Genomic DNA, 67,764 nt, shown 5'->3' with positions numbered 1-67,764 from the left:
CAGAAAGACAAAAAAGTGGATACCAGACATAAAATAAAAGATACCCAGTCTACAATCTACAATCTCAGAGAAACAAGAACCCTCTTCTAGAAACTGATGAAAGCAGATGCAGAAATCCACAAGTAACCATTGGTCTGAGCTCCTGGAGAACAATCAAAGTGAGGGAAGAGAGATAATACGAACAAAGGAGGTAAGACAATGATGGAAAAACCCTCATAATCAGCTGATCCAAGCTAGTGAGACATCTCTGACTCCAGTCTAGCAAATGGGGAACCTGCATAAGACCAAGCTAGACTCCCTGATTACAGATGACAATGGTGCAATTGGGACAATATATGAGGTCACTAGCAGTGGGTTCAAGATCTAACTCTAATGCACAAACTGACTTAGCGGAGCCCATTCTGTAGGAGAGATACCTTGCTGAGCCTAGACACAGGGTTGTGGGGGTAGAGGTGGCTTGGTCCTGACTCAACGAGATGATGGGACAGACTTAGCAGACTTCCTAGGGTAGGCCTTACCCTCTCTGAGGATCAGATGGGAGGGGATATTGGGAGGAACAGGAGAAGAAGAGGGAGGAGCAACCAGGATTGGAAAGCAAAAAATAAAACAATAAAAAAGAAAAAATCCTGGGCGGTGGTGGCGCATGCCTTTAATCCCAGCACTCGGGAGGCAGAGGCAGGCGGATCTCTATGAGTTCGAGGCCGGGCTGGACCGATAGCCTCCAAAACAATACAGAGAAACCCTGTCTCCTAAAAACAAAAACAAAAAGAAAAAATGAACAAAACCAAAGAAAGAAAGAAATACCAGCATCTCTACCTCCGCTCATTGCTCCTAGTCCTCAGTTCACTCTTTGGGGCTCTGCCTGTTGTTCTAGAAGCAGATGACAGGGGTGTAATCACTCTCCTTTTTCTTGCGATTCTCCACATTGCAAGCATTTGTGCTTTCCTAGAGGTATATGCAATAAAGAGAAATACACAGCTGAGAATTTAAATGGCTTATGGGATCAAATTTTGTTCTGAACTTTTCTGCTATAGAGTCTAAAGCTGAACTTTGGTCTGTTGTTTACATACCATAAATACTGACTTTATATTCTTAGTTGTTTACCTGAAAATATGACCAAATAAATATATGTTCAAAAGAGAAGGGAAATGTTTTCTTTAGACAAATAGCATACTGGGAAATACAAGTTATTCGTATTTGCTACATACAGGGGGGTTCAAGAAGATGACTTAATGTGCATAGTATTATTTCACAGTCTGAAGATTTCAAAGCACAGAAAATAAGAAGAAAACTGTAGCCCAGAATCCAGCAAAGTGCCACCATTCAGTTAAAGTTTCTGCATTCTGGTTCACTAAGGCTTTTTGCACTTAGATAGCAAATAACAAACAATTTAAACTCTTATCTCAGGAAGAAAATGTTATCAAGAACATATATTCAGTGTATCTGATGATGAAATGGAAAATTATTTGATATAAGTAAGCTTTATAGTCACATAAAACTGTAGGAAAGGTATATTGTAAAAAGAAAGAAGAAAAATTCTATGCTAAGAGCCATCTATTGTGGAAAGAACTGTATTAAATATGAACATGTTTAAAAACAGAAAGAAAGAAAAGCAAGGGCATGGTGGCTAGCACCTTTCTTTAATCCCAGAACTAGAGAAGTAGAGGCAGACACATCTCTGACTTCAAGGCCAGCCTGGTCTATCTACAGAGTGAGTTCTAGAACAGCTAGGACTACACAGAAAAATGCAGTCTCAAAAGAAATCTAAATAAATAAATACATACATGTTATGTTATAAGGGTTTTTTAATCATAAAACTTTTATATACTAAAAATTTTAAGTAACTAAATGTAGGCCCAAAAGATATTACGATATTTTAAAGATTATGTTGATTACCAAAAATGAACAGAAATGAAACAAATTTTAATTTTTTAAGTTAATTGTAAAAAAAGTCTGTATTGTATCAAAAGAAAACTAAGTTAGATGAGTAATAGAAGTTACTGAAAGTAAGTTGGTTTTTCATTTCACTTTTTATCATGGGAAGAAAGTAAAATGTGATTTTACCCCCAAACTACAAACGTGAGTAAAGAGGCAATTGTTTCCTTCCTTCAATGTAGCACAAAGCAGATGTGGTTTCTAAATAGCCATGTCCATTCAGCCCCCAAGCTCTGGTGTAGTAGGAAACAAACACTATCTAGTGGAATGTTAGGACATTCTACTCCAAAGCCATGGGCTTGCCTACAAATCTGACCATAATTGAGCTCAATCCTTGAATTTTACAAATGAAAGGATAAAAAATAAGAATTTCCTTTTGGCTAGGTACTTCTATACATTGGTACAGGAATGAGGCTAACAAACAATTTTTCAGCCTATTTGCTCATTTATTTCGGTTTAAAGAAACAAGCATAAAATAATCTAAAAAGATGATTCACAAAACAAGATAACAATCAGACATTGTATGAATCTTGGCCCTTGCCCAGGTAATGCCATCTGGGTCATTAGTGCTGCAACTACTGCTAAATTAAATATCTGGTATTTAAAAATTGCAAAAAAATGCTATAAAACTGCAAAAAAGAGTTTGGGACATGTGGGAGCCTAGTCTGCACATATTTGATCTACACATGCAGCAGAGATGACAGACTCCATACTGATGATTTCACAGCAACATCTTCACGTGCTTGCCCATCCTGCCATAACTATCCCATAACTAGTTTTAAAGCGATCAGTAACTCTGCTGGCTTCTTCACACAAACACAATTTAACTTACTAGAAACTTCTTGAATTTCATTGGTTGGAATAGATGTTAAGGCAAATAACACATTTTGAAATTTAGCTAGGTTTTTCTCCTTTTTAAAAGCATATGAAATGTATGTATATGTGTTTTGCATGCATGTCTCTATACCACAGACATGCAGTGCCCATGCAATCCAAAAGAAGGCATTCAGATCATCCCCAACTGAGCTTACGAATGGTATAGGGGTACCAGAAACTACACCCAGGTTCTCTAGAAGAACAGTAAATATTCTTAATCACTGAGACAACTCTCCAGCCCCCTGCAAGAGAGGTTTTAAGCACTGTGATGGTGCTAATCTATTCTTTAAAACTCAGCTTCATATGCCTTTCAGATAACTTTTGATCAACCTGCAAATTCTAGTTGGAGAGATGTGGGCACTTGGAATTTCAACATTTAAAATTTAAACCTTCCAACAACGTGAGTTGTATGATTTTTGCATTCCAGGAACATTTTTAAATCTTTTTTATTTAAATTAGAAACAAGTTTGCTTCACATGTCAATCCCAGCTCCTTTTCTCTCTCTCTCCCCTCCTCCCCCGCCTCCCCACCAGTCCCCCACCCAATCCCCACTCTGCTCCCCAGGTAGGGTGGGGCCCTCCATGGGGGATCTCCAGAGTCTGTCATTTCATGCAGGGCAGGGCCTAGTCCCTCCCCTATGTGTCCAGGCTGAGAGAGCATCTCTCTATGTGGAATGGGCTACCACACTCCATTGTATGCCAGGGATAAATACTAATCTACTACCCAAGGCCCCATAAATTGCCGAGGCCTCCTCACTAACACCTAAATTTAGGGAGTCTGGATCCGTCCCATGTTGGCTTCTCAGCCATCAGTCTGGGGTTCATGAGCTCCTTCTTGTCCAGGTCAGCAGTTTCTGTGGGTTTCACCAGCCAGGTCTTGACTCCTTTGCTCATCACTCCTCCTAATAGACACTTAAGAAAGTGCTCAACATCCTTAGCCATTAGGGAAATGCAAATCAAAACAACTCTGAGATACCATCTCACTCCTATCAGAATGGCTAAAATCAAAAACACCAATGACGGTTCATGCTGGAGAGGATGTGGAGAAAGGGGAACACTCCTCCACTGCTGGGAGGAGTGCCAACTCATACACCCACTTTGGAAATCAGTATGGAGATTCCTCAGGAAAATGGGAATCAGTCTACCACAGGACCCAGCAATTCCACTCTTACGCATATACCCAAAGATGCACATTCATACAACAAGGATATCTGTTCCACTATGTTCATAGCAGCATTATTTGTAATATCCAGAACCTGGAAGCAACCTTGATGCCCCTCAACTGAAGAGCGGGTAGAAAAAAATGTGGTTCATTTACACAATGAAGTACTACTCATTGGAAAAAAAAAATGGAATCTTGAAATTTTGTGAGGTAACCCAGTCACAAAAAGACAAACATGGTGTGTACTCATTCACATATGGATTTTAGACATGGATCAGGAGAGTGCCAGTCTACAATCCTACTGCCAGAGAGTCTGGGAAACAGGGAGAACCCTCAGAGAGATATGCATGGTACCCCAGATAAGGGGAATGGGATAGTATCTCCTGAAGGTATTGGGCACATAGGGGGAGCAGAAAGGTTGAGTCGGGAGAAGAATAGAGGAGAGCAGGATGAGTGATACCACAATAGAGGGAGGCTTGAGGAGAGATCTGGCACTAGTGAGATTTCCAGAGATCTACAAGCATAACACCAACTGGCACAAATAATGAGATTGATGACTACCTTATATGCCATCCTAGAGCCTTCATCCAGTGGCTGATGGAAGCAGAGGCAGCCACCCACAGGTAAACACTGGACTGAACTCCTGCAACCCAGTTGCACTCCAGGAACTTTTACCTACCAGGATTTCAACACTGCAGATTATTTGTCATTGTAGATCAATTTGGTGTCAGGTTCATTTATTCAACCTTATCACTCAACATCATTGTCCATTGATCCCTCATAAAGGAGTGTTACAAATGTCTACTCCACACTTCTTTTCCTACATTGAACTTTTTAGCTATTTAATAGACAATGTATTGACCAGTGTCTACAAGTCCAGACACACTTAGACCTAAGCTGTTCCTCTTCCCGCATAAGGTAGAGCATTCAGATTAGTGTACCACTGGAAGCTCTGGCCAGTGGTAAAATTTTCCCTTACAGGGCCAACTCAACTGAACTGCAAATAGTCACCATTGCACCATGCTCCCAAATACCAAACTAACTCATCTATGAGTCAAATTTGGGCTGTTTCCTCCACCTCCACATGATCACATGGAAAGAGCCAAGGAAGAGGTGCAGGTCCAGTAGGAGTAGGTGGACAAAATAGCTCAGGCTAAGGCAGCTTAAGTATGCCCTCAGCCCTTCCACCTGGTGAAGGGTTGATCCTGCAGATGCCTGACTTCACTGATGAGATAACAAAATTCAGGTTACAGTCGGTCGTTCTGACATTTGTTGTATCTCAGTCGAGGTCTATGTTCCCAGATGCTGTGTAGAGGCATGACAGGAGCTGTCTTGTGAAAAATATAATATTCTTTGAATCACATTGGACAGGAACCCATTGGTGTCCTGTCCTCAAGACTCTGAGGTCAGATGGTATGTGAGGTGTTAAGTTATGTTGCACAAGCAACTGGACAGTTGCGACACAGCCTGAAATTGCTTAAGCCTACTTTGCCCCACTGGTCCTCATCCAAGCTGGAGCCTTACTGTCACCCCAGTGCACCAGGATTTTTTTCTTTTAGGACCACAAACCAACTCCCAAATCATGACACAGAGACTTATTAGTTATGAATGCTAGGCCTAGCTTAGGTTGCAAGCTTTTTTAACTTCACCTGTTTCTCTTTACGCTTTACCTCAATTCTTTTTACTTTTCTTTCTCTCTGTCTCTACCTGGCTTCTAACCCCAGGTGTGCCTCACATCATCTCCTTTCTTCCTTCTCTTCTCAAGCCTAGATCTCTCCTCCTATTTATTATCTCTCCCTGGCAGCCCTGCCTATCCCTCTCCTGCCCAGCTATTGGTTGTTCAATTCTTTATCAGACAAATTGGGTGCATTAGGCACTCAAGGTGAAACATAATGCATCACATCTTTACATTGCTAAACAAATGCATCATAAGCAAAAGTATCACACCTTTACAGTTAAAGTAATATTCTGCAGCACACACAAATGTAACACATCTGTGCCTAGAATGTTCTATAATGCTCCAGTGTATGAATACTGACAGTGTTCCGAATGGGGAATATTCCATGCCCATGGTCCAATGAGACCCTCCCTGTGATAATATGCAATAATCAAGAGATGCAGTCATTTTCCCCTTTACTGATCCTCTTCATTTCTCAAACCAAGTACTCACAAACTATGTACTGGACATTACCATGGTCAGCTGTCTGCAGGTACAGAAGCCACAATTGCTGGAACTTCTTGATAGAGTTCTCAGGAGTTCACTGTCATTTTCCAGGACCTGTCTTGTTTTCACATGGGTCAAACTAATGAACTAAATGAAGATGTTGGCTAGGAGTAGAGATTAGTGATAGAGCACTTGCCTAACAAGCACAATGCCCTGGGTTAGACCAAAACACTGCAAAATGAATAAACACATTACTGAAGACTATTACCTCTAGAACCTTGAATTTTCTAAGGGTGCCAAAATTATGCTATTTCAGTCCTACTCAGTTACCTGAGATGCAAGTCTTTATTTATTTATGCATTTGTTTGGGCACTGTGATCATTAAGGATTTTGGAGAACATCCCTTTATTTGAGGGGACTGAGTATTTGAGGCGTTTCAAACTTCCTTACTAGCAATCTTAATACTTTTCACATTGGTCAAGCACCTAAGTAGATTCCATATCAGTCACAAAGTATGCTAATGCAAACTATATTCGGAGGTCAGAAAAATAACCACCGGCCCCTCTATTCCCTCACTTAATGCAGAGGCCATCTTGATGTTTTAAGTCTTTGAGTATCGCCAGCTCTCAACTTGTATCCAACAAACAGTCTTCAGAAATATCTTTCTGCCTCCCCCCACCGTAACTATACTGTTATCTGAGAAAATGGCTAAGGATCCTGTGCTGGCTAGTTCCATTCAATTCAACTTGACGCAAGCTAGAATTATATGAGAAGAGGTAACCACAATTGAGACCATGCCTCCATAAAAGTGACCTGATAGCAAGTCTTTATTGCATTTTCCTAATTAATTGTTGACTAATGTAGGAGGATTCAGCTCACCAACCCTGACTACCTGTCCTAGTAACAATAAGAAAGCAGGTTGAGCAAGCCACAGCAAGCTAGTGGATAAGCAGTGCCCCTCCATGACTTCTCCATCAGCTCCTGCCTCCAGGAGCTTGTCTTATTGAAATTCTGCCCTGACTGCCTTCCATGATGAACTGTGTTGTGAAGTGGAATAAACTCTTTCTTCCCCAAGCTGCTTTTTGGCCATGGTGTTTTATCACAGCAAGGGAAACCCTAATTAAGACTGATTTCTTTGGAGAAGGCAGGGGAATTAATATAAACAATTCCCTCGGGCCTAAAGAGATGGTTCAGCAGTTAAAAGCGCTTTCTGTTCTTACAGAGGGCCTGGGCTCAGTATCCAGAATCCACACGAAAGCTTGCAAGGATCTGCAACTCCAATTTCGGGAGATCAGATGCCCTCTCGTAACCTCTGCAGTCACTGCATGCACTTTGGTGCACATACATGCAGGTGAAACACTCTTACACATGTGATAAAGGAAGCAAAACAAAACCACTTACCCTGATAGTGGTAATAAATAAATAAATAAATAAATAAGTAACCTGGGCTGACCTTTAGTGCTGATTTTCAGTTCAAACAATTGAGAGAGATGGAAACTGGACAGTGCACAGAAAACAACTTTTTGGGGGGAGGAAGAGTCCTTGCTTCCCTAATAATTCTCTCTTGTTGTCATTGGCTGTTCATCTTGTACAGTACTTTCAGTCATTTGCTGTTAGTTTTGTCTTGTCTTATTAATAATCTGCATCATCTTACCCACACAGGTGCCTCCAACCGTCAATCTAACCTTGCCATTCCTTCTGACTACTGCACCAAACTCCTTCTGGTGCTTAAAGCATGCCCAGCTCACTACTGTTCCAGACATCAACACCCCTGATGACGTTAGAGAGCCCACTTCTGTATTTGCAGCTTAAACCATTAGTTCAAGCTGCAGAGGAAGGTCAGTTCTGAACTGTTTACTCATCCATCTTACCAAGAAGCAGTACACCACATTCTGAATTGGCAAAGAAACAAAGTAGATGCCTTGTCAGTCATTAAAAGTGCTTGTGCCCAAACACCCACAGTTAAACTGAACTGAACCCAAGGAACCCAGTGACAGAGAGAGAGGAGTGATGAGCAAATTGGCAAAGAATGGGCTGGCAAAACCAGCAGAGACAGCTGATCTGAACAGGGGAGAGCTCTTGGACCCCAGACTGACAGCTGGGAGGGCAGCATGGGACAGATCCAGACCCCCCGAATGTGAATGTCAGTGAGGAGGCCTGGGCAACCTATGGGGCCCTGAGCAGTGGATCAGTGTTTATCCCTGGAATACAAACAGACATCATGTGTCCATAGCACAAAAAGGGATGCTCTCTCAGCCTGGACTCTTAGGGAAGTGCCTGGACCCTACCCTGAGTGAAATGACAGACTCTAGATATCCCCTATGTGGAAGGAATTGGCAATAGGGTGGGAAGCTGGGGGTGCAGGAGGAGGGGAGGGAGAGGGAACTGGGATTGACATGTAAAACAAGCTATTTAAAATTAAAATTTTTAAAAATTTAAAAAGTGCTTGTGCCAGTTATATTCAGTGGTGAGGAAATTAAGGGAAAAACCCCCGCTTACACTGACACTGCACCAGAGTGTGCCACTTTGGGAGTTAGCACATCCTTAAGTTCCCCCCAGGGAACAATCACTGGGGAGTTTCTCTTAACTAACACTTCCATTTCAGCACAGCTAATCTACTAAATATGTAATTCCCTAATTCTCCTTCTGCCACATCAAATATGTCTTACTGTCTGTCTTATATAGTCTGGGCAGTTTCCCTTTGATCATCCTAAGAGCCATGCTAACTCCATGTCTGTACTATGTCCTGGGAGCCCAACATTTTTGTTCTGTTCTCTTTAATTCAACAACTTCAGATTCAGATACTACTTTCCTTGGTTACCAGAGTATGATGTTTGATCCTATAATGAGTTATGTGTATAGGCTGTTTCTCTGGCAAAGTCTAATGTGTCTCCGACTGTGTTATTATATGGATTTGTCCTTATATATTGTCCTAATAGTCAGGAGGGAGAGCAAACACAAGGGGACATGTGCTACCTTCAAGTGAGAGTTCTCAAGGTTGTCAAGAGGCAACAATAGCACTAAAAGGAGTAGGGCCCTTAGACAAATTCTAATTATACAGGGAAACAGGAATTCAAAATTTTATTGTACTCAACTAACATGATGCCACACTGAGCTTTGACTTAGGCATGGTAGAACTGTCCAAGGTTGAAAGTTTAATGACCCCTCCTTCTAATTATTAACTCAGGTGATATGTTTGTAAATGAGCCAAATTCAGTGTTTCTTATGTTGACTCCCTAGAACTACAACATTTAAAGCTTCTTGCCTTTTACAAATTTTAAAGCAAATCAAATTTAAAGGGTGGAACATCTGTGGTAAAAATCTAAGTACTATTAGAGTAAGCATTGAATTACCCAGTTTGGGGTGTTATCCTTATAAATCCTTGGCCTAAAACCAGGTTCTCTGCCTTTTTTTTTTATTTAGGTTAGAAACAATCTTGTTTCACATGTCAATCCCAGCTCCCTCTCCCTCTCCTACTCCCCAGCCCTCCCCACCAGGTCCCCTAGTCCCCCACCCAATCTCCACTCCGATCCCCAAGGAGGGTAAGGCCCTCCATGGTGGATCTCCAGTAACTGTCATTTCGTCCAGAGCAGGGCCTAGGCCCTCCCCCAAGAGTCCTGGCAGAGAGAGAGCCTCCCATATTGTGGCATGGGCACTCAAAGTCTATTTGTAAGATAGGGATAAATACTACCCAAGGCCCCATAGATTACCTAGGCCTCCTCACTGGCACCCACATTCAGGGGATCTAGGTCAGTCCCATGCTTTCCACACAGCCATCAATCTGGAATCCAAGAGCTCCCCCTTGGTCAAGTCAGCTGTTTCTGTGGTTTAAACCAGCCCAGTCTTAACTCCTTTGCCCATCAGTTCTCTCTTTCTGACACTGGATTCCAGGAGTTCAGTTCAGTGTTTGTCTGTGGGTATCTGCCTCTGCTTTCATCAGTTGCTGGATGAAGGTTCTCTTTCCTAGACTCTCTGGTAGTGGATTGTATGCTGGCACTCCCTTGATTCATGTCTAAAATCCATATATGAGTGAGTACATACCATGTTTCTCTTTTTGTGACTGGGTTGTCTTACTCAGTATGGTTTCTTCCAGTGCCTTCCTTTGCCTGAAAATTTTAAGATTCCATTGTTTTTTTCCTCTGAATAGTACTCAATTGTGTAAATGTACCACATTTTCTCTATCCACTCTTCAGCTGAGGGGCATCTAGGTTGCTTCCAGGTTCTGGCTATTACAAATAATGCTGCTATGAACATAGTGGAACAGATGCCCTTGTTGTGAGAATGTGCATCTTTTTGGTATATGCCTAAGAGTGGAATTGCTGGGTCTTGTGGTAGACTGATTCCCATTTTCCTGAGGAATCTCCATACTGATTTCCAAAGTGGTTGTACAAGTCAGCACTCCCACCAGCAGTGGAGGAGTGTTCCCCTTTCTCCACATTCTCTCCACCATAAACTCTCACTGGAGTTTTTTATTTTAGCCATTTTGACAGGAGTAAGATGGTATCTCAGAGTTGTTTTGATTTGCATTTCCTGGATGTCTAAGGATGTTGAGCACTTTCTCAAGTGCCTCTCAGCCATTTTAGTATCCTCTATTGAGAATTCTCTATTTAGTTCTGTAGCCCACTTTTTAATTGGATCCTTTGGTGTTTTGGAGACTTGCTTCTTGAGTTCCTTGTAAATCAGCCCTCTATCAGATGTAAATTTTGGAGATCAGTCCTCTGTCAGATGTGGGGTGAGTGAATATCTTATCCCATTCTGTGGGCTGCCTTTTTGTCTTGCTTACTGTGTCCTTTGCTGTAGGAGGAAGTCTGATGCCACCATTACACATGTGACTTATTAGAGGCGCATACAGATGAGGTAATAAAAGGGCGGTTTACCACACCGCTAACCACACCCACTTTAGGCAGGACTAAAGACGTATACGGCTGGACGTAAAGACGTATACGTACGTAGGCGGAACTACGTCACTAGCCAGGCCCACTTTTGGGCATGGCTAGGGGCGTTACGGGGGAAGGCATAAAAGACAGCACACAGGAAGTCTCGCTCTCTTTTCCGGGAGTTCGGCTTCCGGTCCGGCCGCTAGCTGAGAACTGTTTGGCTCCTCTGGGTTTGGTATCTTGTGAGTAATTTTCTACATTAAATACTTAGCTTTACTGTCAGTAATTGTGTGTCGCGTATCGTTACAGCGTCCGTTTAGCCTACACTTTGCCTTACAGAAGCTTCTCAGTTTCAGGATGTCCAATGTATTAATTGTTGACCTCACTGTCTGAGCTACTGGTGTTATGTTCAGGAAGCTGTCTCCTGTATAAATTCGTTCAAGGGTGCCTCCCACTTTCTCTTCTAAGAGGTTCAGTGTGGCTGGATTTATGTTGAGATCTTTGATCCATTTGGACTCAAGTTTTGTGCATGGTGATAGATATGGATCTATCCACATTCTTCTACATGCCAGCATACAGTTATGCCAGCACCATTTGTTGATGCTTTCTTTTTTCCATTGTATAATTTTAGCTTCTTTGTCGAAAATCAGCTGTTCATACATGTATGGGTTAATATCAGGGTGTTCAATTCAATTCCATTGGTCTACCTGTGTATTTCTATGCCAATACCAAGCTGTTTTCAGGACTACAGCTCTACAATAGAGCTTGAAGTCAGGGATGGTGATGCCTACAGATGTTGCTTTGTTGAATAAGGTTGTTTTGACTATCCTGGGTCTTTTGTTTATCCATACAAAGTTGATTGTTGTTCTTTCAAGGTCTGTGAAGAATTGTGTTGGGATTTTAATGGAGATTGTGCTAAATCTGTATATTGCTTTCAGAAAGATTGCCATTTTTACTATGTTGATCCAACCTATCCAAGAGCGTGGGAGATCTTTCCACCTTCTGGTGTCTTCTTTGATTTCTTTCTTTAAAGACTCAAAGTTCTTGCTATACAGGTCTTTCACTTGTTTGGTTAACGTTACCCCAAGGTATTCTATGTTGTTTGTGGTTATTGTAAAGGGCGATGTTTCTCTGATTTCTGTCTCAGCCCTTTTATTGTCTGTATATAGTAGGGCTACTGATTTTCTTGAATTGATCTTGTAGCCTGCAACTTTGTTGAAAGTATTTATCAGCTGCAGGAGTTCCCTGGTGGAGTTTTTTTGGGTCACTTATGTAAACTATCATATCATCTGCAAATAGTGAAAGTTTGAACTCTTCCTTTCCAATTTGTATTCCCTTGATCTCCTTTTGTTGTCATATTGTTCTAGCTAGAACTTCAAGAAGAGGTATGGAGAGAGTGGACAGCCTTGTCTTGTTCCTGACCTTAGAGGAATTGCATTGAGTTTCTATCCATTTAGTTTGATGTTGGCTGTTGGTTTGCTGTATATAGCTTTTATTATGTTTAGGTATGTTCCTGTTATCCCAGATCTCTCCAAGACCTTTACCATAAAGGGGTGCTGGATTTTGTTAAAGGCTTTTTACGCATCCAGTGAGATGATCATTTGATTTTTGTTTCTCAGCATGGTTATATGGCAGATTATGTTGATGAATTTTTGTATATTGAACCAACCCTGCATGCCTGGGATGAAGCCTATTTGATAATGGTGCATGAGTTTTCTGACGTGTTCTTGGATATGGTTTGCCAGTATTTTATTGAGTATTTTTGCATCAATGTTCATGAGGGATATTGGCCTGAAGTTCTCTTTCTTAGTTGTGTCTTTGTGTGGCTTGGGGATCAAGGTTATTGAAGCCTCGTAGAAAGAGTTTGGCAAAGACTCTTCTGCTTCTAGTGTGTGGAATACCTTGAGAAGAATTGGTATAAGTTGTTCTTTGAATTTCTGGTAGAATTCTGCACTGAGGCCATTCGGACCTAGGCTTTTTTTAGTTGGGAGACTTTTGATGACGTCTTCTATTTCCTTAGATGTTATAGGTCTATTTAAATTGCCTATCTGTTCTTGATTTAATTTTGGCAAGTGATATCTATCCAGAAAATTGTTCATTTTCTTTATATTTTCAAATTGTGTGGAGAACAAGTTTTCAAAGTATGACCTGATGATTCTCTGGATTTCCTCAGTGTCCGTTGTTATGTCCCCCTTTTCATTTCTGATTTTGTTAATTTGCATGTTCACACTCTGCCCTTTGGTAAGTTTGGATAAAGGTTTGTCTATCGTGTTGATTTTCTCAAAGAACCAACTCTTCGTTACATTGATTCTTTGTACTGTTTTCCTAGTCTCTGCTTTATTGATTTCAGCCCTCAATTTGATAATTTCCTGGTGTCTACTCCTCCTGGGTGAGTTTGCTTCTTTGTGTTCCAGATCTTTCAGTCGTGTTGTTAATTCTCTAGTATAACTATTCTCCAGTTTCATCACGTGGGCACTTAGTGCTATGAACTTCCCTCATAGCACTGTTTTCAAATTGTCCCATAAGTTTGGGTATGTTGTGATGTCATTCTCATTGAATTCTAGGAAGTCTTTAATTTCTTTATTTCTTCATTGACCCAGGAATGGTGCAATTGTGCATTATTCAACTTCCATGATCTTGTAGGGTTTCTGCAATTTGTGTTGTTGTTGAATTCTAAGTTTAATGCATGGTGGTCTGATAAGGTGCATGGAGTTATTCCAATTTTTTTGTACCTGTTGAGATTTGATATGTTGCCAAGTATGTGGTAGATTTTTGAGAAGGTTCCATGTGTTACTTAGAGGAAGGTATATTCTTTTTTATTTGGATGGAATGTTCTATAGATGTCTGTTAATCCAAATTGGGTCATAACTTATATTAGCCCCTTTGCTTCTTTGTTAAGTTTCTGTCTGGTAGTCCTGTCTAGAGGTGAGAATGAGGTGTTGAAGTCTCCCACTATAAGTGTGTGGGACTTTATATGTGATTTGAGTTTTAGTAATGTTTCTTTTATGAATGTGGGTACCTTTGTATTTGGGACATAGATATTCAAAATTGAAACTTCATCTTGGTGGATCTCTCCTGTGATGAGTATGAAGTACCCTCCTTCATCTCTTTTGGTTGATATTATTTTGAAATCTAGTTTGTTAGATATTAGGATTGCTACCCCCACTTGTTTCTTGGGTCCATTTGATTGGAAAATATTTTCCCAACCCTTAACTCTGAGGTAATGTCTGTCTTTGAGGCTGAGGTGTGTTTCTTGTATGCAGCAGAAGGATGGGTTTTTTTCTTTGAATCCATTCTGTTAGCCTGTGTCTCTTTATGGACAAGTTAAGACCATTAATATTGATGGATATTAGAGGCCATTGATTGCTCACTCTTGTTTGTTTTGGAATAGTTGATGGTGGTGGAATTATATGTGGATTTCCACCTCTTTTCTTTTGGCTGTTGGCAAAGTGGGATTATCTATTGCCTATGTTTTTCTGGTTGTAGTTAACTCCCTTGGGTTGGGGTTTTCCTTCCAGAACTTTTTGTAGGGCTGGGTTAGTGGATACATATTGTTTAAATCTGGTTTTGTCATAGAATGTCTTGTTTTCTCCATCTATAGTGATTGAAAGCTTTGCTGGGTATAACAGTCTGGGCTGGCATCCGTGGTCTCTTAGTGTTGGCAGAATATCTATCCAGGACCTTCTGGCTTTCAGGGTTTCCATGGAGAAGTCAGGTGTAATTCTGATAGGTTTGCTTTTGTATGTTACTTGCCCTTTTTTCTTTGCTGCTCTTAATATTCTTTATTTATTCTGTATGTTCGGGGTCTTTACTATTATGTGGCAAGGGGATTTCCTTTTGTGGTCCACTCCATTTGGTGTTCTGTAAGCTTCTTGCACCTTCATTGGCATGTCTTTCTTTAAGTTGGGAAAGTTTTCTTCTATGATTTTGTTGAATATGTTTTCTGCCCCTTTGAGGTAGATTTCTTCACCTTCTTCTATATACCTATTATTCTTAGGTTTGGTCTTTTCATGGTGTCCCATAATTCCTGGATATTTTGTGTTAGAGATTTGTTGGCCTTAAGATTTTCTTTGGTCGATGAATCTGTTTCCCCTAGTGTATCTTCAACACCTGAGATTCTCTCTTCCATCTCTTGTATTCTGTTGGTTATGCTTGTATCTATAGTACCTGACCATTTGCCCAGCTTTTCTATTTCCAGCATTCCTTCAGACTGTGTTTTTATTGTCTCTATTTCAGCTTTGAATCCTTGTACTTTTTTAATTGTTTCTTGTAATTTTTGCTTTGTCTTTTCCTCTCTTTCTTGCATTTGTTGAAGTTTTTGGTTTGTCTTTTCTTCCATTTCTTGCATTTTCTGCATTTTTTGGATCATTTTTCCTCCATTTCTTGCAATTCTTGTATTTTTTGGTTTGTTTTTTCTTCCATGCCTTTAAGGGATCTTCTCATATCTTCTTTGAGGGCCTCTATCATTTTCATGAAGTTGCTTTTAAGGTCTTTCTCATCTGCTTCTTCCGCAATAGACTGTTCAGGTCTTGTTGGTGTAAATTCTCTAGTTTCTGGTGATGTCATATTAGTTTTTTTTTGTTGGTGGGTGTTTTTGTATTGTCTCCTTCCTATCATTTCTTCCTGTGGGCGCAGAAGGATTTTCTTCCTCCCCTGGAGGGTATGTGACCCCTTTCCAGTGGGTGGGAGCAGGTCCAATACCCTGGTGGCTTTCCTCTTGTGTGGATGGAGGCCTTCCTAGTATCAGGACCTTAGCAAACTCTAGGTAGGCTGGACCCTTGCCTCACCTGTCCCGTGGGTGGAGACTGAGACTTGGAAGCTGGCAGTCTCTGTGTGGACTGATTCCCGTCCAGCTAGGATCCAGATCTGCTGTGTACAGTCCTCAGGTCTCTGGTGGTTCTCCTCAGGCCACTGGAAAGCAGGCTGGAGACAGACCACCTACCTCACCTGTCCTGTGGGTGGAGAATGGACTTGGAAGCTGGCAGTCCCTGTGCGGGCTGAATCCCGTCGGTGTGGGATCCAGATCCACTGTGCTCAGTCCTCAGGTCTCCGGTGTTTCTCCTCTCTGTCTTTTTTATCTTCTACCATTATGGCTCTCTGACTTTCTTCTTGATTTTTATTAATTGATGGTTGACCTTGACTAGGCTTTTTTCTAAAGCTACTGGAAGTTAAAGTGCTGCTTGTGTGATTAGCTTCTGAGGAAGAGCACCTGTCAGGCATGCCCATGGGCAATGTAGGGAACCTCTGAGTTGAATCAGGACTCCCCAAGACCAAGTCCCCCCCCCCCCCCGCACAAAAGAGATTTATTTGCCCCAGAGGGAGAGAGAGCAGGGAATAAGAAACAAAGACAGGAGATAGAGGACGAGGGATAAGGGGGAGGGAACAGGGGAGAGAGGAGGAGAAATGACAGGGAGAAGGGAAGGGGTATTTGTCCTGGGATGGGAACAAAGGACTGCCTCTGGGTAGAGAGGAGACAGAGGTGGCTCATAGACAAAAGGTGGCTTATAAAGTAAAAAGGGAAACCCTGTGCTATGATGAGGTGTTTAATTTTAATAAGGCACGTTAATTAGGTGAACCCAAGGGTGCTTTTGATTGATGGACTTCAATACTTGGATAGCTGCACCTTGGTAGTCAACCTCAGGAGGAGGAATTGGCCAAATTAGGAAACAGACCTCAGGGGCTAGCTTCAGGAATGTAATCCAACAGTTTTTAGAAAGGCAAAGAGAATGGGGAAGGAGGACAAGGCCTGTGAGAACCACATTTGTGAGCTAGAGTCCCTTCAGGCAACAGATATCTATGAATATGGCCTAAGAAAAATTGTAAACTGACTTAAAACAAGGTGAGGTGCTTGTTTGTATGCGATTGTTGTAATGTGCCTGCAGTATTCTCAAGCCCGAGCCCAGCAGCAGCAGCACAGGACCACAGCAATATCGAAGGGCTGGATATGCAAGCGTGTAGACTAACTGGGTAAATGGCAAACATCTGATTAGCACACTGTGTAGACAAGCTAAAGGACACACTAATCATTACCCATCTCTGAGCTCTCTGCTAAGTTACAATCCTGATGCATCCTACCTTTATAGTCCTGGAAATGGGTTAGTGAGGCTTACATTAACACCAGCTGGTGAAGCTAGCCACCTGTTATTTGGGCAGTGTGGGGTTTTGAATGAAAATGGCCCCCATAAACTTATATTGACTGCTTGATCTCAGTCAATGGTACTATTGTTTGGGGAAGGATTTGGAGATGTGGTCTTGGTGGAGGAAGTGTGTCACTGGAGTCAGGCTTTGAGGTTTCAAAAGACTCACACCATCCCTGATGTGTCTGTCTCTCTTCCTCTTGCATGTGGACTAAGATGTAAGCTCTGGCTTGTTCCTTTGCTCTGCCATCATGGACTTGAAACCCCTGAAACTGGAGACTAAATTAAATGATTTCTTCTATAAAGTGCCTTAGACATGGAGTTTTATCACAGCAATATAAAAGTTACTAAGACAGGAAGTTTTATTCCCTCAAACTCCAGGACAACTTCACTGAAACAGACTCAGACATCATATGTTAGCGGGGTTGTTTGAATGAGAGTGGCCCATAGGCACAGAACACTTGGTCTCCACTTGTGGTGCTGACTGGGAGGATTCAAGGGGAAAGTTAGAGGAAGTGTGTCACTTGAGGTAGACTTTGAGAGTTTAATGTCTCCACACAACTTCTAGTTCACTCTCTCCACTTGTAGTTAAGGACATGAGCTCTCCCCTTCCTGTTCCAGCTGCCATACAATGTGCTGCCATGACTCCCTCAAATACCGTAAGCCCAAATAAAATCGTTCTTCTAAAGTTGCCTCCATCGTGTTTTACTGCAGCAAGAGAAAAGTAACTAAGATAATTAGCATTAATCAATGACACTTATAGCAGGCCTCAAAGACATAAAGGAACAGAGCATGTTCATAGCAATCTTCTCACATCCAGGAAAAAGGCCTGTGACTCTCACAACTAAGAAACCAAAATTGCCGGGCGTTGGTGGCACACGCCTTTAATCCCAGCACTCAGGAGGCAGAGGTAGGCGGATGTCTGTGAGTTTGAGGCCAGCCTGGTCTACAAGAGCTAGTTCCAGGACAGCCTCCAAAGCCACAGAGAAACCCTGTCTCCAAGAAAAAAAAAAAAGGAACCAAAACCAAGAGGGAGACTCTGGGTTTCATGAGGTAGTATACAGAACACAGGCAGGGTCAACTAAGAGGCCACACACTGCTTTTGAGTCTAAATTTATTAAGTAAAACAAAATTAACGTGAGAGATACTACATTTGGCTTCGTTCCATTGTGACCAATGTCCATTTGCAGCAGAGAAGACCCAAGTGAAGAAGGTGCTTGGTGGTGCTAGAGAAGGGACAAGGGGCAAAACCATTTCCAGTAATGGAAAAGCAGGTGTCACACTGCTAGTGGGAGTCAGCACAGGTGAAACTCAATGGTCACCAAGCAGGACTGACACTAGGTAAGGCGTGACTGTCAGGGAGGAGAGGCGAGAACATTCAGAGGACCACGCACAGCAGGCTAGGTGGTGGGTGCAGGCAGGGCAGTCCTCTCAATCACTTGGGGAACACGGTGACCACATCATAGCCCTCAGGTGGTGTGACCCGCTCCCGCGCATGCTTTTCACAGTAAATCTGATCCTCTACAAAGAAATGACCCTTCTGTTTCAAGTTGGTGCCACAGTCGGTGCACACATAGCATTCAGGGTGGCGGTGATGGTCCCTCAGCTTCACAAACATTCCTCTGCAGGAGGGAGGGAACAGGGCTGCATTAGTGACACCTGACACCTGAGCCCTGTATTGTCCTTCCAGAGCTGAGGCCTGGCCCTCTTCAGAGGCCCCACAGCATGCCTCTGGCTGTGAATAGGAAGGGCTCATCATTCCAGAAGCCTCTCCCATGTAGACACAACAGTTCTTAATGTTCTGGTCAATCTGTTTACTTAAGCTATGCAACCCCCGGAAATTCCCCCACTTCCATGGTTTGCCCAACCTTTACACCAGAAGTCAATACTCACACAATGCCAGTACCACATTTGTCACACATGGGCAGCTTCTGAGCATTTCCAACTGATGCAGCCACTTTGGTGACCGGAGCTTTAACACTTCTGAATCCTGAGGGCTTGTTGGGATCCCCTGGAAGGAGGAAAATACCCATATTAGACAGGAAGTGAAAATTCAGTATCTCTGAGCTATCTCAGAACCCCCTGTAAATCTGTGTTCAAGGAAAGCCACAGTCACTGGGATCAGACAGTCGGTGACTCCGTGGGCCAGTTGCTTAACCTTCCTTTTTTTTTTTTTTTTGTTTTTGTTTTGTTTTACAAGACAGGTTTTCTCTGTATTGTTTTGGAGGCTGTCAGACAGCCCAGCCTCGAAGTCACAGAGATTCACCTGCCTCTGCCTCCCGAGTGCTGGGATTAAAGGTGTGCGCCACCACCACCAGGCTTAGCCTTCCATTTTTGTAAAATAGATCACTCTCCCTTTCATTGTTATAAAGAAAATATTTTTTAAACCCAATACAGAAAGCCCCCCTACCTAGCATATGACCAGCTCTCACAACACAAATCACATAAAACTCAACTCACACAAGTGCAAACACTAACATCGGTCAAGTATGTCACCGGCTCCAAGACTGGGAAATCCTGCCCTTGGCTAATGGACATGGACAAGTGTGAGCCTGAAATTTACATGTGTGGCTGGGTCATGCCCCCATAGCATTTCTGTCCTATGCCATGGGAACAACAAGCCTCAGTGGGTGCCTCTACCTTGTCCAGGCGCCTGGAAAGAGAAGATTTGGGGTGCCACACCAAGCAGAGCCACCGCTAACCCTAACCCCCCTGATGCTAACACAATGGGAGCCACCGCTAACCACTACCCCCTGATGCTAACACAATGGGAGCCACCGCTAACCACTACCCCCTGATGCTAACACAATGGGAGCCACCGCTAACCACTACCCCCTGATGCTAACACAATGGGAGCCACCGCTAACCACTACCCCCTGATGCTAACACAATGGGAGCCACCGCTAACCACTACCCCCTGATGCTAACACAATGGGAGCCACCGCTAACCACTACCCCCTGATGCTAACACAATGGGAGCCACCGCTAACCACTACCCCCTGATGCTAACACAATGGGAGCCACCGCTAACCACTACCCCCTGATGCTAACACAATGGGAGCCACCGCTAACCACTACCCCTGATGCTAACACAATGGGAGCCACCGCTAACCACTACCCCCTGATGCTAACACAATGGGAGCCACCGCTAACCACTACCCCCTGATGCTAACACAATGGGAGCCACCGCTAACCACTACCCCCTGATGCTAACACAATGGGAGCCACCGCTAACCACTACCCCCTGATGCTAACACAATGGGAGCCACCGCTAACCCTAACCCCCTGATGCTAACACAATGGGAGCCACCGCTAACCACTACCCCCTGATGCTAACACAATGGGAGCCACCGCTAACCACTACCCCCTGATGCTAACACAATGGGAGCCACCGCTAACCACTACCCCCTGATGCTAACACAATGGGAGCCACCGCTAACCACTACCCCTGATGCTAACACAATGGGAGCCACCGCTAACCACTACCCCCTGATGCTAACACAATGGGAGCCACCGCTAACCACTACCCCCTGATGCTAACACAATGGGAGCCACCGCTAACCACTACCCCCTGATGCTAACACAATGGGAGCCACCGCTAACCACTACCCCCTGATGCTAACACAATGGGAGCCACCGCTAACCACTACCCCCTGATGCTAACACAATGGGAGCCACCGCTAACCACTACCCCCTGATGCTAACACAATGGGAGCCACCGCTAACCACTACCCCCTGATGCTAACACAATGGGAGCCACCGCTAACCACTACCCCCTGATGCTAACACAATGGGAGCCACCGCTAACCACTACCCCCTGATGCTAACACAATGGGAGCCACCGCTAACCACTACCCCCTGATGCTAACACAATGGGAGCCACCGCTAACCACTACCCCCTGATGCTAACACAATGGGAGCCACCGCTAACCACTACCCCCTGATGCTAACACAATGGGAGCCACCGCTAACCACTACCCCCTGATGCTAACACAATGGGAGCCACCGCTAACCACTACCCCCTGATGCTAACACAATGGGAGCCACCGCTAACCACTACCCCCTGATGCTAACACAATGGGAGCCACCGCTAACCACTACCCCCCTGATGCTAACACAATGGGAGAATGAGTGTAAGTTGCTTTGCTGGCCTGTGGAGAGCAAGGAAAGCATTTAGTCTTTACTAAGAGTATTTTAAAGTGTCCTGTCCTTTCAAAAGTCCTTCAGGTTGCTGTCATTAATACTGTGTGCTCTCACATTGGGACCAGATACCCATCTGACAACCCATGAGATGGAGCAAAGTTTAGAGATCCTCTGTAGATGAGCTCAGGAAAAGCTCAGCCATGCCCTCACCTCAATGATCCCACACCCCAAATTACAGGGGGCATTCTTCCTTTCCTTTGGAAGAAGTCCCCAGTTCAAACTTCTGTAATTGCATTTATATTAATTTTCTTATTTATTAAAATATTTCATTAAAATGTTTTTGTGCCTGCCGGGCGTTGGTGGCGCACGCCTATAATCCCAGCATGTGGGAGGCAGAGGCAGGCGGATCTCTGTGAGTTCGAGGCCAGCCTGGTCTACAAGAGCTAGTTCCAAGACAGCCTCCAAAGCCACAGAGAAACCCTGTCTCGAAAAACAAAATAAAATAAAATAAAATGTTTTTGTGCTTAAAACTTTTTGATGGCTCAGTGTTTAAGAGCACTGGTTACTCTTCCAAACTACCTAAGTTCAATTCCTAGCATCCTCACGGTGGCTCACAACTGTCTGTGACTCCAGTTCTAGGGGATCTGATGCCTTCTTCTAGTCTGCTTGGACAGCAGGCACACATATAGCCATAGAGACAAATGCAGGCAAAACACCCATGCACATAATTTTTTAAATTTAATTTTAAAAGTTACATTTATTTAGTGTGTATATGTGCACTCACATATGTACAGGGATGTGCATGCCATGCATTTAGTGTGTGTGTGTGTATACCCACATATGTGCAAGGATGTGCATGCCATGCATTTAGTGTGTGTGTGTGTGTGTGTGTGTGTGCATACCGTGCATTTATTTAGTGTGCATGTGTGTGCATCCACATATGTACAGGGGTGTGCGTGCTGTGCTATGTTGAGGGAAGGTAATTTAAAGGACAACTCATAGGACTTGGTTTGAAGTGTGAGTTGTGGGGTTCAAACTCAGGTTTGGCAGCAAGCTCCTTTGCCTGATGAGCCATCTCATCAGCCCTAAAATGTTTGGGATTGAACTTAAGGCCTCCCTCACACAGGCTGCAGCTCAGCTAATGTTTTAATGGTTCCTTTGGTTTGGTTTGGGGTTTTTGTTTTGTTTTTTTGTTTGTTTTTTGATGGATTGATTTTTTTTGAGACAAGGTCTCTCTATGTAGCCCTGACTGTCCTGGAACTCACAGACATCCACCTGCCTCTGTCTCCCAAGTGCTGGAATTAAAGGACTGTGCCCCTTAGCTTTCTATCAAAGGCAAACTCTTCCCCTCACCCAACCTCAGACCTACACGAAGACATCTCTGAAGGGCTGTGGCAAGCAGCTGCCTCAGGCATCCTGCCTCAAAGCACAGCAAACAGGCTCCCACACTTTCTGTCTGACAGGAAGGAAACAGCAGCACCTCTGCACGCAGTGACAGTGTGGAGCAGCAAACAGACCACAGAAAGGACCAACTCAGCGAGGGCTGGGGTCTCAAATATAAGCTTTCCTCTTCCCTGCTCACAGAGCCAGCAAGAAAACCGCCGGGAATAAGAGAAGGTGCAGAAGGGTAGAAGGAGACAAGGCAGGGAGAGATGTGAAATCTTTACTGGTAAGATGAGCCACACCCTTTTCTGAACTGAAGAGACTGGGCACAGGAGGACCTTTGTGCTGAAGCAGTCCTCATTCTCAGCCCTACAGCGCCACCTGCTGGCTCCAGGTTGTTTTCTCTTACTTAAAAAGCCAGCTCTGGGCTTTCCTTTGCAAATAGCTTACTACTGGATTTTATACAACTACAAATATTCCCAAATGTCTCTTCTTCCAGGAAACCCTTCATCCAAGAATCATTTTTTGTTTGTTTCTGGAAGAGGAAGAAAAATCGCTAAATAAAGGACAGCTATTTCTCTACTCATTTCGCTACTCCATGATCTTCCATGGTTCCACCAGGCCTACAGAATAAAGCCCATGATCCTAACAATGGCAGTTCTCTAAAACCTGACTCCGGGTCATTGGAGGGTCCCAGAAGCCCTGACAGCAGCCAGCATGAACCTAGGGATTTGCTGGCTGCATCTCCAGCTTCTCCATCTGAGGAGCCTCCAGACACCACTGTTTGCTTCGGGTATGCTATCTCCTTCCATACCTCCAGACTTCTTCAAGATATCCGTCTACCGACAGACGAATGAGCACACAGACAATGGACTGGGATTCTACTTTAAAAGGACAGGAAGAGGCCAGCATGGCGGTTCAGAAGGTAACGCAAAAGGGGAAGAACCAATTTCCGGAAGTTGTCCATATGTCCACTGTGGCACACAGGTACACCACACACACACACACACACACACACACACACACACACACACACAAATAAATAAATGCAATAGAAAATTTAAGGAAAGTAATTATGATGCGTGCTACAACACGTATAGATGTTGTACTGAGTGAATGAGGCCATCACAAAAAGGGAAAACTATGAGGCAGCCAGAGGCTAGAGGAAAGAATGGGAAGGTGGGTTTAATAGGATCAGTTACTAATCTACAGGACTAAGAATTCTGAGGATGGATGGCAGTGATGGCAGCGTCTTACACGTGCACATGGTAACTGAACACTTAAAAGTGATTGCAGTGGGAAATTTTGTGGTATGTGTATTTCACAGTTAAACCAACCTGCACGTTTCTTCTTTTGCCTACAAATGTTATGACTTGCCCAGAGCAAGAGGAAACACAAGAGAAGCAACGGATGAGCCCCTCTCAGAAGCAGGAGCTGCTCTGGTGGAATTTTCTGGGTTTATCACCAACGCTGCTCAAATTGTTCGGGCACCTAGCCGCACTGAGCATTTCCCAAACTTAGCCCTTCCTGCAGCCCTGTTGCCATGGGCTGCCCTCATGGGTTGCATACAAATGCTAGAGCTCAGAGGGGCCAGCAACCTACTCAAGGCCTCATGGCAGGTCACAGGTGGACCCTGGATGCCAGTGTTTCCACCCACAGACTTCTCTCTGAACCACAGGCCTCTCCCAATCATAGCAGCACACATCTGAGTGTCTCATAACAGTGGCCAGTGATCCGGGCTTTGCCCGTTCAACCTCAGGTGAAAACACGCTTCTGGGCTCTCCCAGAGAGCCTGCTCCACGTGATGAATGCTTGTTTAGAATGGATAAATTTCCTTAAGTGAAAATTTAACACAAGCACACATCAAAAGACATGGGAGTCTCCCTGATAATGAGTTTGACGATTATTTTATATGCCATCCTAGAACCTGCATCCAGTGACTGATGGAAGCAGAGGCAGGCACCCACAGCTAAACACTGAACTGAACTCCTGGAACCCAGTGCAGAGAGGGAGAACTGATGAGCAAAGGAGTCAAGACTGAGCTGGTTTAACCCACAGAAACAGATGACCTGAACAAGGGGGAGCTCTTGGACCCCAGACTGATGACTGGGAGGCCAGCATGGAACTGATCCAGACCCCCTGAATATGGGTGTCAGTGAGGAGACCTAGGCAATCTATGGGGCCTTGGGTAGTAGATCAGTATTTATTCCTGGCATACAAATGGACTTTGGGACCCCATCCCACAGTGAGGGATGCTCTCTCAGCCTGGACTCTTGGGGGAGGGCCCAGGCCCTGCCCTGGATGAAATGACAAACTCTGGAGATCTCCCATGGAGGTCCTCACCCTCCCTGGGGAAAAGAGTGGGGAATGGGTGGGGGGCTGGGAGCGCTGGGAGGAGCTAGGGGGAGGAAGGGAGGGAGAGGGAGCTGGGACTGACATGTGAAGCAAGCTTGTTTCTAATTTAAATTTTAAAAATCTTAAAAAAAAAGACATGGGAGCAATGATTAGCAGTACCATCACCTTTCTTTTTTAGCAAAATCCTAGTTTTGAGGCAAGAAAGCATCCAGTATAAGAAATAAAAAAATAAAATAAAATCATAAAGTCCAAATTATACAATTAGGTACAGCCTGGCAACTAAACTCCAATCAATAAAATGAAAGTGAATGGTAGTGTGTATAAAATGTAAGTGAATGATAGTAAGTATAAAATGTAAGTGAACAGTAGTGTGTATAAAATGTAAGTGAACGGCAGTGTGTATAATAGAATGTAAGTGAATGGTAGTGTGTATAATAGAATGTAAGCGAACAGTAGTGTGTATAATAGAATGTAAGCGAACAGTAGTGTGTATAAAATGTAAGCGAATGGTAGTGTGTATAAAATGTAAGTGAATAGTAGTGTGTATAAAATGTAAGTGAACGGTAGTGTGTATAAAATGTAAGCGAATGGTAGTGTGTATAAAATGTAAGTGAATAGTAGTGTGTATAAAATGTAAGTGAACGGTAGTGTGTATAAAATGTAAGCAAACGGTAGTGTGTATAATGCAGCAGTGGTGAACTTCTGGAAAGGAGACCGATGGCTCATCTGACGGAGGATTCTCCATTTAGCCTTGGCCCCTTCTGCTGTGGGAGAATCCTTCTGTACGCTGTGAATATGTATTGCTCCCACTGGTTAATAATAAAGCTGATTTGGCCTATAGCAAGGCAGAATAAGGCTAGGTGGGAAATCCAGACTGAAAATACAGAGAGGAAGAAGGGCGGAGCCAAAAGAGGGATGAGAGCCAGGCACCAGAGGAGCAAGATGCTGGAGGACAGGTAAAGCCATGAGCCATGTGACAAAAATATAGATTAATAGAAATGGGTTCAGTTTTAAGAGCTGGTTAATAAGTAATAAGCCCAAGCTACATTTTACAACATTAAGCCTCTGGAGTGATTATTTAGAATCAGCTATGTAATGGGGCAGGACAGAGAGACCACCATTTACACCCTTCCTTCCTCCCTCCCTGGTACCTGGAAGTAAGAATGATGGCCAGGGCTCCGGCAGCCAGTTAGGATAACCTCGAACATGAGAGCTATGGGTTTTGGTTACTGGGGCAGAAGAGGAAAATGGGTCTTGGTGCTATAAACATGGATCCACAATCCTTTGCTTAGATCTTCATCTATGAGCCCAGATGAGTTTTGTGGTACAGTCTGTGTCCTATTTGGGTGCTCAGACAGGCTGACTTTGCCCACCTTAACTGACGTGTCCATCTGCTTACTCAAGATAAAATCACCTGCCCCTTCTCATGTGTTATGACAGAGCTGTTATCCCTACAGGTTGGATCTCAAGATGTTTGTCAAGCAGGCCTAATAGTGGAGTTTAAGCAACGTCTAGCTTGCTTACTGCTAAAATAACAACAATGTTCCCCACAAAAGCACCACTTTGGTTATACTTTCATGGGGGTATAAATTGCCCCTCTCTACAGAATCCACGCCACTGAGGAGGGGGCCCAGTTATGGTGTATTCAGGGAAGTTTCCTGACCCAGGTATCTGTCCCTAAAGTACTATAAGTGTTCACTGTGGGGAAAGTTAAGAGTATAGACGGCAGAACATCAGCTAGGTGCCTGAGTCTTAGGGAAGGGGACAGAGTATGGAGGAGTAGACATCACAGGGACCAGATCAGTATATAAAGCAGTTCCGCAGGACAGGAGCAGGGGGCACTGATGGAAAGTGCCCAGGGTGGTGACGAGTCTGAAGACTTGCTAGACAAAGCAGTTATGAGAAGACAAAACCTTCGTGCCTGTTACCAGTCTCCTCACTACATTCCTCAGCTACTGAATGAAGACCTCCCTTCTGTCTGATTGGACGCCACTTCAACATACATGGAATGCGATGTCTCCAGGCAGCGCTGTCTTCTGAGACCGGCAGACTCATCAGAACTCATGCATGGACAACTGAAGCACAAAGGCCACACTCACTACAACCCTAGCTCTCTAATGTATGTATGGCAAGAAACAGATGGCCAGGCATGAAGCTATTTAAATAAAGCCTACAAGTCACAAGGGATTGCTATCTAGAATATACAATAAACTCAAAATATTAAACACCAAAAACAAAACCCTCACCTCCCAATCAATTAATGAGCCAAAGTACAGATGGCCAAGAGGACATGAAACAATGCTCAGCATCCTTGCTCATCAGGGAAATGAAAATTAAAACTGTACCGAGATTGCATCCTACCCCTCTCAGAATGGCTGTCCATATAAAAATAAGCAGCAACAAATGCTAGCAAGAATGTGGGGTACAAAGTCACCCTCATACATTGCTTGTGGGAATTGAAACCAAGGCAGCCACTGGGAAAATCAGTACAGCGGTTCCTCAAAAAATTAAAAATAGGACATATGCTCCAGCTATACCACTCCTGGAAATATACCCTAAGGAACCTAGGTCAGCGTAGCAGACACCTGGTCATCCATGTTTATTGTAACATGCTGCACAATCAATAACCAACTTATACTAGAGTCAACCTAAATGTCCATTAACAGATGGCTGGGTAAAGAAAATATGGTACATATGACTGACTAACGTGTGTAAGGACAGGAGAGGTTAATAAGGTCAAATTATGTGACATACCTGAATGAAAATGCCATTATAAAACCATCATTTTGAACAATAAATCTGTAACAACATAAAATAGGGGCTGGAGATATGGCTCAGTGCCTAAGAGCTCTGACTACTCTTTTAGAGGACCAAGTTCAGTTCCCAGCACCCATATGGTGACTCAAAATGACTACCTGTAACTCTAGTTCCAGGAAATCCAACACCATTCTTGCCTCCACAATCACACACACACACACACACACACACACACACACACACACACACACACTTGAAAATACTGTACAACCAGGATTAAAGAGATGGCTCAGTAGTTAAAAGCAATTGTTGCTCTTGCAGAGGACCCGGGTTCAGTTCCCGGCACCTAAACTGTGATTGACAGATGCTCTTAGCTACAGCTTTCTTGTAGCCTCTGCAGGTACCTCGTGCATATGGTAAACACACAACTGTGCAGGCAAAGCAACCATACTTGTAAAATAACATTAAATAGATATTTTTAAGAAAGACTGAGCCAGAAATGTATAATCCAGAGAGGGGGCGCTCTTGTCCCATCCCCTACTCCTAACCTAGTAACCCTTCACCCCAAGTGCTGGAAATAGAACCCAGGGCTATATGCATATTACATAGGTTCTACCTTAAGCATTCTACAGCTGATCTATATTTGAGTCCCCTCTCCCTCTCCCCTGCTCCTCTTTTCAATAAGTGTTTTGCAATTAAAAAAAAAAGTCAACGTCAAGGCAGAAGTGGTGGTGTGTGCTCATACAACCCAAGACTCTGGGGAGGATGGCAGCTCCGGGCTGCACAGGGAGACGCAACCTTCCACAGAAAGCTGTGCTCTCTCCACCTAGAATGGGCTATGCTCACCCATGTGCTAACAGTGACAGAGTCTCCACGGGGTCCTTACCTTTCCCGTCTGACTCCAGGATCTCCTGAAGAAGCAGGAAGGAGGTGGACTGTTTGGGGGGCTCGTTTAACTCCTGCTTCTCCTGAAGCATCTTGTAAACTTCGGATTCCTTGTCGATGATGAGGCTGCCTGAAGGATGAGGCTGATCCAAGCTAAGAAGAATGTTTGGAAATCCATTAGGGCAAGGGTCAAAAGTTAGGCTCAGAACTTCACCAGGCACTCCCTTCCAAGCAAACACACACTGACTGAAAGAATGGACAGTGATTATCCCATGTCTCCAACCCTCTTGACAATGTTATAAGGGGTCCTGGTAGGCAGAACTGGCTGCCACTTTAATACCATAAGAGGCTATTTTCCCAAATAGTATCTGCAATTCAATTACATTTTTGCAAACTCCCACAGATGGGGAATTCTTCCCTTCTTTTTAAATTACATAATCAACATTATGTCAAGAGAAAATTTTGAAGAGGAAAAATTTCAACCACAACCTGACCACTATAGCTCAGCTGGGATCCCTTGCGGTGGTGGCGGGGGCATGGGGGAGAGGCCCATGCATTCCTTGCACGAGTAGAAACCTCATCTCTTCATTCCCCATGTCAAAATGCTTCTCATGCCTCCAGACATCCTCCGTCATTCAGAATGGAGCTTAGACCTCTATGCCTCTAGCTGGAGGCAGCAGTCTTGACCCGCCCCGTTCTCAAGGGCTGAGGCAAGAAGGAAAACTTCACATGCTTTGCTATGTAAAGGTTCAGACCCCCGGGACCAGGCAAGCCAGACCTTGCCTCCTACTCCTTCCTCCTGTCACTCTGTAGGCCCCAGGGCAAGCTAAGGCAGGCACTACTGTGAAGCTCTTTTTCACTGGGCCAAGACTTGTGGCTGCAGGAGGATGGTGGAAGCGAGGTAACCCTTCAGGTGGAGACTGTACTGAGCCTGTCTCCTCTCACATCCCCGGCTCCCAGGCATGACCAAGTCCCACTGTGGCCTATCGGCAAGACCCACTAGCTGTGTAACCTGTCCCTCTGCTGCCATGCTCAGCCTTGGAACAGACATATTTTCAACCAGAGGTCAGAGACATATTTTCAGAATCAAGGCGGATTCGTGGTGTAGCTCAATATAATCTCACCTGACTTAGAGCCAAATACTTGCAGTGTTTAAAGCTAACTCCTCTGGAATAAATGCTCATTTACATAAAGGAGTAAGGCCCTGGAGATGTGGCCTTTCCTCAGCACAGCTGTGACTGAAGCAGCCAGCCTCCTGCCAGGCATTGCTCTCTCTGCCTGCTCCTGCCTCTACTGTTACCCTCATGTATTTCCAGGGACTCTGCCTCATACCGCCTCAGAGGCGATTTGACCTTGACTTATAGTCCCACTCATCCCCACCCCTTACAGCCCTCTAACTCACCTCCTACTGCACACTCTTCTTGTATTTATGTCTGGATGTCTGGATTCCCCTGGGAGGTAAGCAAGCATATTGCCCAGGTCCAGCTCAGCGCATAGCCCAGGCTCAGAGCTTGGCATCAGTGAGTATAGATGATACTTCCTCCTACCTATGCTCTCCCTGATCCTGTGAGCTCACCCCGAAACTATGTAGGGTCGTGGGGGACCCACCTCCTGAGCCCACATGCACTCTTCCCTCTCACTTCTATAACTCGTTTAGAAGCGGCCTGAGGGACACTGCCCAAAAGGAGCAGAGCACAAGGACCAGATGAGTTACCAGTAACGGATGTTAGCAATGCATGCAGACAGGGTTACTCATATAAATACACAAGCTGCAGTTGCTGGGGTGTGAGCTCTCAGCATCCACAGCCCTAAAGGACACAGGCAGGAGCAAAGGAATTATAGCCACTACATTCATTCACTATTTCCCACCCACCATTGTTCAATTGGTTCACATTCCATTTTGAAAAGAAAAGTATGTTTTCCACGGATAATTTCCTCTAAGTTACTGCCTCTCCCTGCTCCCCTCTCCCTTTCTGTCTCTCCTTTTTCTCTCCTCTGAGACAAGCTGTAGGGCAGCCAGGACAGCCTCCTGGAATGCTTCCATACCCAGTGAAAGACTCAAGCACAGGGATAAAGCCGCAGGTGTTTCCCTTGGACCCCAACCATATTCTGACAACAAAGAAAACAATGCCCATATGGTGACATCAGCTCTGCTGCTGCTGGGCAAGGTTGATGCTGGCTGCTCCTGCCACCTCTGGCTCGCCACGAGTAGGTGGAAGCAGCCACCCTTGCCCGGCCTGCCCACAGCAGCTGGCGTCTAGCTACACCTGTCTGTCTCTCTCCGTCTCCTTGAAGGAAAGCATGGGGCAGTTTAAGTGAATGCCTTGTGAAGCAGTTTTAAGCCAGGGTCTTCTACCAGTACCTTGGCTTGTTAGATACTTAAATCTTTGAGTTTTGAGCCTGGAACCTGCCCTATAATAAGCATATTACACTATTCTTTATTAATCTTTTTCCTATTACTCTTAGAACTATTTTAAAATCAAGATCATGCATGGAATGTTTGGGGGAAGAATTTTTTCTCTTATTTGTTGTATGTTATGTCTGGAAGCCACCAAGGGAACACTAAAAATAACAGGACTAAACCACAAGGTCATCATATATTCTTCCAGCAAACAGCCTTGGGAATCATTCCAAGGAAGGAAGAACGAGAGAGAGAGAGAGAGAGAGAGAGAGAGAGAGAGACAGAGACAGAGACAGAGACAGAGACAGAGACAGAGACAGAGACAGAGACAGAGAGACAGAGAGACAGAGACAGAGACAGACAGAGACAGAGACAGAGACAATAATGGTAACATCTTTATATGCTGGCATTTTATAAAGTATTTTCAATATCCATTACCCTAACCAAAACACTGTCAACCTAACTCAAGAAAACAGTACAAGACGCAGAAATTCTAAGTCTTGGACATTAGGCTATAAGATACTAAAGTAATATCTGAAAAAGTAATTAGGATAAAAGCCTGCATAAGAAATGGGGGGAAAGATTCTTGTTTATATATATACAGATATTAAAAGTAAATAAATAAGGACTCTACAGTGAGCCAGGCCTGCACTCCCAGCAGTCAGAGGCTGAGACAGGAGGCCCAAGAGTTCACATATTTCAGAGAGAGATAGAGAGATCAAATTAACTCTACATAGCCTCTTCCCTGTAATAAAGAGAAGAAAGTATTTCCTGACTTACTTAATGAAGCAAATACCACCCTAATATAAAACCAGATAACATTAAAAAAGAAAAGAAGTGAGTATTCCTCATAAAGACATAAATTTCATAGCAAATAAAATTCAACAATATATAAAAAGACTTATATGTCACAGCCAAGTAGCATGTACTATTTAAAAATCAGTCAAGGTGTTAATCATTTGACCATATCAGCAGATTCACAAGAAAAAAATAATTTGACTACACAGGAGGCTGAGACAGAAGGATCAAAAGTGCAAGCTTTGCCCAGTCTGCATAGTGAGTCAAGGCCAGCTGCCTTCTGAGAGCTCAAAATAAAAAGTACAAGAGGGCTGGGGATGTAGCTCAGTGGGGAGCACTCACTCAGCACGCAGGGGGAGCACTCACTCAGCACACAGGGGGAGCACTCAGCACACAAGAGGCTCTCGTTCAGCCCTTGGTACTGCCAAACAGCAGATAAAAGCTGAGTACACGCCCCTCTGTTCTTAGCACTTTGGAGTCTGAGGCAGGAGGATTGCCACCAGTTCAAAGGCCAGCCTGTCTTACATGGTGAACTCCAATGCCAGCCTGAACTATAGTATGAAACCCTGTCCCCACCCCCACCCCCACCCCTTAGGAAAACCGGAAAGAAAGAATCTATAACGAGCCAAGTCCATGAATTAGATTCTACAGTTCATACAAAGAGGCACAAAAAGGAAAAGTTAGGAACAATTTCAAAAAAGAATAAAATGTGAGGAACTGGTCTCCAGGGTTTCAAACTCCTCGCACAGCTATTGTGATCAACAACCCCCCATTGTTTATCTCATACCCACTCGATTAACTCAAACGCCTAAGATTAAAACATAAGAAGGAAAATCATGTTTAAAAAATTTTAAGTAGGGATTTTTGACCTCTAGGGATAGGCAGACTTAAGACGCCAAAAGAGTGACTGGTAAAAGGACAAACTGGTAAAGGAGTCCTCCTTAAAAGTCAGGTCTGCTTTGTTGGGGCACTTCCCTCTGTGTCTCTCTGGGTTCTGCTTTCCCTGTCTCCAGTTTAGTTTTTGTTCTGGAGACAAGATCTCACTGCGTAACCAATGCTGGCTGTGAAATCCTGATCTCCTGCCTTGGCCTCTGGAGTGCTGGGATGCCAGGCACACACCATGCCTGACCCTGATAAATGCTAAGAATGTTGTCTGTTCCCATCTGTCAGGGTGTCTCCTAACTTCCCCTTGATTCTTACATTGCTTGATCAGTTGTGTTGTTTGGTGGTCACATGTTTGACATTTTTCCAGTTTGCTTTTTGCTAAATTCTAGTTTTAATCCATTGTGGGTGGAACAGATACTTGCTGTTACATCAGTTTAAGTTCATTAAGATGTGCTTTAAGTCTCTCTTAACACTCTCTCACGTGTATCTGAGAAGTGATGTGGGTTTTTTAAAAGCTTCATCATTTATGATGAATGTATTGGTAAGTCTCTAGTCTCGTTATTTTGAGGCATACGATGTATTTCTGCTCATTATTCACTCCATAGTGATATATGGCACTGGAATTAGCCTCGGCTCTCAAACAATAGCACTGTACACACTAATTGGCCTCTCCTCCCTTCCTCCTATTCTCCCCACTCCTCTGGCAAGCTTGAGTTTAGTCTGTTAAGAAGTAACTATAAACGGTATATTTAATGCCAGTGTTCACACGCTTACTGCTAGCATAAAGAAGCAGCACCTGATTCTATTATGTCTATCTTACAGCCTGTGTGTGTGTGTGTGTGTGTTTTTCTGCTATATTCTTGCTGGATGTAGTGATGTGCTCCAGATTCTTCCCTCACCTAGTTACCCTGGCTACGATGCAGAAGAGCAACCAGACTGCACAACCTCGGCCCCTTCTCCACCTTGGTGGGTAAGCCTTTAGCTTTCATCACTGAGTGGCATCTTTAAAAAGATGAAAGGAGCCTGAATATCCATCAACAGATAGATGGAAGAAGAAAATCCTGACACACGCTTTGGAGCAGTGTGCTAAGAGGAATGTGAATGTGCCGGTCGACAGAGACGAACACTGCACGACCCCACTTGCGGGAGGATCCCACGACAAAGCACAGTGGTGGCTTCCAGGAGCTTGGGGCGAGACAGAAGTCGTTCATTGCATACAGAATTTCAGCTTCTCAAACTGAACAAATTCAACAGATCTGCAGCATAACTTAGCACACGTGATTACAGTAGTAAATTTTATGCCATGTGGTTTTTACCACACTTTAAAAAGGAAAAAAAGAAACCACCTTATTGGTATATAAAGAAAACCTGGACGACTTTTCAAGGAATTGTGCTGAGGAGGCCTCAGAAGGTCACATACTTTACGGTTCTGTTAATGAAACATTCTTGAGCTAACAAAGCTGTAACCATGAGAGATTGGTGGGATGGAGGCTGTGCAGGGAGGGACATGGGTGTGCTGGGTGTGGCTGGGGTGGGTGCAGCAACACGGTGGAATCCTGGTGCAGACTCAAACGCTTTTGTTGAGAGAGGTGGATCCGGCTAGCCTGGAACTGGCTCTGTAGACCAGGCTGGCCTCCGACTCACAGAGATCCACATGCCTCTGCCTCCAGAGGGCTGAGATTGAAGGGAGGTGTCGCCACGCCCCGCTGACTCAAATGCTCTTTACACTGTGTTCCTGTCCATCTTCTACTTGATAATTCAGGATGGCATCCCCAGCCCAGCTCTGTGGGTCACGTCTGTCATCCCAAACTCAGGAAGCTGAGAGGATGACTGTAGTTCCAGGTCAGCCTAGGCTTCAGAATAAGACCTTGTCTCAAGAACAAACACCAAAAGAGTCAGCATCAAGGGAACCTGGACAAGGAATAAGAGACCCCTTTGTACTGTTTCCCACAGCTTCATACACTTCTGCAGCTATCTCAGAAGAAAAGGCTTAACTCGTTTATGAATCCCTTGTCTCAAACAGAAGTACTAACTGTAAGTGATGCAGAGATTTTAGTTCTTGGCTCATCTTAAGGTTGGGCTAAGAAAATCAAACTGAGGGACCAGAGGAATGGCTCAGCAGTTTAGAACACTGACTGCTCTTACAGAGCACCAGAGTTCAATTCCCAGCTCCCACGTGACCACTAACAACTGTTCCAAGGGATCCAGCGCCCTCTTCAGGACTCCCAAGGCACTGCACACACAAGGTGTACAAACATGTAGATAAAACACCCATACACACAGAAAACAAATCTCAAAAGAAATTTAAAAAGACAGTAAGATGAAAGATGGGCATGGTGCCGCATGCCTTTAACCCAGCACTCAAGAGGCAAAGGCAGGCGGGTCTCTATAAATTCAAGCCAGCCTGGTCTACAGAGTAAGTTCCAGGACATCCAAAGAATGAGGCCCCTGTCTCAAACACGTGCACACACACACACACACACACACACACACATGTGCACGCGCACACGGACGGATGGACAGATGAGTGAGCTGAAACAGAAAAATCCTTCATGTTTCATGATATCCTAGAAAATAAGAGCTTGGGTTTCAGATGTCCCAGACTATTACTTGATAATTACTTAAAATAAAAATAAATTTTAAAAGGAATTCTGGGAAAGTTTATGTATTTGGTTGTGAAGTGGATGCCTGGTCTAAATGTTCCCTGAATTTTAGTCTCCTATGATAAGAAGCAAGGAATAACTGGACATCAGGAGAAAAGGGAAGAACATTCAGACCCAGACACTGTGGGTGTAGGCACATCAGCTACAGAGACAAGCAGCCTTCATGTAGACAAGCAGCTCCCAGCTAGGCAGAGCTAACATGATCCCCTACTACCTTTTGAATAGACAGCAATGAAACCTTTATCTCCACTTACTTAAAAGTCTGTCTCCTGAGTGTCGGGGGAGGGATACCCTGAACACAATTTGGAAGACCTAGTACTCTGGGATTTTTTTGTTGTTGTTGGTTATGGGAGCTCGGCCACTTATACCATGAAGAGGCCATCACCTCAGCAGGATGCTGGTCAATGGTACCCATAGCTGAACTTAGGCAATGACTTGGGGGGGGGGGGCGGGGAAGAAGTTCACAGTAGGCCAAGGCAAATCTTCCCTGGAAGGGGCTCATATGCTTCCCCCTCCTCCACTCTGAGCCCCTGGCACTTGGAGGTGCTGAGGCAGAGTTCTCCCACAGCAATGAAATCAGCAGTAACAAGCGTTCACTCAGTACCTTCTGGCACAAGGCACTGCCTTCCCTTGACAAGCTGGTGGGAAGGCAAGTGATTAAGGACCCCGCCTTAAAGCTCAGGAAACAAGGCTTCAGAGGACTTACAGGGTTTGCCTAAGGTTACTCGGCTGGCGGGGCAGAGCCAGATTCTAGGACTCCAATCTACAAGCTGTAGAAAGTGACAGACATCACATAAATTATGAAATCCAGTCTCCGCATTACCAAATGCCGACAGGTCCCCTCTACACACAATTGGAGAGCTGAGAGAAGAGGGGCTGGCAACATTTCTGTCACTGGAACGGCACACACAATAGGCACTCAAAAAAGAGCTGCTGAGCTGAAGTCGCCTAGAGGGCAAGGGCTGCAGAGGCCTCCCTCTTCATCCCTCCCCTTCCCTCTCCTTCCCTCTGCTGTATGCCAGAAGGTCTGCTGAGGAGACCCCTCCACCTGCCTTCCCAGGTGGCAATGCGGCCTGGCCTGCTTGGGATGCAGCTGTACCAAGACCTACAAGACAGACAGCCACACACACGGCAGAATGTTCTGAAGAGCTTGGGACAAACACACACACACACACACACACACACACACACACACACACACCAGGGTGAGCCCCAGGGAATGGGTGATGACCTCAGATGCAAAGCATGTAGTGAACCAGTTCTGGAACCTCAGCGAATTCAGACTAAACAGTGGGGGGTGAGCCAGCTCTGGGCCTTGTGCTGAGCATGGAGGGTTACTGAGTGGCTGCTGGGTTGGCAGGATCCTCTGTTTCTCCTTTCTGAGAGCATTCTAGAAACAAACCAACAGGCAGAGGTCTGTGTACAAGAAACATGGCGGGCTCAGCAGCTCCTTGGCCTCTAGCTTCAGGGATTCCTGCTCCTTCCTTACATTCATTCTCAAAGAAGTAGATAATAGGCCCCTTTTGCTCAAGGAGACATGATAAAGACCCTCGGGCCGCTGCTACAGCCAAAGAGACCATGACAGGAGGGGGGGGAGGGGGAGGCAGGAATCAGGAAGCAAGAGGGAAGAAGAAAGAAGACATTAACGAAGGAAAAATATCTAATGCAGCCACACTAAAAATACTTCCCAGGCACATACTTCTCCCAGTACATAGCAGTTCTTTCAATTAAGGATGTGTCATTTCCTGGGTTATTAAATCCAGATCATGGAACATTCCACTCTGGGACAGTAAAATAAGGGTCACATTCCCAGCCTCTCCAAGCACTCAAAACACAGGAATGGTGGCCCTTGGTATTCAAACCACTCTTCACTGAGCTACATGCGAGCTTCCCTTCAGGGAGTGATGCTTAGGGGACCCCCTGTGTAGTTTCCTCATGTAATCTCAGCATCCCCATGAGGACCTTGAAGGGTATCAATGTGTTGAGCAGGTAAGACCTCCCAGGAACCATGATTTGGGGAAGCAGCAGGGGTGTGGCCACTGCTATTAGGCCAGTGATCTTCTGAAACCAAAACCTCACTGGGCTCTAAGGAACATACAGGCTCTGTCCTGTCCTGTCCTCTGAGTATCAGGGACAGAGACTCTCATGCAGTGGATGCCCAATTGCCTTAGTATCTTCCTGATCTGTCTCTGTTTGCCTCCCTCCCTCCCTCCTTTCCTCTCTCTCCAATCCCTCCTTCTGGTCCCCTAAAGACAACGGGGTTCCTGGCACAGCCTGGGACTGTAACCCCTCTTAACTTGCATTTGAAACAGTTAGTTTATGACAAAAGAATCAAGACAGATTATAAAGGTGAAGAAGAAAAAAAAATGAATGTCAACATGGACTTTTGGAGTTAACAGAAAATCCGAGTTAGTAAAGATCCTGAGAGACCAGACAACTTTGGAATGTACTGTGTTTTCCAACAAAATTTGAATGTCACCAACATTTAAAAGTTGGCAATTTCAGGTTTAAAAAAATTTTTCCAACTTGTGTTTCAGTGAAAGTAAGCAGCAGAGGTGGGAATTCTAGACCTGCATGCACTTTTGGCTGGAACCAAGGATCCTCATACCTGTGGGCAGGGCATGCGCATGGGCATCACAAGTACAATTCAGTAACATTTGATCTGGGAGCACCACCCTGTGCTCCTTAACCTGCCGGCCCACTCTCAGGAGTATGAATTGTCAACTTCGAATCTACTTCCCACCCTCCTAACTTGACACCCTCACACCCAGTTCCCTTTCCATGGGCAGCTGAAGTGTCTAAATCTGTCCCCTAGAGCAGACAGTAGGCCCCCCGTGCTGGAAGACGCAGGAGACGCAATACAGAGATGAAGGCAGGTACAACCAACAGATCTGTGACAAAGGAAGGTGCCTGCCTGGTTCCACCGACATTCCCATCTCTTCCCTTCCCGGGTCAGAACCCAATCCTATGGGTGAGCACTTGCAGTCTCAAGGATTTCCCTCTATCGTTTCTGGTCTGCTCTGGTGAGGAAGCAGGCACTGTGTCACCACTGCCCACACTGGGGCACCTCCCCTGCTCAGATCGGGTGGGAAACATAGACACAAACCAGACCATCATGAGGAGTCCTCTCAAGGATTCTACAGTGTCAGGATACAACAGCCCACGTCCATCAGCTGAGGATGTGTGACCACAGCATTCAGGACAAGACCTAGTCCCAATCGTTACAAGATCTATGTGTGTCAGAACAGGGCTGGGCATTTTATGTTTTATTTCTCTCTCCTGTCAGTGTGCGGGCAGTGTAGGTCACACATGTTCATGGGAGTGTGGAGGCTGGAGGGTGACATCAGGAAGCTTCCTCCATGGTTCCTCATCTTGTTCATCGAACCCAGAGCTCACTCATGTGGCTAGTCTGGCCAGCCTGCTTGCTCCAGATGCCCCCTGGTCTGAACCTCTGAAGTGCAGGCGTGACAGACAGGCCACCTAGCATTTATACATGCTCTAGGAACAGAACCCTGATACTCACACTTGAACAGCAGGCACTGCAGACAACCTGTAAGGCACTGTTACAGCAACACATTCTTATTTTTACTATGATCCTACAAAGAGGAGGGAGGGAGCCCCTTTCAACTTATGAAGAAGTCAAATGCAAAATAGTCCCTCCCAGGATGAGTGGTTCAACTTGCTAGGAAAAAACTAGTGGGAAAGGCCTCTCCCAGGACTAGCCTGGAGGTGGGGGGTGGGGGTCTACTTACTGTCTGCTTTTCGCCTCCTCCCCACCGCCTGCCGTCTTGGACTCCACGGCACTGTTGAAGTTGGAGATGTTTTCAGGAGAGTAGAGGCCAGTAGGGTTGTTGTACTGGTTTGTGATGATCCGGGAGGCAGCACTGGGGGCAGGTGAGGCAATAAATGGCATGGCACTTCGGTTGTGGGCACTCCCTATGTGCAGGACCTCCTGAAGGCAGAGAGCAGAGGAGAGATCAAGGAGGTATCCACCCAGTCCCCTCATCACGTGCAGTGCGGGAGAACAGCCAGGGAGAACTTCCAGCTAAGCCACGGCAGCCCTGGTTCAAATCTAACTTCGGCTGGGGATACAGGGGCCCAGACAAACACAAGGAGACAGTGCACGGCCGCACGTCCCACACACTCAATCAGGCCCATCTTTGCTTCTTCCCCAAAGCCCAGCAGATCTGATCTCTGGGGCCCTCTGGGAGGATAACGCTTCGTGCCTTGGGCTACCAGAACCCAGGTAAGAGCTGAAGAAGCATGCTTTCAGGACACATTCCAGAGGCATTAGGGAGAGGAGAGGTGGCTTAGGTCATCACAAAGTCCTCAACGCTAGAAGGTGTAGATAAATTCCGGGTTAGGTCATCCCGGAAAGAGGGTATTAGGAACACAGGAGGGACGGTTGCTGACTGCACAGTCTCAGTCCTTGCGCAGACGGCAGAGGGGCAGAGGGCCTACTGTTCTCTGTGGGAACACAAAGTGGAAGGTTCTAGAAGCCGGGTTGAAGGCAGAACCTGTAGAGGGAGGACTTTTGAAGTTTCTGTGTCTCCCTGCCCTTCTCTCCTTAACGTGAGAACATCTCCAGAAGTCTGGTGAACACTTGCAATGACAAGCTCTTTAAGGCATTTGTACAAACCAAAGCACTTTTTTTCTAGGGGGAGGGTGGGGATGTGACCCTGGCTGTTCGATCTGTAGACCAGGCTGGACTCAAAACTCAGAGATTCACCTTCCTCTGCCTCCTGAGTGCTGGAACTAAATGTGTACACCACCACCAGCACCCAGATAAACTATTTAACTAACATTGCTTTAAAAAATAATCACAAATTACCTGATGACTCAGTTAGCAAGGTTCTCCCTGATCCAGTGCTCAAAATCAATCCAGTGGCCAGTGCCACAAGCTCTTTGGGAATTCCTAAACTTAAAATGTTTTCGGAGTGCCCAAGAAAATACTTCTAAACCCTGCTTTCTTCCTCAAACACCCTAATAACTGAAAAGAATCCTCTAGGCCCTCTATTGCTCCTTTTTCCTCCTTTAAAAAAAGAAACTTCAGTGTCTAATTGGAAAACATTATGAATGAAAACTAACAGTTAAATTTATCACAAAGCTAATTTAAAGTAAAGGTTAGCGTAGACATATTTTTATGATAAAAATGTCTTTTTCATTATTCCAGAAAATTGTCTCTTTAAGTCAGAATTAGTGAGGTTTAACTGACTTTGTCCATATCTGCACAAATAATCAAAAGAGGCTTGTATGCTTTTTGTTTTCTATTTTGTTTTGAGACAGGATCTCTCTATGCAGCCCTGGCTGTCCTGGAACTCACTAGGTTGGCTTCAAACTCACAGAGATCCACCTGTTTATGCCACCAAGCCTGACCATAAATAATCACAAAAGAGGATATTAAAGAAAAAGATGACCATAATCAAGGAATGGTTAAGTAGTTTTATGTACACTGACTCAAAGGAACCCTGAGAGCATTGACTGTGAGGTCAGCAGCTGTTTACAGAAGAGGCCTGGGGCTCTCACCCCATCTCTAGGGCAGCATGGGCAACACGACAGCATCCAGCATGCATCCTTCTGTCTCCACAGTGATTCTGGGAGCAGCACAGGATGCTTATTCTTTAGTCTTGGCTCAATTTTTCCATGACACTTTGTTTGGCTGTGGGCAAGTTATGCCTCTCTGAGCCCATTTCTCAAGGCTCCTTCAGAAGGACGTGGTGTGACACGTCAGTGTGCCAAGCATAGTGTGGAACACAGCAGGCAGGTTCTCATCAGGGCCTGCCTTCTCTCCCCATAGAAACAAAAAGAGCCCGGTCAGAACAGAAGTCCATGGGACTGCCCACATTTACAAATCAGAGGACTACTTAAGAGAGTCAGTTCTCACCTTCCATCATGCAGGCCCCAGGGATCAAACTCAGGCAGGCCTAGCAGCAGGAGCCATCTGCCCAACCGCCCCCACCTCCCCCACACCCACATCCCCCACCAACCCCACACCCCTCACCCACCCCCGTTTGCTTTTGTGGGAGTGGTGGAGCTTTTTCTTTGGGGTGGTTTTTTCTTTTGTATTTCTTGATTCTCGCTTTGTAAAGCATCTTTCAAGAACGCATCTGGTTTGTACATAAAAGAAACATCTCTCCCCCCATGTGGAGTCTAGTCTTTCCAGAGGACAGGCGGATTTAGGGCTTGCCTTGTGGAAGGGATGATGTAATTGTTTGGGCTTTGTATTTATCAGTCTCCAAGGAAACTCAATAATGAGGAAATACAAACTAGGTATGTAACTATGTTGACCTCAGATAAGCTGGGGTGTTGGTTCGCTTTATGTGAACTAGCAGACCTTCATAGTACCCATGAGCTCTGTTCTATTTGTCGTCTGGTAAGAAGGCTGAGACATGAAAGAAGTGGGAGGTGGGAAGTTTTTGTATGAATAAAGACAAAAATCACACTCAAGCTGGCCTTTATAGCAGTTTGAATAATAATTTTTTTAGTCTGAAAATGAGCTTCAAAGCATCAGCATTGAAGAAAAAGTATAACCAAGATATGAATAATTACCTCAAGCGAAAAGTGAGCATTTTGGACCAGGTTAAACCAAAATCATTCCTCATGTTATAAAACATATGAAAACTTAACACATTAAAGTTTAACACGTACAGTAAATTTAATAAGTGACTAGACTACCAGGGAAAGTGAAATTAACTCTGGCATGATTTAAATTTGTTTATACAACTAGTAGTTTGCAGAATAACATTTTATGAATTTCCTTATGGGGCTTATACAGAATAATACGTTTGTGTCAGTTTCAACACGGCAGAGGCAAAATACTCCTTAAAAGGACTTGGCATTTTAAGTATGATTGTCATTGCATTAATAAAAAACACTGTAACTGCATTTCCAAAATTTTAATGGAACCCCTTTAAGAAATAAGGACTTATCATCAACCATTCAATGTATACAAACCAAGGTACCATGAGAATTCAATTTCATACAACTTCTATACTATACATAAGATAGCTGAGTATGTAGTAACTTTTGATTGCTATTTCTATATAAAAACTAATGTCTCAAACTTAGAAAAAGAAGAATTTAATTTCAGATCTTCAAATGGGGTTAAATATATAATAATCACAACTATGGTTTGAAAATTGAAAAAAAGTGTCAATTTACTTATTCACTGTTTTTTGTATGTGGTATGGACATGAGTGTGTGTGTGTGTGTAGGCACACTCACCCCTACAAGTGTGTGTGCAGGCTGAAGGTTGATGTGTGATGTCCCCCTCAATCACCTCTCCCCATTTTAGACACAGGATCTTTCAGTGAACCTGAACCTTAGCCTCCTGGCTGACCTGCCCGGTCCAGCTCCATTGCAGATGGCCACAGTCATGCCCAGCTTTGATACACAGTGTTGGAAATTCAAACTCAGGTCCTTGTGCTCGTGTGAATGTACTTCAGCCATAAGCCACTTCCTTAGGCACCTCGCTTACTGATAATTCATTCGTTTGTCCAATAAAGAACATACTTTGTTATGAGCAACACGGGGAATTTTACCAAGATGTCCTAAATATTTCTGTATTTCAAAACATACCCACACCATGTAGATACCTTAGAAGATGCAACTAAGGTAGAAATGAAAACACCTACAACCAGCCATCTACTGGCAGATTTACTTATAAATATGGGGGTCTCAGGACAATCTACTGTTCCAGAAAATTCTATTTGACCAACGAACAATGTGGTGACCCCTTACTATATTTTTTAAAGATTAACTGCAGCCTCATTTTAACTCATTTTAATGTTTGTCTTGGAGTTTCACTGCAACAAGTAAAGAGCAACAGATTTCCACCTGAGGGGTCACAGGGAAAGAAGGCTTTACTACTAAATCCCCCTGTGTTTCTTTTACTCTGTTTCAGGCCTACCCACATTGTCACTGCTGGATGATTGTGTCTAAATTCTACAAGAGCTGAGCTAGCTCTCCAACTCACTGGAGTCCTACCAACCCTGCTTGCAGGATGGCTTCTGCCCTCTTCTCTCATTGCCTGGCTCCCTACTCCTCAGCCCAGGCCATGTTCCTGCCCTGGGGTTTTCCAGGCCTTTCCTCCAGCAGTTCCCTTACGGGAAGAACTGAACTTGAGCCAGATCCCAGCAAAGACAGTGGGAGGCTCTGCCTGCCACTTGATCCCCAGGCCTCCAGTGCAGGAAAAACAAGAGACTAGCCGAACAATGCCCAAGCAGGAAAGCAGCTGGCAGAGGAGGGGCAAAGATAAGCGCTTACTTGGGGTTCCGATGCTAAATTCATCTTGTATGGATGACGTTTCCCCTCCTCGCTCACCAAAGGAGACCAAATTTTCTGTTCAGACCTGCAACAGATGAACAAAGCTGGTGCTTCCTCCCATTTTGTTTCACTTCATTCTGTTTTGCAGTGCTGGTGATCAAACTCAGCATGGCACACATGTCAAGCAAGGGCTCTACCACTGAGCAACATCCCCAGCCTAGAGCCGCTTGCTGTCTCGTTCACGTGAAATGAAGAACTAAGTTCAACCTCTGCATCTGCAGGTTCTGCTTGGATCCATTCGGCGGCAGACTCTGTACCTGTGCTGAACATGCACAGATTTCCCCCTTGTCATTATTCTCTAAGTAACATGATACAGCAATCACGTGCATAGCATTTACTTTGTATCGGCTATTACAGGTAATCCAGAGGTGACGTAAAGAATGCAGGACAATGTACATGGAGTGTCTACAATGCACACCGCTCTGCACAGAAGAGACCTGGGTACTCACACATTTTGACATCCACAACAATTCTGGGGACTGACCCCCACGGATGCCGAGAGCAACTGTACATGCTAAAAGCAAGTTAGAAAAATGTCCCCTTTTCCTTGACTTTTACCCTCTGAACTTGTACCCTGCCATCAGACTCAGCCTCTATTTTTCAGCTAGATGGCATCCATATTGGACAGCTCCTACAACAGCCTTACAGGACTCTGAACTGGCCTGCCTTCTGATCTAGCCTCAGCCTCTCTCATTAGAGCGTGAGGAACATCTGCCTCCCACTGTCACCTCCACTCAGGATGGTGTAGACTTCAACTGTATCTTGGCTCAGTATTCCTAGCCTGGACCATATCATCAACGTACTTAATGTATCAAGGATCTCTTTTTTTGATTTTGCAAAGGAGTCTCCTCCTGCCAATCACACAGTAATGGTCTTAGTCCAGTTTCAGTTTTCATTAGCATAGGGCTTTTTCTCTCTTCAAGGCAGAGAGCATTTATACTTTACTTTGTATTTGTCACAGTAACCAGTGACAGACAATTATCAGATACACCTGTACAATTTGTTGGCAAGTGAATGAGAAAAAGAGAAATGAGCCTACTAATAAATGCACGAATGACCTGAACATGAGTTTGAGGGAGATGACAAGGGCTGAGAGAGAATGAGAGACAAGAACAAAGGGTCATAATGAAAAGGTTCGCCTCCCACAGAGTAAGCAGAGCTCTGAAAGGAACAAAATATTCTAGCATTTCTCATCCACCTTGGTCTGTCTATCAATTCAATAGCACAAGCAGGAGAAAACAGGTTACCAAGTGTACTTCACAGATGAGAACCTGAGGAAGGACTGGACAAGCTACGGTTAGTGAGCCATTAAATAAATCAGGTTCGCACAGCAAAAAGAACCTGAACTTGATCCAACAGGAACTAGGAAGCCTCTCAGAACTGAACCAATCACTCCTGACATCTTGGCTTGGTACAGCCACTTCCAAGACCACGTGAAAGAAGACTGGAAATTCTACCCTAATTACAGCCTCCAAGGGGCTTTCCTCACTTGCCCGTTCAATGCCTGTGCTCCTTTCTTGGAGGGCACCTGAAGCTGCACTTGGCACTTTGTCTAACGGGCTCAGATCCTTCCCTGCTGCTGCGATCCGGTGACACGACACCCACTATTCAGGGTCCAACACTATCCTAAGTTGGTACTCAGAGGTCGTCAGGAAGACATTTTCATTTCATTATCCTTAGCAGTGTCTTCGTTTTCCCTCCTCAGGATTTTCCTTAGCTGTGTTAGATCAAGTGAGGTGTGGTTACTTAAAAGAAAGAGGCCCAGATGATGAGAAGTCCTGGGAAAATCAGAGAAGAAACGAGCAACCTCAAAATCCGAAGCCCCGGCCTTCCAGAGTGCTTCCATTACGCACAGCACAGAGCTGGGGAAGCACCCGGGCTTCTGGGATGGGGGAGGCAGACGCTGTCCCTAACAACATCCAGTCCACCAGGAATGAACTAACCCTTCCACAGCCTCACCTGGATATGGTGAGTGTCATGTTGTCTGTGCAGCCCTTGATTTTGTTCTGAGCTTCCAAGTGTGTCATACTGCTGGTATCTTCCCCATCGATGGCTGTGATTAAATCTCCAATACATAAATTAGCTATGGCAGCCTTGCTTCCGGGAGTGACCTGGCAACAGAGGGGAAAGCACATTAGTTACTATTCGTCTCCAGGAAAGCCAATGAGCAAATGCCATCAGGTTAAGTATCCACTAAGAAAGAGGCAAGCATGGGGAAAGGAGAGCTTGGCATGGTGGCACACACCTGTGACCCCAGCTCTGGGGAAGTTGGAGCAGGAGGAAATTTGAGGCTAGCCTGAGCTATGTAGTGAGTTTGAAGATAGCCTGGGATATATAACAAGACTCTGTCTGCAAGGATGAAAGAAAGAAAGAAAAAAAAGAACGAGCAGGGACAGAAGTGCTCAAGAAACTGCTAACACCACAGTGTAACTGGCAGCAGTCCCTCATGTTCATGTAATCTGCTACCATTTGCCAGTCCTTTCCTGTGTATCAATCACCTCATCGTCTCCTTAAAACAACCCTACGAGAAAGGAGAATGGACACCAGAAACCGAGGGTTGGAAAGGCCGGTGACCTCCCCAGGGTCACCCAACCAGTACATTACTAGCCACCATGCTAGCCCATTGCAGACTCAACCTTGAGCCTCACTCAATGCTCTGACCTCAAAATAAGTCACCAACACACTGTTGTCTGTCTGTTTGTTTGTGGTGGCGGTTGTGGTTGTTTTTATTGATTCTTTGTGGATTTCACATCATGCATCCCAATCCCACGTTATCTCCCTGTCCCCTCGCATCCGCCCTCTGCCCTTGCAACCTCTCATCACAAAACAAAGTAAAATGTAAAAGAAAAACAAAACAACAACAACAAAAAAAACAAAAACAGAAGCAGAGAAAAAGAGGAAGATAAAGAAGATGGAGATGAAGGAGGAGGAGGAGAAGGAGGTCAAGAGGAGGAGGAGATGAAGGAGAGGAGGAGGAGGAGGAAGAGGAGGAGATGAAGGAGAAGGAGGAGGAGATGAAGGAGAGGAGGAGGAGATGAAGGAGAGGAGGAGGAGATGAAGGAGGAGGAAGAAGAGATGAAGGAGGAGGAGATGAAGGAGGAGGAGGAGATGAAGGAGGAGGAGGAGGAGATGAAGGAGAGGAGGAGGAGATGAAGGAGAGGAGGAGGAGATGAAGGAGGAGGAAGAGGAGATGAAGGAGGAGGAGATGAAGGAGGAGGAGGAGGAGATGAAGGAGGAGGAGGAGGAGATGAAGGAGGAGGAGATGAAGGAGGAGGAGATGAAGGAGGAGGAGATGAAGGAGGAGGAGATGAAGGAGGAGGAGGAGGAGATGAAGGAGAGGAGATGAAGGAGGAGGAGATGAAGGAGGAGGAGAAGTAGGAAGAGGAGGAGGAGGAGGAGATGAAGGAGGAGGAGATGAAGGAGGAGGAGATGAAGGAGGAGGAGGAGGAGATGAAGGAGAGGAGATGAAGGAGGAGGAGATGAAGGAGGAGGAGGAGATGAAGGAGGAGGAGGAGGAGGACAAGGAGGAGGAAGAGGAGGAGGAAGCAAGCTATAGTGTGGCCCCAGTGAGTCACAGTTTACCCTTTAGTCCACTCATCTTTACTTCTAAGTGTTCACTGCTATGAGTCATTGATCTGGTTTGAGGCCTCTGGTTTCTGCTCCACTACTGATAATGGCCCTCACCAGGTCTCCTCTTGGATATCCTGTTGTCCTGTGTCATGGAGATTTTTCCATATTGGATCTGTAGGATTGTTCCCTTTCACACGCTCCAGCAGTTCACAGATAAAGTAGATGCCGGAATGGGCTAGCTCATAGCCCTGGTTCTGAGCCTGAGTAGCAGCTGGGCTGGTCAACCCACCACACCACCAGGACCAGCCCGCTCTATTATTTTGCCCAGGCAAGGTGTAGGGCCCACTCTCCTGAATGCTGTTGGGGCATATGATTGGGGGGGGGGTCAGCTCTCCTGCTCTTATGCCCTCAGGGCCAGCTCCCCTGTGTCCCTGCCAACGGGGTCAGCTCTGGTGTGCTGCCCAGAGAGGGTGCAGGGCCTGCTCTCCTGCGCCACCACCACATTTTTAAACTCAGCATAGTTAGAGAACATTGTGTACAGTAACTTCTATTTTTGTAAGATCTTAGCATATGTTATAAATTATAAACACAGGCAAAACTGAAATTGCTCACAGCTACACATTTCAGTAACATGCTAGTTTCTTTACAATGAGCTTGAGCTACTTTAACAAAAAAAAAAAGCAAGCAATGAAGATAATTTAAAATATGGTAGTATGGGTTTGCACCAGGAAGTTGGCCATGGTTATAGTCCTATAGGTGGCTGGCTTTCTGAAAGCTGACGCTTCCAGACCAGTAGTTCCAAATTTGTAGACCACAGATGCTTGGGGTACAGTTAGGCATTGCCACAGGTCCTTGAGTCCAACGGCTCACTGAGGATTCCCTCTCAGAGTACATGTGCCCCACATAGACCTACAAGGGGGTTCTCAAGTGAGCACAGACGCTGGTGAGATGAATAGCACTCATTTGGAAGTAGCACTGGCCTCAGAGTAACTGCTACTGACTATTTTCTCAGTCAGGATATACCAAAATTAACTATCATCACCCCACCCCCATAGTGGAAGCTAGTGGGAGATGTTGCAAACCACAGATTGTCTCCATAAGCTGGTTCTTCAAAGCGCCAAATCAGGATACGAGACTAAGGCCCCAAGCCTCCATTTTCCACAGCCATGTTCCCAAATAGCCCTCACCAAACAAAACGCTAGCCTTCGTAGGGCTGCTGGTGTGGGGACCCTGCCATGACCCACCCCTCACTGGCACCCTGACCCCACAAAATGAGGAGTTGAGTTAGTCCTTGAGGTCCCTTCTGAATTGAACATGTTCTGGCTTCACCAGACAAAACTCTCCTGGAATGTGAAGACGTGGAACCAAAACAGAGACCCTGACCTCCTAAACTTCCTCTCCCAGCTCTCCCCGTCATGTGTTTACAGAGTTCTCACTCACCAAGCAAGAGCTGTGCTCCAGGCAGCCACTGAGTGAGATGTCTGACACAGCCCTCCTCCCTGTCAGCAGTAGGAAACGCACTCTGAGTCACTCAGTGAGGCAGTAAAAATACAGGCTGACTTGGTGCTAGACCATATAGAGTCCACTTTTTCTAACAAACAATGCAGAGTTTTGCTTTTGTTTTTGTTTGTTTGACATTTTTGGAGGATGGCTTATGTATCCCAGGCTGGCCTCAAACTCTCTACATAACCACTGACTCACTTTTCAATGGTCCTACCTAAGTGTCCCTTTTTTCGGGATTGGTAATGACTCTTGACCGGCAAATTTTAGCTTCAATCAGACTAGTTGGAAACGAGGAGGGCAATGCCAACCAAAGACACTTGTTTGTGATCAGATGTAACTACAAAAAAGCAGAGCTGTTCCCTTTGGAATAAACCTGAAACCCTCTAGCGGGGCCCTCCCCTCAGGCTACCACCCTAAGAAGTTCTAGCTTCCTCCTCCTAGTTGTTCTTAACTCTGCCTGACTGACGTTTCTCACCTTTTAAATCTCTGCTTGAATTACCCTTCTCGATCTTCCCTGACCTCCAATCTATGGCACCTATCACATGGCAGTAGGTGTGCAAAATAAATAATCAATTAGTTATTCAAATTAAAATACCCACTGTGGTTAAAGATATCATCAAGATGTGGGGGAGGGTGGGGGTGCAGGAGGAGGGGAGGGAGAGGAAACTGGGATTGACATGTGAAGCAAGCTATTTAAAATTGAAGTAATAAAAAAAAATTTAAAAAAAAGATGTCATCAAGAGCTTTACCACTGGGTAAAAGGTCTTTCGGTGTAAACATGAGGACTTGAATCAGGTCCCCAAGCCCAAAGCTCAGGTGGTGGGGAGAGACAGGATTGCTGAGGCTTTCGAGCAGCCTTCTTACTAAAAACTGGTGAGCTGCACGTTTAGGAAGAGACCCTGTCTCTCGGGGCTCAGGGAACTATGTGGAAGAGGAGATGGAAAGATGCTAAGAGCCGGAGGGCATGGGTGATGCCAAGGAAACAGTATCTTTCAGACACAACAGAGCTGATCCACAGGGCCTGCACAAGTCCAAACCAGACAGTCCCACTGTTCCTAACCAAGATGCTATCTCCAATTAACAGCTGCTCACAAAGGAAGAAAAATCAGTTTCTTGAAGGTAGGCACTGGGTATACAAACCACACTTAGGGGCAAATTCCACATCCAGTAGTCCATGCCAACTGAAAATAAACTCAAAGGTATTTTCAGAGTTTTTTTTTTCTCATTTTGCTTTGTTTGGGCATTTATTTTTTAACTTTGCTGGTCTTTGGTTTACATATTATGGTTTCCAATTTTGAGTTTTTATGGTGTGTGTGTGTGTTTACATACACTAATATATACATTCATTTCTCCAGTTCTTTCATAATTTTTTGTTTACTTGTTTTCTTTTATTTTCCTTGTCTGTCTTTTTATTTGTCTATTTTCTTGAGAGAGAAAGATGATAAGTGGGAAGGGTAGGGAGTTGGGGAGAGTCTGGGAAGAGAGGAGAAAGGGAAACTGTGATTAGAGTCTATTGTATAAAAATGACTATTTAAAAATTTTAGAACAGAGAGACCCTGTCTGGAGGGAATAAGGGGGAGAGCCACAGAGCAGAGCACTGTCTACCTCTGTACCCACATGGACACACACATATTTTACTAGTTGAAATGAATACTTCAAAATAATCCCCTTTTTTTAAAAACAAGTAACAACTTCCCTTAAAAAATGACTATCCTGGACTTAAAACAGAAGTTTCTCTTTGCATTTTATGTTCATTTGCTAAGAAGTCTGGAATTTCCAGCATTTGGTTCAAACTGTTTTGTGGGAGTGGCATCTCTGCAGAGAACATCCCAATAGGCCCTAGACAAGCTAAAACCAGTCCTAGGAGCCCCACACCTGAGTGATTTGGACCTAGCCAGCCTGTCCTTCAATCTGATTTCCTTTTTTCTTTTCCTTCTTTTTCTTTTGTGAACCAAAGGAAAGTTTGAAAATACAAGAAAAGATCATCAGCTCGGACTCTGATGGAATAATACTCTTTTATGAGCCATCTTCTTTTTTCAAAAGGTTGGGACCAGGGACACAACCCAATAGAGTGCTCGCCTATCATGAGCAAACCCTGAGATTGATTCCCAATACCACATAAACTGGACTTGATATCACTTGCCAGGTGGAAGCAAAAGGATCAGAAATTCAAAGTTATCCTTGGTTACACAATGTGTTTGAGGTCAACTTAGGGTACATGAAACACTGTGCCCCCACCACCCCAAAAAAGATGGGAGAGTTGTAGATCAAATAAATCACAGAATTTACCTTTACAGAGCTATTCAAACAACATATTTAAAATAAAAATAAGGAGCTCACATTGTTTAGACGAGCAAACATATATTAGACAATATTTTAGAAACAGTTCCAGAGAGAAGCTGTGAGTGGTTCATGTTCCCATAGCTAAATGCTTATCCCTGGTTTTAACGTAGAAATCCTCATAACTTCCGCCCTCTTTTCACTCCAGTGTAATACCATGGCAGAGACTGTAAGCCCACTGTCAGAGCTGAAAAGAAACCCAGAAATTTAAGAGATGCATCTGCCATGGCCTTCTATACAAAGGACTGGAGTGCCTCCCAGACAAGAGACAACAGCTCCCCTGCTCTGTACTGAGCTGGGGCCCAGAGCCCCACCCATTATCAAACATGCCAATTATAAGACTAACTGAAAAGGACTGCAGGTGAGAAGACCTGGATCTGGCTGCTGGAAAGTTCCTGCCTGAATGGAGGACTCTTCACCATATACTTGACTACAGTGAACCTCAATTCTGAGTGTGTATTATATGCCCAGTGCAAGCTCAGTGGTTAGTAAGGGTTGGCTTATGATCCTCTCACGAGCTATCAGGCAGGCAGTGTTATTTGCATCATTGAGGATGAGGAAATGGAGGAACAAGGGTTAAGCAGCTTGCTCAAGGTGACTCAGCTGCTGAGTAGCAAGCCAGGGCAGGCTGCAGGGTCTGCTACACCAGTGTCTAGCCTAATTTCTTAGCATCCATCAAATTCCATCAGAACCAGCTCATGATGGAGTCAGCTTCAATTTCTAAAAAGAAGAAAGAGAGAAAGAGAGAGAGAGAGAAATCTTATACTTCCCTCCAAAAACCCAGACCCATTAGTTAAATGGACATCCCCCAAATTCCCTCAGTCAGATTTTTGCCCCAGAGATCATACAACTAGAACATACAACTGTTGCTATAAAACTAGTGTGGCTTAGGTGCAACAATTTCTATTAAAGAAAGAGTGTTCTTCTAGTTTCTGAAGCAGTCTATCCTTGGGCCCACCCCCAACCGCAGAGGGCCACTCATTACCTGGAGGCCGCCGCACCAGAAACGGACTCTACATTCTATGTTCACAAGGCCCTTCAAACCCTGCTAACTTCACTTTAGTGCAAAACCGAACTGTGGTGTAGCCCTCCATAGTTCTTCAGTGAGACAAATTCACAGAGCCAGCGGCTCCACACTGATGGCAAGCAAGAGCTAACCCGTCCTTTGTGACATGGGCATGCTTCATCCTCCCACAGACATCCTTTCTCATTCATTCACTCATCGCACACCCCCACGCATAGTCTGAAAGATGGAGCAGCTTGTTGGTTAAGATGTGACTCTAGAGGCAGGGGGCCAGGACTTGATACCCTGCGGTTGGGATTCAGCACCTCTGGGCCTCACTCTTCAGCAGTCCTGACTCAGGAGGCTGCTGTGAGGACTGCTGAGGTGACTCAAAACCGAGCATGCGTTCAGAACTTAAGAATTGTGGAGCTCTTAGTTGTGAACTCCAGGAACCACGTGCTATGAAAAGAGCCAAATAAACCACCAAGGAGCTCACAGTCCCTGGAGAGGCAGGCAGATGGTAAATGTTGTGCTCGAAGATACAATGCTAATGATGAGGGCTGGAGAGGTGGCTCAGTGGTTAAGAGTGCTTACACAACAGCCATGAAGATGTGAGTTTGGATGCCAGTACCAGTGTGACAAGATTGATATGGTCTTGCTGCAAACCTGTAACTCCCCCACCCCCCCACACACACAGAGATGGAGTATGGAGGCTGCAAGATTGCTGGTGCTTTCTGCCTGATCAACCTAGGAAGCAGAGGGATAAGTTTCAGGTTGGGGAGAGACCCTGCCTCAAAGGAATAAGGCTGAGAGTACTAGAAGACACCTAATGCCTTCCTCTGCCCCTGTACCTGCACATCCATGTACACACACACACACACACACACACACACACACACACACACACCTACAGAAATGAATCCCAGAAAGTGGTGCTGCTTAAAACCATGAAGCCACAGAAGGAGGCAGGAAAGAGCAGGCCAAGTCTCAAGAACAGAACTGCATAAACGAAACCTAGGGAGCAAAGGGAAGGGAAGGGATATGAGGCTGGAGACAGAGAGAACAGGCTGTGAGAGAGAGCCCTGTATTTTATCTGGAAACAACAATGACATTCTCACACAGTGTTCGCTGTGCCCCGTTATTGCAAAGAGACACCCAGAGACCATTAGCTGTGCTGACAATGAGACCACCTCATTAGAGGATACTCTCTTGACTTTGTTAGATATTCTATTGCTGTGATGAAACACCATGACGGAAAAAGCAAGTTGGGAGGAAAGAGTTTACTTGGCTTACACTTACCCCTACATCCGTAGCCCATCACTGAAGGAAGCCAACACAGGAACTCAAACAGGGCAGGAACCTGGAGGCAGGAGCTGATACTGAGACCATGGAGGGGTGCTGCTTACTGGCTTACTCCCCATGGCTTGCTCAATCTGCTTTCTTAATGAACTCAGGAATACCATCTCAGAAATGGCACCACCTACAGTGAGCTAGCCCCCCACCCATCAATCAGTAATTGAGAAAATGCCCTGCAGACTTGCCTGCAGCCCAGTCTTATGGAGGCATTTCCTCCATTGAGATTCTCCTCAGATAACTTTAGCTTCTGTCCAACTGACATAAAAGTAACCAGCATACTTCCTCTCTCTCTCTCTCTCTCTCTCTCTTCTCTCTCTCTCTCTCTCTCTCTCTCTCTCTCTCTCTCTCTCTCTCTCTTTTAACAGAAGTAAGTTTTTATTTCCATATTTTTCAAACTAAATTGGCTAAGTTGGTTGCTCTGAGGGATCAATCAAAGAGACCAAATCCCATCTCCTCATCTGATTCCTCCGACTCTTCCTTGGCTTCAGCCTTGGCTGGGGCTGCAGCAGCAGCAGGAACAGCAATGGTGGCAGCAGCCATGGGGGCAGCAGCCGCAAGAGCAGATGGATCAGCCAAGAAGGCCTTGACCTTTTCAGCAAGTGGGAAGGTGTACTCGGTCTCCACAGACAAAGCCAGAACCAGCTTGTACCCATTGATAATGGAGTGTGGCACCAAGGCAACAGTCGGGTAACCCATCTACAGACAAACACTGGCAACATCTCGGACACCCTCTAGAAAGCGAGAGCGCAGAGTCTGCTCTGCAATGTCAAGCACTTCCGGGTTGTAAATGCCGCCGTTGTCAAACACCTGCTGGATGGCCAGCCCAAAGGAGAAGGGGGAGATGTTGAGCGTGTTGAGCAGTATGGCTTCGCTGGCTCCTACTTTGTCCCCAGTTTTTATCAGCTGCACATCACTTAGAATTTCAATGGTGCCCCCTGGAGATCTTAGTGGTGATGCCTAAAGCCTGGAAGAAAGTGGTCTTCTCAGCCCCAGACCAATGTTCTGGGCTGGCACACGGGGCGATGGCACCAGCACGGGCAGTAGCTGGCACCTTATTGGCCAGCAGCATGTCCCTAATCCCAGTGAGGTCCTCCTTGGTGAGCACAAAGCCCACATTGCCCCGGATGTGAGGCAGCAGCTTCTCCAGAGCTGGGTTGTTCTCCAGGTGACCCTGGATGACCTTGCGCATCATGGTATTTTTGCCCATCAGCCCCACAGCCCTCCCTCGCAGGGACATGTGGATCTGCTGCATCTGCTTCGAGCCCACATTGTCTGCTCCTACCATGAAGCATTTTGGGTAATCATCCAAAAGTTAGATGATCTTAAAGAAGTAGTTGGACTTTCAGGTTGCCCCGTCTTCCCTGGGCATCTTCCCTGGGCATCATGGCGGTGCGTCAGGGATTGCCACTCAGGGTTTAAAGACAATGCCACTCTATCGAGGATGCCTGTCGAGGGCTTGTTTTGTTTTAACACAGGGTTTCTGTGTAGCTCTGGCTGTCCTGGAACTCATTTTGTAGACCAGGCTGGCCTTAAACTCACAGAGAATCGCCTGCCTCTGATTCCTAAATGCTGGGATTAAAGGTGTGCGCCACCATTTTCTGGCACCAGTACACTTTCTAATGACATTTCAAACTGGACCCACTCCAGGTGTCACTCACTCAGCCAAAGGCCAGTCATTCATTTAGTGCAGTGGTTCTTAATCTGTGGGCTGAAACCTGTTTGGCGTCATTCATCACATATTTGCATTATAATTCATAACAGTAGCAAAATCACAGTTATGAAGTAACAACTAAATAATTTTATGGCTGGGGTCACCACAACATGAGGAACTGCACTAAAAGGTCACAGCATTAGGAAGGGTAAGAACCAATGTCTCAGTGGATCTTTTGAAGGTCCCACCTAAAACCCAAACTCTACTAGCAGGTGAACCATTCCTTTTTAACTTTCTGAACTTGAAATTGAAAGCTGAGCCCAACAAGTAAATCTGGTCTACAATCAAGACTGCTTTGTATTACTTTTAATTTAAATCACATACCGGTAAATTTCACATAAACCCCTAGATTCTAAGCTTGTGAAAAATCTGGCAATTCTGGGCTTAGATTTCCAGATGGCAACAATCAGCGCTCACTGAGGAAACTTGGTCCCTCTAGATGAGAAACATACCACCCACTTAGCCACAAGCCCCATCACGCTCTAACCGCCCCAACTCAGAAACCCAGTTCCGGCACCATTTGTCATCACTCCTCCAGTGATTTATCTTACTTCACCCTCTGGTCAGCCTCTGGTTGCTTCCTGGGCCTCACACACAAGTGAGTTTGGGCCTGAAGGCTCAGTTCGAGGCTATGCAAAGCCCTTTATGATAGGCTGAGGTGGGACTTCAGGGGGATGAAGCCTGGGTTCACTGCCCAGCACTGAAGAAAAGACATACTTCCTAACTAGGATTATCAGACACCTCTGTTTGCCCAGGTCAGTAACCTATGTCCTCTGAACCATGGAAAGCACCCCATTTTGTTCTCAAGTGTTCTAGCCAGCCTGGAGTGATGGTGCACACCTACAATCCCAAAACTCATGACACCAAACCAAAGTTGAAGGCCATTCTGGGCTCCATCATGAAGTCGAGGCCAGCCTAGGCTACCAAGGAAGACCTTGGAATAAGAGAAGGAAGAAAAGTAAGAGTTCCATGCTGGATGATAAATTAATTGCTGCCTTACAGTAGATGTGAACACTTCAATCAGGCATTTGTCAGTTTATGTGTTCTGAGGCACTGATTCCCACCCCCCTTCCTTTCGAAGGAAAAAAAAAAGTCCTCTATTCAAATAATGTTCTAGCTTCCCTTTGGCTAGGGCTACAGACCAATTTCCTCAGTGTTACATAGCCTCACCTTGCCCCTTGAAGCTGGCTACCCGGGGCCAGAAATTGAACCCATTCTCCAATAGCTCAGAACTGTATTTGCAAGGATATGGCACTGACATCCAACCCCTTAGCTACCAGATACCCTGAAAAGAGGGGGTAAAATATAGACAGAGTCCCACTCCATCTCACATCAACGCAGAATGATCCAGAAATATCCATGGATTCATTCATTTTACTTTCCAGGGCCCCTGGCTTGTTAAGCATACATTCTTACTGCTAGGCCACACCCTCTGCCCCTAATCTCTTCTTTTAATGTCTCCTAGCAAAGCCTAATTGATGTTCACAGGTTTGGAAACTATAAAGAGGATGTTGACTATTTCTTTTCCCAGTACTTTCTTCCTGAATGAAGTTAAATTACTAGACAGACAATAAACACTTAAACCTAAAAGCCCAGCTCCTTAAGAAACAACCTGAAGGACTTACACTCCTGCACATAGGAGGCTCTCTGAAGACACTTCTCTCTCTCTCTCTCTCTCTCTCTCTCTCTCTCTCTCTCTCTCTCTCTCTCTCTCTCCCTCCCTCTCTCTGTCTCTCTGTCTCTGTCTCTCTCTCCCTCTCTCCCTCTCTCCCTCTCTCCCTCTCTCTGTATCTCTCTCTCTCTGTCTCTCTCTCTCTCCCTCTCTCCCTCTCTCCCTCTCTCTGTCCCTCTCTTTCCTCTCTCTCTAAGACAGAAGCTAAGAAGGGAATAGGGGAGGGAAGGAAGGAGGGAAGGGGAGGGGAGAAGAGAAAGAGAAAGAGGGAGGAACAAAAGGAGGGAGGGAGGGAGGGAGAGAGGGAGGGAGGGAGGGAGGGAGGGAGGGAGGGAGGGAGGGAGGGAGGGAGGGAGGGAGCGGAAGGAAAGAGAGACAAAGATCTCTGTCAATGTTGATCAACCTCTGAGAAGGTTGCATTATAAAAGGCATGTCAGCCCAGATGTCTAACACACTCAACATGGTTCCCATTTTACCCTGGCCAGAAAAACTCACAGCTAAAGTCAGTGTACAATTACAGAAACCAACTGATTTAACATTCCTGGAACACTGCTGTTTCCGCTTCCAGGTTCCAAATATTTCATTAAATCTTAAGTATGTTGCAAATTGCCTTAAGTCTGTGCAGAACAAAGTGAGACAGGAAGCATAAACAATGGTGCACCCGGAACTAACAAAACAGGAGGCTCAAGTCCCCTTGCAACGGTGTGGAGATCTTTAAGCTCTTGACCTAACAGCCATGTCAGGGTTTTTAGAAATAAATTTGACAGTCTAAACAGGCAGGGGGGGGCAGAGCAACACAGAAGCAGCCTGCCTGCCACATCTCCATGTGAGTGAACTCCTCCCTCAGGCTCTCTTGGCTTGCAGTTTGTGGGTCCAGGCTGCCACCCAGACCCTGAAGCCACATCAAAGCCACAAACACTGCATGAGGATATATAGGTTGGCCTGAAACAATATGACTTCAGACTGTTCTTGGTTAGCCTATAACCACTTTCTCCAGGAAATGAGGCAATTAAGTAGGCTGGGTGCTTGTAGATGAGCTGCGCCCTAACCCAACTTCTCTTCGTGCACAGTGCAAAATAAAGTTGTCAGTCTGCAGAGGGGGAAGTTCTGAGAGACTCGCTGCTTTCTTGGTCTGAGCAATCACCATTGGGAAGACCGGAAGGTAAAAAAGCAGCTGGCAGTAAAGACAGTACCCTAATTTCTCAGTAAGAGACGTCAGTTCTCAAGCATCCAAAAGCCTATAATGACTATGCATGCTTTCAAACAGCCCTAACCACTGCCACCCACAACCAAAACCTGACATTCACTTTTGCAGACTATTTTCTGGCTGTTTCTGTTCCTTCACTGATCAAATGAAGTTGACAACAATATCCATCCCATTAGGTTATTGGAAAGGTGTTCTTAAAGGATCCAAAACAGTACCAGGGCTGGAGAGGTGGCCTGTGGATAAAGAGTGGATACTGCTCTCATAGAAAACCAGAACATGGTTCCCAGCACCCATGTTAGACAGCTCACAACTACTTCTAACTCCAGCTACATGGGGATCTGACACCCACTTCTGGACTCTGTAGATACCTGCACTCACCCATACTTATACCCCCACCACACACCCATATGGACACATAATTAAAGATAAAACAAATCTTTGGGACTGAAGAGATGGCACAGTGGTTAACAGCACTGGATGCTCTTCCAGAGGACCAGGATTCAATTCCCAGCAACCACATAGCAGTTCACAACCATCTGTAACTCCAGTTCCAGGGGATCCACGGGCATCAGACACACACAGTGCACACATATACACGCAGGCAAAACATCATACACGTAAAATAATTTTTGAAAGGAAAAATTTTAAATTACTAAGAAAAACAGTAGCTATCATTAAAACTTCTTTAACGGTGTGTGGCATCCTGATGCCCGCTATGGGTTATCCAGCGCGCTAGCGCCTTTCCTGAACCACCCACCTTCACAATGACCTTCTGAGGTAAGTACTATTATAACCACTCTCAAACAGTTGCTGAGCCTTCAGGGGCTGGCCTGCCTGCCTCCACCACCCCTGGACATATAAGTAAAACCTGGGCAAGACAGAGTTTGAACCTACATTCAGCAGAAGCCAAAGAATGCCATTTCCCAAGGATACTGAGCTGTCTTTAATTCTTCATTTGTTCTAACAAAATTATAACAGAAAATACAGAACAAATGATGTCTACATGATCCACCATGATACAGCAATCAGCTCTGAAAATGTAACTTACATGAAAACCAAGCAGCAAAGTTTTATAACCAGACATTAACAGTGCTGCCTCCGAGAAGTACAGAAGCTGGAAAGGCTTTTTCTTTTCTTTCGTTTTCTTTTTCTTTTTTTCTTTTGACCTTTGCCTCCCACACTTTGACATTCTGCTTTGAGGGATTTGGGATTGTTTCCTCACTTTTCTTCAGAGGGATCTCCCACACCTCGGGCTAGACTGGAACTTACTGTGTAGCTCAAGGGTTTTGAACTTACAGCAATCTTGCCTGAGCCTCCTGAGCCTCCATGCATGCCTGGCTTCTTAGTCATTTATGACAATCACATGTAAACTTATTAAGTATCACACACACACAGACAAGAACACAAACTGTCACCAAAATGCCTAGTGAATTCTCCCCCAAGAAAGATGTGCCGACGGACGTAGCATGCCATAAAGAAACTGAGCATGAATTCTCAAACCCCATTTGTCACAAACCTTTTGGCAAAGATTAGCCCCAATTCTGATACCTAAAACTCCAAGTTAATTTTGAACCTTTACCTGTTGAGACATCTTGCCAGTCTTTTTGTGGGTTTTTATGCCATGCGATTCAACCAGTATTTGCTTACACATTATTGTTGGTAGGAGTCCTCTGAATTATTTAAAATTTAGGACTAGCGGGGCAGGAGGGAGGCTGAGTGGTTAAGAGCACTTGCTGCTCTTGCAGAGGTCCCAACCTCAGTTCAACACCCTTTTCTGAACTCAGTGGGTACCAGGCATGGGCATGTCGCACATACGTACATGCAGGCAAAACCCTCATACATATAATATTAAAAAAATAAGTAAATCTAAAAGTTTTTTTTAAATTCAAGGCTATTGGAAAATTTGTCACAGGGAAGTTCTCAAGCATGACTCTTGTTGCTTAAATGGAATCATTTCTACTAATCACCCAACTGGAACTGTAAGTTTCTAGTAGGTATTTTAGTTTTAGAAATATGAGCACTTCTAGAATACGTGTAATAGCGCAAATCATCTCTGCATCATGTGCATCTGGGCATCTGTATCTTACACAGTCACACCTACGTCCTTATTAGCTGAGCTTATAGAGCTAATTGACTTGATATGGCATCTATAAAATGACACTCTGAAGCCCTGATCAGAAGCGGGTCTCTTACAGGTCAGTGAGCTGTTTTCCATGCATATGGTAGGTAGCACCAAGGAGGGAACGGGATTTACAAGCAGCTCTTGTGACTGACGACAGTCCACTTCTTCCACCACGAAGCCAAAAGCAATACAGCAATCATAAAGGTGCTGGAGCCACACAGAAGTTACTAGCACTTTTGTCTCAGGCTTTTGTAAGAAGTCATGGTCGCCGTTCTATTGCTTTGAGGAGACAGCATGACCAAGACAACTCTTATCAGAGAAGGCATTTAGTTGAGGGCTCGCTTACAGTTTCAGAGGTTTAGTCCAGCATGGTGGCACACATTGCTGGAGCAGTACTGACAGCTACATCCTAATCTGCAAAGCAGAGCTAGAGAGAGACAGAGACAGAGGCAGAGAGAAACACAGACACTTGGCACCTGCACAAACTTTTGAAATTTCCAAGTCCATCCACTGAGACAAGTTCTCCAACAAGACCACACCTCTAATACGTCTTAAATAGTGTAGTGCCACTTCCTGGTGACTAAGCACTTAAATACCTAGGTCTACGGGGACCACTCTTGTTCAAACCACCACATAGGTATACTGCATTTCGAACCTGGCTCAACTGACACAGGTACCTCTGGTCACGGTCATTTGCCATAAACTGTCCCCAGATCCCCTGTGAGCACCTAAGCAAGCCTTTCTCTAATCAGCCCTTAACTCCTCTGCTCTTCCATTCTTGGCGTCCACAAGGGTTTAAGAGCCCAGGACTAATAAAACCTCTCCCAGGTGAGGCTGTGGCTTCAGGCCTTTCCAAAGGGTCAAGGAGGGGGTCATGATCCTTCCCAGGACACTCTGAGCTAAAGCTTACTGGCAACAACACAGGTATCCCAGTCAACTCTCACAGATGCAAACGGCTCCCGGGTAAGAAGCCCAAGAGGGTCCCATTCTTCATACTGATGCTTGGCCAGCACTAGGCTTCCCTGGAGTTCCGCACTGAGTAACACTGTTAGCAGTACAGTATTCATTATCATGGCATATCAGGAAGCAGAATGGTGACTGCAGCTACCTGGCTGGCAGCCTGCCAAACAACACACTCTGGTCCTGTATTCACTTTGGTCATGGGTTGTAGACTGTATGGAAGAGAGCGATGTAAGTATAAGATTAACAAATCATAACTTACTAGTGGTCATTAAAATATTTGACTTTAAGAGTACAGGCCTTGGAGCTAGCTGACCCAGTCACTCACCGTTGTATGGCATAGGCAAAAATATTTCCATACTTCAGTGTTCTTATCTATAAAATGAGGGTCTTCAATGTACCTACCTCACAAGGTACTCACTAAATACTTCCAACAGTGCCTTTGGACCTACTACATATGTTTTATGTACTCTGATTATTGCAAGTAGATAAAATAAATGTTTCTCATGTGAATCTTTTCTGTGTATGCTTTTATGAGTAGCAATGCAAGTCCATCTGACAATATTCCTGAATTTATAGTACATTTTCTCAATCAGCTTACAGTTGAAGGCACAAGTAATGCTATGAGAGATGTTGGTCTCTGTTATTCAAAGGGTACCAATACAACTTACTTGCTTGTTAGCCATAATTTGTTTAGCTTATATTCCCCACCCTTTGATGTGTGTGCTGGTGTCCCGGGAGGCCAGAAGAGTGTGTTCCCCTGGAGCTGGAGTTACAGGCAATTGTGAAACACACGGCATGTGTGCTGGAAACTGAACACTGGTCCTCTCAAAGAAGCACTCTCAACCACTGGGCCAATTATCATCTTATTTATCTTTACAAAGGAACATGACTTCCACAGGGCCACAGGGTCACCTACTGAGCTGCCTAGGAAAAGAGCTCTACTTGAATCCTGACACTGAACACAGAACCGAGTCCCATCTTTCCAGCTTCTACCCCTTGAGTTTTTCCCTCCCGAGACCCATTAGAAATAAACCATGCTTTAAAAGTTAATTTTATAACATAGGCACTTTTGCTCATTTGTAACTAGTCACTCTGTTACAAGGAAGTTAAAAAGCAGTTGAGCCAATTTTTTTAAACATGTAAATGAAAACAAATTACCTGCCGGCACTTGGACTTCCCCATCTACACAAAGTAAGATACCAGTCTTGTCCTACATGGAACACCAGCAAGTCATGGCCTGGAGGAAAGTAGGCAGCTTGGGAGTCAGCCTTAGCCGGCACAGATTCAACCGCCGGGTGCCTTTCCCAGACCTGATCAGCCCAGGAGAGTACCACCCACGATGCAATATCTGAAAGCTACTGTCCCTGCTTCATTCTTCACCAAAACTAACCAGCTTGGAGCTGGAGAGTTGGCTCAGTAATTAAAAGCAATGACTGTTCTTGCAGAGGACCTGGGATTGATTCCCAGCACCCAAATGGCAGCTCATAACCACCTGGAACTCCAGTTCCAAGGGATACAACACCCTCATCTGACCTTCACAATTACAAGACGCACACATAACTCACATACATACATGTAAGCAAAACATCTATACAATAAAATAATAAATAAGTCTAAAAAATTCAAAAAGCAACCAGAATCTACTTTTAAAAAGAAAATTAACCTCCATGGTCAGTATCCTAGAGGTTTGGGAGGGGAGGCTCAAGCCTCTGCTTCAGGCCATTCTCTTGGCTCCATCTGCCTCCCTTCTCCCCAGGCTCAGCCTTGATGAGCTGGAGCGGCTAACTCTTCCATGGTGATTTAAGCAGCTAACTCTTCCAAGGTGATTTACTGCACAGGATGCATGCAGGGTGCAGCTCAGGTCCTTTAATGCATACGGGCAGTTTTAGACCTGTCCTCCTTTTTATAACCTGACTGATGAGCCCTGCTTTTCCAACCTTTATGACACGATGTAAAACTCTACTTGAATCTGGAAATAACTCTCTTGAAATCAGAAAGAACTCTGGCTACAGAGTAACCATTATTAAGCACCCCCATCAGGGTCCTTGGGCAAAGGGCACAAGCACTTACTATAAAACCACAGGCTCTCAGCAAAGGGTTCCCCAGGACTCAAGGGGCAAATAAGTGGCAACTCCAACTAAGAGCATCCCCTTATCACTGGCCCCGCCTCTTCCTGTCTTTTTTCAGTTGTCAGCACAGCCCAGCAGCAAGTAATTTCAGCATGGGCGTGGACTTCTCTGAAGGTCTCCCTTGAAAGCTACTAGAGGAAATATGAAATTACATAGAGGAGGCAACACACACACACACACACACACACACACACACACACACACTGGGGGGGGGAGGCTATACCTACACTGTTGCCACAAGAACCAACAGGAAAACATTTCAGAGAGCAGTTAAATACTATGTGGCTGTGGCTTCAGCAGCAGGGAGTCAAAAGTGAGCCTTAAATGAGATACTAGACAGAAAAAAACTAGTTTATATCCATTTATTGTTAGAAATCTGGCCTGTGATATTAAAGTTTTTCACAGAAACAGTTGAAAGCACAAAGGAGTAATAAAAGCCACACATACAAACACACAATGCATATAAAATGCTCTATATAAGTATGTTTAAAAACATGCAAAATTCAGCATCTAGTGTTTAGGATGCCTAGTCTGTAAAAGTATGGAGAAAAGCACAGAGTAATTACTGGATGTCAGGACAGAGCTACATCACCAAGCTTCTCTGTACCACCAACATTGTATATCAGGGTGCGGCTGTACAGGTGTTCATTTTATAGTCCAGGAAAACACACCTAGAAAAGAGTATCTCCAGTGCACATTCTACTCAGGTTCATCACTCTAACAAAAGGCTGGGGCCAGCACTAGAATAATTCATGCAAGAGAAAGCAAACATGGTTATTTAAATAAGAGGCACTCCTCTCCCTGCCTAATTTTATGGTTTGCTTTGGTGTGGAGACTGCAAGTCTACTTACACAAAAAACATACTAGCAAACTGTATCTGCCCAGGATAATAAACGTGGCACAAACCAGCCGGAAGGTGGGCAGAGCTCTTTACACATGCTCGCACCTCACCATTATGCACTGTTTACAGAGCACTCGACATTCTTCAACTGGTAGCCAAGGGCTGCTGTTACCCCACTGCAGTGATTAAAAAATAAATAAACTCTGGGTGCTCACCTTAGGTACTGTTGGATAAGAACTGGACTCCAGACCAACACAAGGTCCCAGACCACCCATGACGCATTCTCTTAATGACAATCACTTTCTCAGTCCCAAGAGGTGAGCAGAGGCGGTGATAAGGTGAAGAGACAAGTAAATTATAGCCAGTATCACAATGACAATAGCTCTGAGTCATTTTCACTTTTCAGTTAAAACACTTGCCAAAGGCATAATGAAGCTTAGCTTCCCTCCAGTGCTATATCCTGTCAGGTCTGAAGAGTTTGCATAGGGTTATGACATGTACTCATTCAACATGAGTGTGAAGTATAAAAAAGACATTAATCAGGCTTGTAACTCAGGTGGTAGAGTGCTTGCCTGGCATGCATGACATCTGGGGTCCATCTCCTGCACTATGTGCCATACATCCCAGGACTCAGAAAGTGGGAGGCAGGAAGATCAGAAGTTCAAAGTCATCCTTGGCTACATAGCAAAGTTCAAAACCACCCTGAAATACAACATGAGAGTCTATCTCAAAATAAAAAAGGAGTAAAATTAATTAATGCATGAAAGTCCAAAGCAATGGATCCAGCGTGTTTTCCAGTCCATGACATCTTCATCTCTAAACTGTGCCAAATGTACCATTGTGCTATATTTCCAGTGGTGTTAGAAGCAACCAAAGTGACTAGCCAAGATTACCCTTCCAACAGACTGCCGATATATCCTCCCCCGCTTAAAAAGAAAGGTTCTGGGAAATGGAGAGGACTGGCAGGTTAATTATAGACACAAAGAGCGGGAACAACTGGCCTATGAGGTAACCAACTCTAAATGTGCAGAGGCAGTGCCCTCCATGGGTAAGCGTTTGCATTCTGTCTGCAGGGACACACCAGGCACAGCCAGGTGCAGGCCGGGGCCAGGCTTAGTCTAACAGGCCCAGACGGCCTAAGGCACAGTTCCCGTACTTGAGAAGTTTGACTAGAGGCTGGGGAAACCTCTCACATCTCCAATACCAAAGAAATCTCTGGACGACAAGATGGTCAAGTGGAAAACTAGGCTGCCTGCTCATCTGGAGTAGGATAGTCAAAGAACCGGTTGCTGAGCCAGGCCCACCTGTAAGAAAGCCTGAGCGGCTGGCACCGCAGCTGACAGAAAAGCCAAGAGGAAGCAGTAGTGTCGGCAACTCCCATCCACCTCCTTCAGCTGCTGGAAGCAAGGCCTGAGGTCTAGAGGACCCCGACTTTTGCTTCCATTTCCATCCCAGAATCCCTCTAAGGAAAGACTGGGGAACCAAGTTTAAGGTCAGCTTCAGCAAGCAAGCGTACCAAAGAATAGAACGTGGTCCCTCTAGGCCAAGCATTGCTGCAGATTTCCCTCCCTCTCCTTCTTAATCAGAAGATATTTAGTAACACACACACACACACACACACACACACACACACACACACACACTTCTATCTGGAGGGGCTAAAAACGTTGACAATTACTAGGAAATAGTCCTTGTCTGGTTCAGATCGCATTCAAAGTGTGGACCTTCAAATACTGAGCTTCAGTCTCACAGGGGGTTCCATTTCATTTATGGATCACAGGTCTAGCAGTCTGTGATGGGCTACCGGTTCTCCCAGAGACGAGGCCCAGCTAAAGGGGTTTCAATCATCACCACCATGCACAGGGTTGGAACTACTCTTCCTTCCAGAAGGAAATGGGTTTATCACAGATAACCTGGAGGGCAGAAAGGTGACATAATCACCCGAGGCAGAGCGAGACTACGAAGGTTTATCTGGGGTTATTTCCCAACTCCGGTGTTTCCTGTGAAAGGCATTTCAGAGCTGAGAGGCAGGTATGGGGTCAAACCTTAAGAGTGTAAAGTAGTTGTTTCGGTTCTTAGCTAAAAGAATCCCACTGGCCTTCCAGGGAACTCCTCTGTACTCCCATTCACCTTCTGGGACTTTCTGCGGCTTCCAATCAGCGCTCCCCAACTCTTCCACCGTGAAGAACAGGGCGTGCTAACTCCCAGCGCGCGGGGTCTGCGGAGCTCCAAGTCTCCACGCCCGGGCACAAAGAGCGTCAGCGTGCAGTGCCGCGCCGCGCCACGCTTCCGGGGCTCAGGAAGAAAGCTGTCGTTGGCCTCGGCGCCGCAAGCAGGGAGCCCGCTTGCCCCGGAGCGAGGTGGCGGGGAAGGGGCGGCGGATGGCACAGAACGCTCAGCGCACAGCGCACCTTGATGTGCCCAGCCGCGATCGCCGTGGGCTCCAACCTCCCCGACTCCCCCTCGGGACGCAGCGCCGCCACCCTACGGAAGCGCCCGGTTCCCACGCGCGTCCCAGGACACTCTTACCCGGGAAATGGCGAGAGGTTGCTCGAAGTCCTTGCCGCCTACTAGGCGGAAACCCCAGGGTCCCGGGCCCTGAAGGACAATTTGCTGAGTGGTCATCGCTAGGCACAATCAGACGGGACAGACGGGCAAGGCACGGAACCGCACGGCGCGCAGACCTCCCAGAGCAGCTGTCGGAGAAAGAGCGCGCGGCGCGGGTAGGGAGCCCTTGAGCGGGCGGGGACGCGAGCGAGGGCGGGGACAGATCCGCCCCCGACCGTGTCGCAGCAGCCCCGCCCGATCTGAGCCTCCACTCCCAGTGCGTCCACACTACCTCGCCAGACTCAGGTCGCCCGGCCGGGCTCTGCAGCTCCGCCTAGCAACCCCGCACCTCCTCCCGCATCTCCTCTGCGCTACCCACAGCCACCCTGCGGCTCCCAGCCCGGAGTGCGCGCTGAGTGAGACCTGAACCGTGTCCCTACCCACGGTGGGTCCTACAAACCCACGCAGTTTGCTTTGCAAAAAGCCGAAAAGAGCTGAGTGAAGTCAGAGCCGTTTTCACTTTTGCTCTTTGGAAACCATAGGCAAGTTTAAGAGGCGCTTTCGATTGATCTCACGTGACGCTATTAGAAGGCTCTCTAGTCCCATTTTAAAGATGAAGTAATTGAGGCTGCCCGACGATAAAAGAATCCCCTAAGGCTACACAGCAATTCGGGCTTGCTACAGAATCACTTCCCAGGCTGCTTGTTTTCCAGTGCGAATAAGTCTATAACAGGGAAGGGGGTTATAATTAGGCTCCAGGACTTTCCTAGAAACCTTTCCTCCAGGCTAGAGTCCTGAAGTGCTGGGTGGGCCAGTGCCTGGAAAGCTTCCTAACCCTTTCTCCTGTGAACTACCCCAGACGCACTTTCCAACCTTGGCCACACAGGGCTCCTACTCAGAGCCTTTTCATCAGGCCTTCATCGGGAATTCCCTTTCCTCAGACATCCCAAGGCTTTTTTGGTACAGATATCATCTTCTTAATAAAGTCATTTCTGAGAGCCATTTAAACATCCTCTCTAAAACGCCTGTCTTCCCCTGCCCTAATTTTCTTCCTG

General features: G+C 45.3%; 1 protein-coding gene and 1 pseudogene across 1 annotated transcript; both read right to left on the bottom strand.

Annotated features, from left to right (window-relative positions):
- Nucleotides 1-18,250: 18,250 nt before the first annotated feature.
- Nucleotides 18,251-66,889, bottom strand: Pdlim1 (PDZ and LIM domain 1). The gene is made up of 7 exons (XM_005063613.4): nt 66,692-66,889; nt 45,705-45,856; nt 43,686-43,770; nt 39,173-39,372; nt 28,675-28,826; nt 19,044-19,161; nt 18,251-18,772 (listed from the first exon to the last, which is right to left on the bottom strand). Exons 1-7 carry the CDS (start codon nt 66,785-66,787, stop codon nt 18,586-18,588), a joined length of 990 nt encoding a protein of 329 aa, XP_005063670.1. The 5' UTR covers nt 66,788-66,889; the 3' UTR covers nt 18,251-18,585.
- Nucleotides 53,904-54,886, bottom strand: LOC101828761 (annotated as a pseudogene).
- Nucleotides 66,890-67,764: the final 875 nt, after the last annotated feature.

This window comes from Mesocricetus auratus, unplaced genomic scaffold (assembly GCF_017639785.1).
Source record: "Mesocricetus auratus isolate SY011 unplaced genomic scaffold, BCM_Maur_2.0 Super-Scaffold_4256, whole genome shotgun sequence".
Lineage (NCBI taxonomy): Eukaryota > Metazoa > Chordata > Mammalia > Rodentia > Cricetidae > Mesocricetus > Mesocricetus auratus.
The sequence above is the reverse complement of the archived record's forward strand: the minus strand, read 5'-3'. Positions and strand labels throughout refer to the sequence as shown.

What these genes read in the sequence shown, in the direction of transcription:
- Pdlim1 (XM_005063613.4), bottom strand. Translation starts at nt 66,787, where the DNA reads ATGACCACTCAGCAAATTGTCCTTCAGGGCCCGGGACCCTGGGGTTTC. An exon ending in AACCTCTCGCCATTTCCCGG is followed by an intron (nt 45,857 to 66,691) that starts GTAAGAGTGTCC and finishes CTCTGTTGCCAG; the next exon opens with GTCACTCCCGGAAGCAAGGC. An exon ending in CCTGGAGTCAGACGGGAAAG is followed by an intron (nt 19,162 to 28,674) that starts GTAAGGACCCCG and finishes TCCTCCTTCCAG; the next exon opens with GGGATCCCAACAAGCCCTCA.